General features: G+C 39.0%; 2 protein-coding genes across 11 annotated transcripts; both read left to right on the plus strand.

The window, feature by feature from the left end:
• The first annotated feature begins 14,753 nt into the window (after nt 1-14,753).
• On the plus strand, nt 14,754-48,230 carry LOC308677195 (uncharacterized protein). 10 transcript variants are annotated; one of them, XM_081343377.1, is made up of 12 exons: nt 14,754-14,906; nt 20,008-20,371; nt 22,683-22,913; nt 25,289-25,513; nt 27,602-27,658; nt 30,194-30,304; nt 32,427-32,660; nt 34,301-34,537; nt 36,436-36,495; nt 40,242-40,352; nt 41,060-41,620; nt 44,806-48,230. In XM_081343377.1, the coding sequence occupies exons 2-12, from the start codon at nt 20,014-20,016 to the stop codon at nt 46,554-46,556; spliced, it is 3,936 nt and encodes a 1,311-aa protein (XP_081199503.1). In that variant the 5' UTR covers nt 14,754-14,906; nt 20,008-20,013; the 3' UTR covers nt 46,557-48,230. The 10 variants fall into 10 exon arrangements, with proteins under 10 accessions (XP_081199503.1, XP_081199505.1, XP_081199506.1 ...); XM_081343379.1 differs by lacking the exon at nt 30,194-30,304 and having other exon boundaries at nt 27,536-27,658; XM_081343380.1 differs by lacking the exon at nt 30,194-30,304.
• Nucleotides 48,231-65,514: 17,284 nt separating this feature from the next.
• Nucleotides 65,515-66,384, plus strand: LOC308677792 (olfactory receptor 14I1-like; the record flags this gene model as incomplete). Its single annotated transcript, XM_081344488.1, has 1 exon — nt 65,515-66,384. Exon 1 carries the CDS (start codon nt 65,521-65,523, stop codon nt 66,382-66,384), a length of 864 nt encoding a protein of 287 aa, XP_081200614.1. The 5' UTR covers nt 65,515-65,520.
• Nucleotides 66,385-72,089: the final 5,705 nt, after the last annotated feature.

A 72,089-nucleotide genomic window follows, 5' to 3' on the forward strand; every position in this document is an offset into this window, starting at 1 on the left:
TCACAGTTGCACATAATTGTTGTTAAGATTTTTGTTGCCCAGGTAGGGTAGGCTTGGCTTATATAAGGTTCATGGGGTGGATTTTCAAAAGAATATATGCTTAACTCAGCTAAATTGTTATTTTAAACCTCATTCAACAAGGATGATTTGGGACAAGGGGGATTGAAAACCATATGCAGATTATTCTTGACTAATGACTACTCATTTAATAACTATTCAAACTTATGACATCACTGAAAGAAGTGACTTATGAATAATCTTTGCACTTACAATCATTGTAGAATCCCTTCAGTCATGTGATCAAAATTTGAGCACAGCATCAAGAATGTATTTATGACAACTGTAGCATCCCAAGATCATGAATCACCATTTGTGTCATACTGTACAAGAGGTAATGGTGGAGGAAGAAGTACTTGTGAGATTCAGTTGTAAAACTCTTGATCTGGATTCAGATTAAGATGCTTGCAGATTGGACAAACTTCACCCTTCACACTAAGTCAGGGTCTTTTTACCATAAGACACTGAACAAGTTTGAATTTTACATACAGTATAACCTCAACTTATAAGTAGCACATCATACCAGAGAAGTTTATTTGGGGATGAAAAAAGTCAAAACTTTGTTTGAAATGCAAATTAAGCCTATCCTTTTTGTTTGTTGACATGAGTATACACAAAGGAATAGGGCTTCAATTATATGCTTGCAACTGTGAATTTTGACTTTCTTAACCTCCCCTTCAGATACAATTGTATTATACATCAAACTAAGACAAAACCACACTGTGGAGCAATGTTTTGACTAAGCCTTAATGGCATATTATCTGTAAAAAAAGCAACCTGTTTACAATCTTGGATTTGCACATATGCACAAATTGTTAGCCCTTGGTTATTTTTGTGCAGAGAAGCCTTTGCCATATATCCTATTTCAACCATCAGACCCACAGTGACATTGAATTCAGGAGGAATCAAAATTCTGTAAGGTAGTTAGGACCTTTAATTTAATAAAACAAGAAAGCTGTACAATTAGGCTGTTGTTTTCCTCCTGTGCCTTCTGTATACCTTTTTCAAATTCTCAAACCACTTTTTACATAAAAATCTTTGGACATGGGGTGTAAGAACTCCTGATCTGGCGCATATTCATTTTTTTCAGGACTGAACTGTGAACCAAGTTGGCAGCCATTTTATGAAAACAGCCATTTTATGATGTTTATTTTACTTGATCCAAGAATTGGCATAGAGGCAAGATTCTATGATGGGTTGCCAAAGCAACAGGTTTCTAGGATAAGAATAAACCATTATGCTGCTAAAAGCAAATATTGGCAAATTGGAGGTAAAGGGGAAAAATGACCTCCAAGGTACAAAATGACATAGCCAGGCAAGGTATTTTGGCAAATGAGAAACTTTCCCTCTCCAGGGAAGTCATTTTTTTTAAAAAAAAAATTAACGCATTAAATAACCAATGATCTGATAGCAAGACTCAGAGAATATTGTTTAAATTTAAAGAAGAGCATCTAATGTATATACTTAGGATAATAAAAAGTAAAACCTAGGATTTTCTCAGTTGTTTCATGTAAAAAATGTGAAATTTGGAGAAACTGTAACAAAATTAATTTAATCTAATGTGAATTGTCTAAAACCTTAAATATGTACACACAGAAATTATGGAATGTTTGTAGTATTAAGCAACATATAATGTAATGTAATGGAATATAATATCTATTATGTAATATAGTAATATTAATGTACTATTATATAATATATATTACTGCTATAACTATGATTGTCCCCAAATTCAAGGATCAAGTGGAACTAATTGATAACACTCAGTTAAGTCTGATACCTTGAGAATGACCTCTCATATCTTAGAGACATAACAGGTCATGTGATAAATTCTTTACATTTAAAAATGGATTAAGTTGTAGCTTTTTTTTTTGGCCTGGACAATAGAGTCACTTTTGCTAATGAAGGATTCTGCCTTACTCAGCATTCAAGTGCCCCAAAGTTAAGGCTGGCAACATAAGAAATTAAAATAATTTCTATTCCCTTTGGATCCCTACCCTTAAACTATCTTTTGATATGAGACTGAGCATGTACCTTTTATGTGCTAACTTCAAGCATCACCTATAGCAACTTATTACACAGTATTTAACTCTTAGGCTACATGGTCATAGCTGAGAACTGAGAACTCGGGGAGTCAAAGTCCACACATCTGAAGGGCATCAAAGCAGGGCAGGGTCACCTAAAGTTTATTTATTTGTAAAAGTTATTGGCTGTCTATCTTACCACAAAAACCTTACAGAGCTTCAGTCACCAGGTCTTATTGTAGAATTGCAGTACAATATTTCAATCATAAGAACCATAAAATCATAGAAGTAACCATTTAGACCAGGGTTCTTTAAACCTGGCCCTTTTATGACTTGTGGACTTCAACTCCCAGAATTCCTCAGCCAGGCATGCTGGCTGAGGAATTCTGGGAATTGAAGTCCACAAGTCATAAAAGGGCCAAGTCTGAAGATCCCTGATTTAGACCATCAAGTCCAATTCCTTCAGAAGCCAATTTGGACTCCATTTGAATTGCATCCAATAAACAGAAGTCAAGTTTTCCTGAGTAATTACTCTTCTCGTAAAAAAAGTGTTTTTTGTGGGATCAGAAGCTGCCTTCCAGTACTTTAAATCTATCATTCTGAATCCTATTTTCTCATGAGAATGGTCTTGGCTTCCTTCTTTTTAAACACATAAGAGTATATCAAATCATCCTTCTAGTTAACTTTTCTTAAAGCTAATTATACCTAGTTCCTTCTATCTGGCTTAATTATTGCCCTCTCATGATCAAGATGCTTTCTAGACGTCTCCCAGATCTCTGTACACTAAAGAAAGATACAACTAGACTTTTCTTCAATCTTTCCAATTCCATGATTTTTGCAGCCCTCTTCCTTATGTTGTATCTTTTTGTGAACTTTGACAGCTTCTTGTTTTGAGTTGTGTATTTATAAGCACCAAAGCAACCAGACCCACGTGCTTGGGAGAATTGTGGATCCAAACTTGGAGGAGAAACTGGCAAAACCCAAGGTGGTGACAGAAATTGTTGTAATAATTACCATGAGATGTCCCTAGTTCCAAAATAGTCCTGCAGCCGTGTTACACGCTTGGGCAGTTTTAAGATTCCAAGGGACGCTGCAGCAAGTTCATATTCTGAAAGGCCTGATACTTGAGAAGCGTGGCAGGACCATCTCTTCTTTCTTACCTCATCTCAACCATGGATTATCTGTACTGGCTTGGCCTACCTCTTCCTTGGCTTTTGGAATCTTTCCCCAATGAAATATTAGCAGATACCGCCTTTCTTTCCTTAGATGGACCAATCACAAGCTTTCCACTTGAGCAGAATGAAAGTAGACAGGTCTGCTTCTGCACCTTTGTAGGACACTGCGCGACAAACATCAGCCACCACAGCTTTGCATATCACATTCAATTCTGTGGTTTTACCTGCTGCAAAACTGGAGAGAAAACAAGCACAAACTTATTTCAAGAGAGTGAGATAAAAATATGGGGTAGTTTCATTCAGAAAACTTCTATCCACTCTGAAGACAGTTTTCAAAGTTTATCTTTACTAATGGTTCAACTATTTTTTTTTCCTTGAAATATCTGAAGAGCAGGAGGTGGCCTGTATCCAGAATAATAAACAGAGCTCAAATGGCTGTGGCACTGCAAAGATTTAGAGTCCCCTTTCCTGGCCTTCTTTGGATCCAAAGCCTTACTGTTAAATCATGTCTCTGTAATTAAGTTTTTGAAAAATTTCAGTTCTGCCCTAGTATCCTGAGGCAGAGGCAAGGATATTTTGGGGTCCAGGAACAGGGAGCTCAGTGCTACGGAGTGGTTAGTGTCATAAATGATACACACAGATTAATTGAGAAGAACTGGAGTTTTTTTAAAAAAATCTGATATGCCTGTTTCAGGTCTCACACTACAATTATCATCTTGTTTCTTATCCCCAGAGAGTAGAAAAATTTTCTCTCAGTTTTCAGTACTCATTGACAGAGGAAATTGAAAGGTTTGCAATATCTCATTGTAAGAGTCTTCTTTTTTTTTAATTAGAACAATACTGGTAGATATGAATTTAAGTGTAACAGGATGTATACAGTTAACACATTCGTACTATGTAAACTGGAAAAAGTCCTAAAAACTGATATTGGGAGGCAGTTGCTAGGAGAACTGAAAGTAAAAAAGAAGAGTTACAAAAGAAAAAGACAGTTGGAAGAAGGGAAATGGAATGAGAAAGTAATCAGAAAAAGAGAAAATGCCATCTTCTCTGGAATATGAGAAAAATTACTATCTCAGCTAAGACACCATCAGATACTTGCGAGCTTATTATGAAATAGAAAGACAACGAAAGACAGACAAGATTGGGAGGCCTGCTGTGTTCAAAATTATTATATTTACACCATCCAAGATGCTGTCAGCAAAAATCAAGGTTAATGAAGATGCATAGGTATAGTATAGGTGGTACCTTGCTCAATAGTAGTAACTGTGAGAGGGATCTCGGAGTCTTAGTAGACAATCACTTCAATATGAGCCAGCAGTGTGCTGCAGCTGCCAAAAAAGCCAACACAGTGCTAGGCTGCATTAACAGAGGGATAGAATCAAGATCACGTGAAGTACTAATACCACTTTACAATGCCTTGGTAAGGCCACACCTGGAATACTGCATCCAGTTTTGGTCACTACGATGTAAAAAAAGATGTTGAGACTCTAGAAAGGGTACAGAGAAGAGCAACAAAGATGATTAGGGGGCTGGAGGCTAAAACATATAGGGAACGGTTGCTGGAATTGGGTATGTGTAGTTTAATGAAGAGAAGGGTGAGGGGTGACATGATAGCAGTGTTCCAATATCTCAGGGGCTGCCACAAAGAAGAGGGAGTCAAGCTATTCTCCAAAGCACCTGAAAGCAGGACAAGAAGCAACGGATGGAAACTAGTCAAGGAGAGAAGCAACCTAGAACTAAGGAGAAACTTCCTGACAGTTAGAACAATTAACCAGTGAAACAACCTGCCTCCAGAGGTGGTGAATGCTCCAACACTGGAGGTTTTTAAGAAGAGACTGGACAGCCATTTGCCTGAAATGGTATAAGGTTTCCTGCCTGAGCAGGGGGTTGGACTAGATGACCTCCAAGGTCCCTTCCAACTTTATTATTATTATTATTATTATTATTATTATTATTATTATTATTATTATTATTATTATTATTAAGATGGAACAACCGAAAAAGGTGAGATACCTATTAATTCAAGAGGCAGAGTAAAATTGGTTGAATTTTAATAATCACCCTATGACTTGTTCAGTCAAAATTTCAAAGATATTGCCTTACTAATGGCAGAATTTCTAAGGTACTGCCGCACTAGAAAAGTTCTTAAAAATAAAAGGCATATTTATAGATGTATCAAGTTGATAATAGCCCATGTTGAACTGCATAGCACAAATATTAGAAATGTTTACAATACTTGTGATAAAATGTGATAATTTTTATGTCATAAAATGTTTTATAAAATTCCACAGGAATTATGGGTTCTGGATTTTGGGCACATTCTGTACTATGTTTCAAAAATTCTTGTCCTAAGGTGTATTGTTTTGCCCAGCTAAAGGTTATTTATTTTTTATTTATTTTTATTTAATTTAATTTGTATACCGCCCTTCTCCCGAAGGACTCAGGGCGGTGAACAGGGCAATAAATACTAAAATACCAAAATACAAAAATTAAGAACAGATTAAACCATAGTGGCCAAATACAATAAATAAATTACTTAAAAACAATAATTAAAACCCAAACCCATCAGACCAGGTCGGCTTGTTCAAACAAATAGGTTTTTAGATCACGTCGGAAGGAGCGAAGGTCCACAGACGAACATGAGTTTTAGCAGTATATAAATTATATGTAGACCTATCAATGCATTTTAATCAATTTGTCCATTTTTAGGAGCTACACAAATTTGTAACAGCATGTTATTTATTTTCTTTGACAATCTATGAAAAGGGAAGGGATTTGAATGCAGCCAACCTAGTAACAATTGACTCTGATGAATCATGAGAGCTAAATGTAATTTCCATGTTCAGAGGCAAAATATCTAAATGTTCAATGCTAGACAAAAAGGACCATGGTAGGAAGGGCTGTTACCTTTAGCGATAGAATCTACAGTATGGACTTCCAAAATATTGCTAAACTACTTGTTCCAGGAGTTTCAACCAATCTCTCTAATGGTGAGGAATCCTGGGAGATATAGCAGTACTGAGGGTGATCATTTTCCTACTAATGTGCCCTATTTAGGGACTTCCTGAAGATACTTGGCTCTTCACAGGTAGAACAGGATACTGAATTAGAAGGATTCTTAATAACACTTAATAGACATCTGATGTCTCCCAAGAAAAGAGGAAGATAAGCAAGATTGACACCAAAATCTCATGTACTTTTCCTATTCCACTATGACTGCTATAAACTGCCCTATTACAAGGAACCTAGAATTCTTTCTTTTTAAACACCTTAGGAAGATGGTTATCCTGTAAACCATGATATACTGTAACTTATTAGAGACATCAATATTTGTTTCTCTTTTTTATTTTTGCTTTGATTTTTATTTATGTTTATTATTTTAATTGTCACTGCCCTGGGCATTTTATTCTAAACAGAAGGTAGCTTATGAAGCTTATAAATAAATCAGGATTTTGCAGTGTATAGAGCTGAATATTAAAGGCCAGTTGTCATCATGTTACTGTGAGTTCCTTTTTCAGAAATTAGAATACAGGTAGCCCTCAACTTATAACCACAACTGGGGCCAGAATTTCCATTGCTAAGCAACCTGATAGTTAAGTAAGGTGTGCCCGATTTTAACTTTTTTGTTAAGTGAATCATGCTATCCGTAAGTGAATCCAACTTCCCTCATTGATTTGGTTATAAGAAGCTAGCTGGGATAGGTAACAGATGGTAATCACATGATCCAGGACATTGCAACCTTGGTAAATACATGCTAGTTGCCAAGCACCCAAATTTTGATCATATCACTGTGAAGTAAGATTTTTTTCAGCGTCACTGTAACTTTGAACAGTTGCTAAATAAACGGTTGCAAGTTGTAAGTTGAAGTCTACCTGAATGGTTGCTAGATGTAGGTACTCTATTTTCCATTACTATGTAACACTGATAACCCGTTTCCTGTTTCTTTTTCTTACTTATATCCACCCTCCCATGATAAATCTTTAAATATTAATTTAAACTTCTTCCTTTACAAAGGACAAAAGTATGGAGCCCTTGCTAGAATAAACTGTTTCTTCATGTAACTAGGATATACAGTTTATTCTCTTCTGTTCTCTGCTTATTTCTGCCTACTAGGTAGCTGTTTAAGGCACAGCTGCAAAGGCCCGATAAGAAAATGACAATTTCAGCCAATGCCAATCTTATATTCCCACAATTTCCTACTTGCCCACCCCACCCACTTTTTAGTAAGATGCTCATTTGATTCTCTTTTCAAGCTCTACATCTTCAGTTGTGATGCTTCTTTGCAATAGCTAGAATGTTGCCCCTGTGTAATAATATGAGCTTCCCACACCTCTTGACAAAATAATTTCCAGTTTTTTCCTCATAAAACTATTTACTTTGTTGGTTAACATTCTGTGACTAATTCTGTATTTGTGGTCAGATTTATTTAATTTCACATCAGTTTTGTCAGTTCTGTCTCAACTTTATTGTTTGAACATGTGGGTACTTCAACTGCCAGAATTCCCCAGCCAGGTTGGCTAGGAAATTCTGAGAGTTAAAATCTACACATCTTAAAGTTACTGAAACTGAGAAACAGTGACACAGCCTAATGATCTTATCTTACAGATGAAAGATAATACTGTCGGTATTGCCTCTACTGATATTCACACATAAGCAAGCAGGTACCACTGTATTGAAAAGGGTCTATAATTAGGATTCCTCAAGATCATCAAAGGCTTCACTTAACTTTTTGCATTATGCAGATGAAGTTTTAGTGGATAATAGTAGATTGTAAAAGAGAGCTAGTTTGCTGAGTGGTAAAGCACTAGTCCAAAAACCAGGACTATTTGAGTTGCAGGCCTGCCTTTGCCATACAGCAGCCAGCTAGGCGCTTTGGGCCAGTCACTTTCTCTCAGCCCTAGGAATTGACAAGCCACTTCTAAAAATATTGCCAAGAATACTGCAAGGACTCACCTAGGTAGTCACCAGGAATCAAAACTGTCTCAAGTCGCTGCTCTGCCCTCCACAAAAAGGAAAATAAAGGATCTACTCTGGGACACTTGTCAGCAAGTTACAAAAGTCAAAATAGTGGCCATGACTGTGTGTTGAAGCCTAGCTCTTTTATTTTGCATGCACGTGTTAAATCAAGTGAGGCTTCAATCAAATAGCCACAGCTACCATTTTGCCTTCCCCCCATTATCAGCCCATCTCCAATGATTCCCTTATTTTCTGCATATCACAGTGCTGTAAAAGAGAAGAAGAATAATTAATATTGGACATCTATATTAAACTGTTGTTGGTGTGAAAAATTAGCATGTATTTTTGAGCCTTCTGGATTGAGGACAATGGTTTCTTCTCCCACACTCCAGGTATTAATTAACTAGAATAGCTGTGCTTTAAAAACTCTGTCTTCCTTTTGCATATGCTGTAGCTTTAATATCTATTAATATTATTTCTTTTAGATTTTTACCATCACTAACATGTTTTTCCTCTTCCTCTCTAGCATCAGTTAGGCTGATACAGCACAATCAACTAAAATAGTCTGTTTGGATCTGGCTTAGCATCATCTATATCAGTGTTTCTCAACCCTGATAATTTTAAGATATGTGGATTTCAACTGCCAGAATTCCCCAGCCAGCATAATGAAGTCCATGGCTTAAAGTTGTCAAGGTTGAGTAACTGATCTTTATAGTCCTCGATAGACAACCACAACTGAGCCCAAAATTTATGTTGCTAAGTGAGACAGTTTTGCCCCATTTATGACCTTTCTTGCTAGTGAATCACTATTGTTAATTTAGTAAAGGGATTGTTAAGTGAATCAGATTTCCCCATTGCCTTTGCTTGTCAGAAGGTTGCCCAGGACACTGCAACCATCATAAATATGAGTCAGTTGCCCAGCATCTGAATTTTGATCATGGGGACGCTGTAATGGTCATAAGTGTGAAAAATGGTCATGTCACTTTTTTCAGTGCTGTTGTAACTTCAAATGGTCACTAAATGAACTGCTGTAAATTGAGGACCACCTGCATGGTAGTAAACTATAAATTATACCTTAGCATTAGGTATGAATGCAACCATTTTAATTTCAGTAAACACTTGTTTAATGTAAAGCATGGCCTGGCAGAATCTACAAACGCAGTTGTCTCTGCTCAGAACAATCCTTTATTACTAGTAGGAATTATAATTGTATCACTTACATGTTGAGGTGTTTTTCCAAGGCAATCAGGGAGATCAAGATCAAGCGCACATTCAGTGGAAACTTTCTGAGAGACTATGTGGTGATCAGGAGAAACTGAAAGTGCTCTAAACACTACCTTGAGCTGTTACAGAAAAGATTGAGTATAAAAATCTAACAGCACCTCCAAAGAAACAATAAAATAAAGCAATTAAAGCCCAGTACTAATTATACTTAAAGGCTGTAGAAGGTTAAATAATTAGCAACACAAGTGCAAAGCCTACCTGTAGAGAAGTTCTCTCTTTTTTCTAAGAAAAAGAGTGTGGTGCCACGTTCCAATATTCATGGAAATACAGGGTTATGGTTTATACATGTGTTCTCCCATGACATTCCAAGCTACCAGTTAACAACTATGGTTATCATAAGGCTTCCTGTGCTGAGAAAAAAAAACACCATTTGATATATCAATCAACGGAACAGCTTTGCATTCCTAAACACAAGTTGAAAATAATATGGTTAAGCATAAAGTGCTTTTTTTGTCATAGAACTCACCTGAACGGAGTTCCAGCACCTTTTTTTGAAAGATTTTCCAAGTTCCAACCCACTCCGTCCCACTGTCTCTGCTTGCCTGTAACCGTGACAGGGCAGGCAGCCACACAGTGCACTGGGATCGCCTACCTCCCCCCCCCATGCCTCTGCCTTCACTTGCTGCTGGTGCCGCTGCGTGAGCCTCCCATGAGCCAGGCAATTGCACAGCACATCCAGATTGCCTGCCTTCCCCCCTGTGCGTCTGCCTCCAGCTGCTGCTTGGATAGGTAATCAACTCACCAGCCTCAGAGTGCACCGGCCAAGGGGGCTGTGGCCGGACACTGTCGGTCCCTAAGCACTCTCTGCCTCTTGTGTGTGCACCGGGAGCTGATCAGCCTTATACCATGTTTCCCTGAAAATAAGCCTTAATGCCTTTTTTGGAACCAAAAAAATATAAGACTGTGTTTAATTTTAGGGGAAACATGGTACAAAACCCCTCAATATCCAAAAGATGGGTATACAGGCTTTGAGGGAACCCCACTATCTTTTCCATGACTCAAATGTGAATCAAATCTCCAAATCAATGTGTTCAATTGTGCTTAAGCACTCCAGGTAAGAACCCCATCTTGAGCAGGGACAACTGCGCAAACTCAGAAAATTGGATCAATTGTGTTCTGTATGCACCTGTCCAGCCTCGTGATTGGCTAATCCGGCCGGCAGGAATTTCTGGACACCGGGTTGGGTGTCTGAGGCAAGGTGGGAGATTGCAGCCAGGGGGTTGGCTAGCACACGGCACTGGCCGGACATATAAGGGATACCGGGGCCATGCGAGTTCAGTTCAACCACGTGTATCAAAATAAACAGAATAAACCAATACCTGTCTCCGAGTCATCTGTCGCCGTACCGAACACAACAAATTGAATACAGGTATTCCTCCACTTACGGCACAGTTGAGCCCAAAATTCCTCTTACTGAAGTTGTTGAGTGAATTTCATTCCATTTTACCATCTATTTTTGCCACAACTGTTAAGTGAATCATGCTGTTGGTAAATAAAACTATCTTCCCATCTTGTCTTTGCTTACAGGAAGCTAGCTGGGGGAAGGTTGCAAATGGTGATCACATGACCCCAGGACACCACAATCTTCGCAAATACATGCCAGTTGCCAAGCACCCAAATTCTGATCACGTGACCATGGTTATCGTACAACATAAGTGTAAAAAATGGTCATAAATCACTTTTTTCAGTGTCACTTAACTTTGAACAGTGGTTAAACAAATGGTTGTAAATTGAGGACTGTCTGTAATAGGCAAGTTAATCACAGAAAAACCTGTGATGAAAATTCAAAATAGAGACAATCCTCAACTTACAGCCATTTGCTTAATAACCATTTGAATGTGCCATGGCACTGAAAAAAGTGAGTTATGATAGAACAGTCGCAGGATCCCTGTGGTCACATGATCGCAATTCAGGCTCTTGGTTGACTGGCATGCAGTTATGAAAATCGCAGCGTCCAAGATTGCCATTTGCAAACTTCCAGGTAGCTTCCGACGAGTAAAGTCAATGGAGGAAACCAGATTTGTTTAATGACCGGCAAAATATATCGTAAAATTGGGCCCGGTGACATGACTCACTTGGCAACCACAACAGAAATTGCAACTGTAGTTGTAAGTTGGGGACTACCTGTATGGCTAGTGGGCCAAAATGCTGACTGAGAATAGGAGTATACCTTCTAATAAGCTTTATCTAACTTAGTATTTGAAGCCTTTTGCTACAGTACATTTCCAGATTCTAATTTACTTACACTAAGCCTGACTGCTACAGGAAAAATACAAATAACTTCAATTGAGAGCTCAAAAGTAGTTTACTTATTATACTAAATACAAAACTGGTTTATTCCTCCTGTTGCCACCCAGTGGCCAACTGCTGAAGCAGTAAATGTTTCAATCCCATGGTACAGCAGAAATAGTGGCTATAGGTAATCCTTGACTTACGTCCACAATTGAGATCAGAATTTTGTTGTTAAGCGAAGTAGTTGTTAAATGACTCATGCCTAATTTATTATCTTTTTGCCACAGTTGTTAAGGGAGTCATTGCAGTTGTTCAGTGAATCATTCAGTCTTTAAAGTTAATCCAGCTTTCCCTATTGACTTTGCTTGCCAGAAGCAGGCTGGGAAGATTGTAAATGGTGATCATGTGACCCCAGGACACCGTAAACATTGCAAATACATGCCAGATGTCAAGCAATCAAATTCTGATTACATGACTGGGGAGGATACTGTGGCAGTTATAAGTGTGAGGTCTGGTTGTAAGTCACTTTTGCAGTGCTATTATAAGTTTAAATCAATAGTTAAGTTGAACCTGCATTGCCTCTCTATAAGCTACAGGATTCTAAATCATAAAGCTCGATTTAGAAATACGTTAATCAATTACAGCATAGTCTATTGTGTCTGCAAATGCTTTCATTAGCCTAGTCCACTGGATTTGCACAGTGCATGGAACTATAAACTAGCTCTGCTACCTGGGTTTGCATCATGTTCCTGTCCCATAAAGTACCAATTGCACCGTCTAGTGTGTTGTATAAACTTAGCCAACAGTACTGATGTTACCAGTTCAGGGCTTTTCAACCAGTGGTACGGGTACCACCTGTGGTACATTGGCACCTAGCAGGTGGTACGCAACCATCCTAGAAAAGTGGTAGCGGGGGAGGGGAATGAGCTGAACTGGTGGCAGCACCTCACAAGCCTGAGCGAGAGATGGCTGGAGCTGCAGGGCTGTCAGGGCTCATTGGAAGCGCCAGGATCAGTGCCAGGCTCCAGCTGGAGCTCAACACTGATCCTGGCGCTTCTGCTGAGCCCAGAGGCACTGATCAGATGGGTCTTGTGATTTACATTCAGATGCTTGGCAACTGATTCATATTTATGATGGTCACAGTGTCCCAGGATCATGTGAAGTGACCAAAACCTGCTGCAACCACCCAGCAGAGGGGGAAAAAAATAAAAACCACACACCCCCCCCACCCTACCCGCCAATTCTCAACAGAAATGCTCACAACAATGAAAACCTCGGACAGGAGGAAGAGTGCTGCCGGGCGGGCAGGCAGGTGTCTTGCTCGGCTGTGGCTTGGGGGAAACTTTTTTCAGTGCCATTGTAACTTCAAACAGTCACTAAGTGAACTGTTGTAAGTTGAGGACTACCTGTACTTCATCACTTTTTCCCTTTTTTTGGTCAAGTTTTTGACACCTTGCTAGGTGACTAGTGGTACTCGGATGTTGCCATATCCTAAAAGTGGTACAATGGGTGAAAAGGTTGAAAAGCCTTGACCTAGTTTGGGATAATGAAACATCTGAAAAAAACAACCACGCACTAACAACCCCTCATACTCAGCCAATGCCTGCAGTAAAGGCAACTTTATTAACAGTGATAATTGGGAAGAGCAGATTGAGATTCCCACGATTTTCACTGTCATATTTGGGCTACAATTTTGTGAATATCACAAAGAATTATGTAATAGTTTTCTATATTTCTTTGCTGCCTATGCATTGGAATTCAGCCCAAGATCAATTATTTTTGTAACCAAGGTTTGGTTGCCTCATTCACATATATACTAAGACGATTAATACACGGATCTGATCATGTAATTCTGGCCTATATATACTCTTGGAAAGCCTGAGATATGAATATTCAGAGAGCTCCACAAGTTGCCACCAAATTTTAAATGATCAATGAAAACTTTTTGTGCACTCCTGGTTTGGAGGGAGTAGCAGTTCAGTGCAGCCATTTCTTATTGTTTATATTTTTACTTATATCAGTATTTATAGAGAACACTAATTTGTTCTTACAGCCAATACTAACTTTGGAAAATGTTCAGAGAAGAACAACTAAGATGGTCCAAGGCCTGGAGACTAAAACATATGAAGAATGACTGTAGGACTTGGGTTTGGCTAGTCTAAAGAAAAACACAGGTGACATGATAGCGATATTCCAGTATTTGAGGGGCTGCCACAAAGAAGACAGTGTCAAACTATTCTCCAAAGCACCATTGGCCAGAGAGAAGCAACCTGGAATTAAGTAGAAACTTCCTAACAGTGAGGACAATTAATCAGTGGAACACCTTGCTCCAGAAATGGTGGGCACTCCATCACTGGTCTTTTAAAGAAGAGACTAAACAGTCACTTGTCTGAAATGGTATAGGTTCTTCTGGTTGAGCAGGGGGCTGGTCTAGAAGACCTCCAAGGTTCTTTCCAGCTCTATTCTATTCTAACTGCTCCAAGTTTTTTGTCATTTGCGATCCCCTGTGCTGAATATTTAATACGTAGTTTTAAATCACTTATAATGAGATTTCAAACATTTGCACGGGGCATGGGCATCCGCATTCACAAACTGCGCAGAAGCATGCCTTGATTGAGCAAACTCAAATGGTGCCTAAGGAATTCAGCCTTAAGCCACAGTTTACAACCCACAAAAGCTAGCTTCACAGTAAAGCAAAATCGAAAGAATCGTAGGTGACTCAGTTTAACTCAAAATGTGAACCTGGCCAGCAATTCCTCAACTCCTCCTCCAAAAGGGCAATGGAAAATTTCGGGGTACAAAACTTCGGTCAACTCTTCAATAGCAACGAAGCGAGTTTGCTATCTTTTTGCTGGCAACCGTTCGAATTTTTGTAGCCTACAATGCCTCACGTGACGCTGCTCCGAATTCTCTGCGTGTTTCAGGCTTTTATTTCCCCATCTCAAGATTCTGATTGTGCTTTTAACATTTCCAGGTGACTAAGAACCGCCCATCCACTCCAAACTCTTTTTCTCCGGGGAGGAGGCCGAGCCTGGTCACGTGTTCCTGCCTTGTGATCACATGACGAAACGAGAGGAAAGAGCTCGGGCGCGTTTTTTTGTTACGGCTGCTAAACTCTGTTTTCTTTCTTTTTTTTCAGCTTCCTCCGACCCCCTTCAGAAGAAAGGGCTTAAATTAGGTAAGGATCGAAAAAGATTGGTCGCTTCTTCGTCTCATTGTACTCATATTGAGTCTTTGGAATAAATTCACTCCCTCTCCCGCCCTCCCCATTTTTCTGCCACTTCTAAGTCTAGTTGAAGGTAGTCAGTGATTACAACAATTCTTAGTGACTCTGAATAGCGAAAAACGTATATCTTCGAATGAAGTTTGTCAGAGAAGGTGCTACCGGGCTCCTGATTTTTTTAAAACTAGAAAATATGTATTTTGTGGCAAATCCGTAGCTAAAGCCTGATATCACAAGAGCCAGTCTGATGTTAAAGCATCAAGTTAGAAAGCGGGAGCCCAGGAGTCTTATTGTGCCGGTCACTCACTCTCGGTCCCACGACGCAGGCAATAGCAATTCATTTTTCTAGCCCAGGCCGTTGCTAGAAGTCAAAGACTGATTGTATTGGCATTAAAAGCTCGATTTTAAAGCCCTTCCGGAGAAAGATTTTGTTTGGGGACTATTATCAAGGCTTCTGGTTTCTATTAGCTAGTATATAGCTCAAATTACAGTTGTGTTTGTTCATCGGCAAACTTTTGAGTTTGCTTTGTGCCGGTTAAGCAGTCCTGCATCTCGAGAGGCTTCCGTTATGGACGCAGAGGAAACATGTGTTTCCTTTTTCCCCCCTCAGAAGTAAAAAAAATGACGCGCTTGTTTTTTAACCTCAAAGTTTTGAGGGTTCCTGATTCTCGGTTTCAACTTTATCCGAGAAGTCTCCATTTGCATTTTTCCCCCTTTCTCTAGCAGTGTATACTAGAGGAAGTTGCTGTTCCTTCCCTTTTTATTCCCTACACTTTAAAGGAAGAATTCTTGCAACTCGAATTTTTAAGGCATTATATAAATGTAATTGTTTTAAAAATGATACTGCCTCTGTCCAGGATGGCTTGTAGTTAAATGTTTTGGGCTGCATTCATATGCTAAACCAACATGTGCTTTATGCCTTGTATAACCCCACTCAGTGTAGTAAGCTGTTTGTTTTACCGGTAGTAGGCTGCTTGGGAGTGTTTTTGATAAATCATAATTAAGACATGGCGTAATAAACGTTAGGTTCTGTTGTGAAATAAGCCTTAGTAAGGAGCCCCAGTTCTATACTATAAGGATAAAAAGTTATTTAATTATCAATATTTGATTTGTTATATTGCTGATTGACAACTTTCCTTCCAACATGACAAAGAGTCATGAAAGAGTATCTACAGGATTGTAGCTTAGCCATGATTGCTATATAAACTTGCCCAGAAATAAATTCTCTAAAGACTTCTAAAATTCAAAGTTTGAACATGTAGAACAGGCTGTAGTTAAACCTTGCCAAAACTAAGTAGTTATGTGTTTGGGGTCTTCCAGATGTAGTAGGGGGGCCCCCGAAAGCCCTAATAAGCAGGCATATACATAGAATGAAGGCTATTGCTAAGCTTGTAAGCCGCCCTGAGTCTTCGGAGAAGGGCGGGATATAAATGGAATTAAAATAAAATAAATAAATAATAAATATCCCGCCCTTCTCCGAAGACTCAGGGCGGCTTACAATCTAAAGCACAAATCAATGTGCTTAGCAATAGCCTTCATTCTATGTATATGCCTGCTTATTAGGGCTTCCCCCCTCCAAGCGGCATTATTACAAAGTCAGCTTATTTCCCCCAACAATCTGGGTCCTCATTATACCTACCTCGGAAGGATGGAAGGCTGAGTCAACCTTGAGCCTGGTGGGACTCATACCTGCACTAATTGAAGGCAGCTGGTGTTACTTAAGGAGGCATTAGCCCACTGCTCCACCAAGGCATTCTGGGGTTTCTCCTAGCCCAGGGCTAGGCAACCTTGGCTCTTTTATGAGTCATGGACTTCAACTCCCAGAATTCCCGAACCAGCCATGCTGGCTCAGGAATTCTGGGAGTTGAAGTCCATGACCCATAAAAAAGCCAAGGTTGCCTACCCCTGTCCTAGCCTCATAGCTGCTGCTCAGTTGCATGGGTCAGTTGTACCCATTCCTGGATTTAAAGGCCCTGCTTATAGTCACTTGTGCTTTACTACCATCTAATGGGTGGTAGTACAGGTAGTACTACATACATAATTTGTTTAGTAACCATTCAAAATTGCATTGGAAAAAATGGCTTATGCCTGGTCCTTATTACAACCATCACAGCATCCTCAAAAATCACATGATCAAAATTTTGGGTGCTCTATTTACAATGGTTCAGCATCTCTCATATTATAATTGCCATTTACAACTGTCCCAGCTAGCTTTCAACCAGCAAAGTCAATGGGTCAAGCTGGATTTGTTTAATGACCACATGATTCTCTTAACTAATGATTTGCTTAACAACATGGCAAAAGTCATAAAATTGGGCACAATTCTCTTAATTGTATTGCTTAGCAATAGAAATTCTGATCATTATGGAGATTCTGAGTCATCCAGATTATGATTGTCCAAAAGGTGCTTTTTCAAAAGGTAACTAGATTTTCTTTGTTTTTCTTGAAGACATTTTGCTTCTCATTAAAGAAACTTCTTCAGTTCTGACTAAATGGTGGAGAATGGAATGATTTATATTCCTTGTAGTCCTTTGGTTGTTAGCCTTCTTTCTGAGAGTCATTGAGGACACTTGGACGTTTATCTGTATCCTCAGGTTCGCCTAAATAATATAAATGGCCAATCTTGAAAACTATATGGAAAATTCAGTTAGTCCAGAATGCAGTAGCACAGGTTGTTAGGGTGCATGGTTTCTCTGATAGGCTTCCAGTTGCAATTCATGGTGCTGGTTATCATCTTTAAAGCCTTAAATGGCATAGGACTGGGTTACTTGAGGGTAGTGGTGGGATTCAAATATGTGAACAACCGGTTCTCTGTGTGGATACTGCTTCCGGAAGTCCATTCTGGGCCTGGGCAACAAAAAATTAGCTACCAGTTCTGCTGAAGTGGGAACTGGCTGAATCGCACCACTGCTTGAGGGACAACTTTCTCCCAAGAACATCTGCTCACCCGATAACACAGGTGTCAAACTTGCTACGCCACCTGACGTGTTGCTATGTATCGTGACTTCGCATTGCTGGAGCTGGGGTGGACACAGCCTCCGTATGATGCAACTTGCCCGTGTGCTGGCAGTTTGACACCCCTGCCCTATATCTTCCACAGAGAGCTTGCTCGATATTCCTCCTTTCAAATCTTGTCATTTTATGGGACTTAGAAAGTGCCCTTTCGATGGTTTCCCTTGTTTTGTGGAATGCTCTACAGGCCCCAACTGAACAGGTTTTTTTTGTTAAGCAAACTCATTATTCACTACGGCAGCCGCCCCAACCTTTTGGGCACCAGCAACCTGTACCATGGAGAAAGGTTTTTCATGGACTGGAGGGGTCGTGATTTTGCATGCTGCCTGCATCTCGCTGATAGGGCTTTGCTTGTTTGTGACGCCTGCTTGCTGACATGCCATGGACTGGTGCTGGTCCAGGGATCGAGGGTTGGGGACCCCTGCACTATGGCATATTTTTGCTGACAACTGTCATTTACTTCTGATTCTGAGCCAAAATGTTGTAAATTGCAGTTCCATAACTGGAATGCTAGAAACAGCCATAAATGTGACAGTGCGGTGGAGGTGGTGGCTGTCAGAATTTCAGAACTGGGTTGTAAATACTTTTTGGGAAAGCCCATTATAACTTTGAATGGCTACTAAGTGAGTAGTCAGAAGTCGAGAACTACCTGTATATTTTTCCCCCACTTTTATTATTTTTGATAACTCAAGGCAGCAAACATAGTTAATACTCTTCTTCCTCCTATTTTACCCACAACCACTCTAAAGTACCGTATTTTTCAGACTATAAGACGCACTTTTTCCCCAAAAGTGGGAAAAACGAGGGTGCGTCTTATGGTCCGAAGGTGATCCGTATGGCCAGCCCCAACCTCTGCAAGTGGAGCACGAATCGGCACGTGCTGAGAAACGCTGATCTCACGCTCCTGCACTCTCCCTCGCTCGGTTTCAGCTTCCCTTGCTACAAGAGAAAGCAGGCTGAAACGGAGTGAGGGAGATTGCCAGGAATGCGAATCGGCTGATCTCGCGCTGCTGCAATCTGCCTTGTTCCAGCCTGCTTTCTCTTGTAGCAAGGGAAGCTGAAACTGAGCGAGGGAGTTTGCAGGAGCGCGAGATCGGCCGATTCGCATTTCTGGCAATCTCCCTCACTCCGTTTCAGCTTGCTTTCTGCAAGAGAAAGCCGGGCTGCAGGGCTGCCTCCGCGGGTACTGCTCTAATGCAGAGAGGGAAGGACAAAGAGGGAGGGAAGGAAAGAAGGGACAATGGGAGAGGGAGGGAGAGAAAGAGAGAGAGAGAGGGAGAGAGAAGGAGAAAGAATTTTTTTTCTTGTTTTCCTGCTCTAAAAACTGGGTGCGTCTTATGGTCCGGTGCGTCTTATGGTCCGAAAAATACGGTAAGTTGGTTGGCTCAAAGGCTTTCATGCTTAAGGCAGTACTAGAATTCATACTTCCCTGGTTTCTAGCTTGGTGCCTTAACTACTACTGGCTCTAAATTATTTTCTGAGCCTTCTCCACACCCTAGCATGTTTTCATTTCAGAATAATAGATTGTGGTTATATATTATGTTTTGCCCAAGTTTGCTGGAATAAAAAGCTCAGATCACATGTTCTACTAAGCCATAATTAAACTAGCTACATCTTGTTATGATCAGTAAACAATCAGTTAGAGAACTGTCTGATAGCATCTAAGTCTACTACTATTTACTCTTCACCGATTTCCTGCTTTTCAATCAACTACCTTCAGAGCAGGGGTGTCAAACTGCTGGCCCACAGGCTGGATGTGTCATCCCAAAACTGCACCCATCCCACTGCCGGCAACGGAGAAAATGCTGCGATATGTTGCACGATGTCACATGATGTCGTGAGTTTGACATGTCTGCTTCAGAGGTAGTTGATTTGTTTCTTCATTCCTGTGCTGGTTGAGAATTTGGCGAGTTACACAGTTATGATATTCCTAGAGGAGATTTGGTTGGTGATAGTACATTCATTGTTTTTAGGATGAGGTATGATAAGTCCCCAGATGATATAAAACAGTGTTGATGTTCTTGATATGTTAATTTGGCTTTAGGTACTGATGGACTTGGAGCTGAAGGACCCACGGATCTTAAAGTGCAACACACTGCAAGTACTAATCAACTACCCAAATGGTATCAGATTTGGGGACTTCATTGGAGCTTTTTATGAAATCCATCACTTTCATCCCCAATTCTCTCATTATGGGTATAGTTCACTCAGAGAGTTGCTAGATGACATGAGGAAAACTGTAGTCGTAAAAGGCAGCAAATCAGGTAAACCAGTAATGAAGCTAGCAGATGACTTTAATTTTGATGGCTGGCTGCATGAAAATGAAGAAAATGGACTGGACAGTTTTGAAGAGGAACATCCAAGGTTGAAGGAGAAGGAAGGAAGACAAGAAGAAACAGCGGCAGCAGGTGAATGCATTACCTGATGGGGAAAATGGCAGCCCAGTACAGCTAGAACTACATCAATTCTCATATATTTATAAGTAAACATGGCATTATATCTGGCTATCAGAAACTTCATTTATTTATTTGCTTTACTTGTATGCTGCCCATTCTTGAAGTTTCTTCCACTGTAGATATAGGTGTTCCCCCAAGTTATTGGTCAGTTACAACAGACTCTCTAAAAGCTATTTATGGCCGGGTTTCAAAATTAAGACTGCTGCAGTGCCCTGCATTTGTTCACCTTTATGAGCAACTGCAGAGATGCTGCAGTGGTCCTCCTACCTATCTCCCCCACTCATGCCGCTGGGCCCTCACAGCTGAAGCCTGCTTCCCACCCAGCTACCCAAGGAATCCTAAAGCTGGCAGCAGAAACTGCTGAGGGGCAGAGGACTATTACAGGTTGTACTACCCAGGGAGTTACAGGACTTAGCCTGTTTGGTCAGCTCTAGCACCCAGCAGCATCCAACTTGCCCTTCTGTTTTTTGCAGAAAAGTGCATGGCCTACGCAATCACAGGCTCAGTTTTCCTACAGAGGCCGCCTCATGAAAACCACATTCCTATTTGTTTGTGGAATCTCCTTAAAAAGCAGAGCCCCCTACACGATCATGAGCACAATACTTACCTGCAAAATAATGAGGTTGCCATGAGGCAGCCTCTGTAGAAAAGCTTAATCTCACATTGAACGGGCATCTCTCTCTAAATAAAAAAAAGGAAAGGAAAGGTAAGTTTTATTTTATTTGGAAAATTTATATTGCCGCCTACTCGCACATGGCGACTCAAAGCAGCTTACAGGAAATAAAAGGACAATGTAAAAGAAAAATAATTAAGAAAATAAAATAACCCCTCACTCTGGCGACAACACAGTCATACAAGCCATTTAATGGGCTCCATCCCGCTCTGGGTTCCCCAGGTTCACTGGCAGAACCTCGTCTTCAGGGCCTTCAGAAAGAGTGTTAGAATGGGGGCCAGTCTAGTTCTCGCAGGGATGGTGTTCCAGAAGGAGGGAGCCACCATGAAGGCCCTTCTGGATCCTGCCAGATGTATCTCCTTAGGGGTCGGGACCCACAACTAGTGCCTCCCCACTCTAGTGGGCCGGGTAGATGTGACTGGCAAGAGACGGTCCCTCAGACAACCTGGTCCCAAGGCATGAAGGGCTTTAAAGGTGACAACTATCATCTTGAATCAGTTGGGTGCTGCTGGACCCTGGTGCTGGCTAAGGAGCAGGCTGAGTCCTGTAAGTCTCTAGGTATCTTTAGGTTCTCTTGCATGGTGTAGTGGCTGGGTAGAAGGAGACCTTGGCCTGTAAGCTGTAACAACCCTGTGCATGCTGGTAGCTCTGTTGCCCACTATCCTTGAGGCATGCTTAATGACTCTTGGTCACTTAACATCCTCATGAGGTAGAGGAGGGGTGAGGTTTGTTAAGTGAGGCAATCCTGGTGCCTTGCTTAATAATCATTACAATTTGCAATCATAATGGGTAGGCTCCATTATGGTTGTAACTCGAGAACTACGTGTATTACAAGTTGAATGAGACTTATGTTTTGCTTGGTCTTATGACTTAGCAGCAATGCAATTTAACTGAAGCAATCACAAATAGCCTAGAAAATTTAGTATGATTATTTATACCCCTAAGCTGTTAGGAAAAATAGAACCAGAATCCAAGCATTGGACTGAGAGATTGCCCCAGTACCGTATTCATTTATTCACTAGGCATATTGCTTGATCTCTGTATGACATACAGTACATTGAAATGAATGACTGGATGCAAAGTTTCATAGAAGTATACCTTTATCTTTTGCCCAGTCTTCTGCAATTCCCTTGCATCTAATTATCTAAATGAAATATTTGTCCATCTGAAGATAGCTCATGTTATAAAATTACATTTATCTGAACCCCCACAGCTGATGGAAATTATGGAATATAGAATGCTAGCATACTTCTCAGCTTTTTTAGATGATAAACAAGAGCTACTTTTTCTAAATACACATAGATCACTAAGAAATGTTTCTAGGTTTCCACCTCTGCAAGTTATTCCAGTTTATTTTCTAATTAATATGTGTATTTGAATACTCAAACTCATAATACTCTTATTTGATCATTGTTATTGAGACTTCAAATTTCTTTAGAACGTTTATATAAGAATGACCAAGTTAATGGCAGATTGACACAGAATCATGGAAACGCAGGGAGAAGACAGGTTCGGACTAAGATAATTGATAACATAAAATACTACATGGATGTAGATTGTTTTTTATCACTGCTATGCATTATTTGGTAGATCTGGCTACAGTCTTGGCAGCAATTACCAATCTCCTAATGGAATATGAGTCGGGTTTGAAGATTAAGAAAATCCAGGCACTCTTGCTTTCTACAGATGGAATTGATCTGGAGACATTCAGCATCAGCAAAGGCTATAAGAATGTCCTAATGTTTTTGGATGACCAGATACCTTATATAAAAATCAGATGGCAAGGGATCCCTCACAAATGTGTTGCTCAACTTCCTAAAGGTATAGGCACAAAAATTTAATTTTATTTTAACAAAATTGATATAAATAAAATAAATAAAATTTTATTCTATATTTAATATAATAATTAGAAATGGCATTGATAAAGTTAAACCCTTTCCAAATTCAGAATTTTTTTTCACACATCATCCAAATGCTTCCAAAAACGTTCATGCTGTCTTTAACACCTGTCTCTTCTTGTTTGAAATTAGAAATAAATTCCCAGAAGTTTTTTTTAAAAGGATTTTAATCCAGTTGTCGCCTTCGGGAATTGGCTAATTGAAATGAGATCGTTCATTTATCTCAGGTCATCCCAACATAAACAACCTTTAAAAAATGCATAAAATCCATTATATCTCAGAGTTTCTGTATATATACCAAGTATATTGAGACTACACAAAACTGAGTCAGAATATTTTGGTTTTCCCAATTATGGGAGAAGAGGAAGTCTGGAGGGTTTTCATGGGGTGAATAGGACAAGGCTAGGATGCCTTATCCTTTGTTTCCATGACTTGTGTACTTCTTTCCCTACTACCAGTTAACAATTGTCTGTATTCTTAGTTCAGGCATGGTACATACCTAATCAGCCAGCCTAACTCCCCAATCATCCCAGTGCCATTTTTTTTGTCTGCGTCTCCATAAGCCATAACTGATATCCTCAACTGCAGAGCAATCTATCCAACTGGCCTGCCTTCCTATTGCTTTCTTTTCCCTCTTTCCCTTTAATTACTGCATGCCCTTAACTACCAATCTCCTTGGCATTTTGCTACTTACTTGCCCCCATCACCGGGCAACAACAATCTCTTTCCAGAACTCAGGTGTTTGAACTGGATACAGACTACCTGAAAGTAACTGTTCTGTGCTCAGAGTTGTTTATGCATGGAGCATGGTGTACATCCTTGGGAAACTTTCAGATGTGGCCATTCTGTTCTGGTGTTGGAGAATTTGGAATTAACGTATTTGGAAGCTCCCGGATTGGAAAACACTGTTACTATTTCTTTTGTTGTGATTGGGTTGCTATAGCAGGAAATACTTACTAGAAGCCATGGCAGTTCTAATAAAGGAGAATATTTATAGCTCAGGGTTGAAAAAAGGGATTCTTGGTGCTCTCTGAGCTTGGTTGGTTTCTTGCAAGTGTTTCATTATCCAAACAAGGTAACATCGTCAGTGCATCAGAACACTGACAATGTTACCTAGTTTAGTTGTTTTGTTGCTGATGTTTTATTCCCAAGCTCAAAAAGCACCAAGGATCCCTCATGACAATTCTTTCTACTTCCTTGACACGGTTTGTCATGGTTCAAAATACAAGAAGACAATCTGTTTCTCAAAAAATTAATTACAATATTCCTACAGGAATGTTACTTACTTTATTCTGAAAGAATAGAGATCCTGTTCAATAATGCATACCTAAATTTATTTATTGATAAGTGAGTCTTTTTCCTTTGTTGCAATAATTATTACCTCAGTAGAAATAATAGAGCAAAACATTCTCCTTCATCCTCTTTTTTTAAAACCTGCTATCCTAATGCTCAGTTTGCCTTTCAGCAACTAACCTTATTCTGGAAAAAAATATTTATTTTATTAAATAGCAATAATTTCTCAATGGCCAAAGGGGGCTACCTTCCAGGGAACATAACAGCATGGCTGTGCTGATCTTCTCTAGTCTTATATACATATCACAAAGAAATGGGAATGGAATACTTTCAGAGTTTCAGATAGATTGTGAATTTCTTCTTTCTTTCTCTTATTCACATTTATGCAATAGATACAAGGCTAAAAAGCACCCTTGCTTGGATTCATTGGGATCCGTGATAGCATTTATACCTAACTTTAATGAGATACCTGTTAAGAAGAAGCTTTCAAATTCTTATCCTTCATAAAACCATCAGTCAATTTCTCAATAAAACAATGAGAAGTTTTGGGGAATGTATGAATATACTGTATCTGTGCATGTTTATGAAATAGTGGTTTTGTCTAGTTCCTACAGTTGATTCAGTAAGCATTCCTTCAAAATCTTTTCACTTCCTTGAATTTAAGATGGTTGGAAAAGTAGCACCTCTTTTGATTCCAGAAACTGCATTTGGCCTTTTGGTTATAAGCAAAGTGCCAGCTCCCCAAAAATGTACTGAATAAAGCCAGGAGCAAAATTTCATTTGATTTCATCAATTTTTGTTAACTTTAAATATAGTAAATGTGGCTGCTTTTAAATTCCCCACTGAATTATTTCATTCTTCTGGCACTTTTGAAATTACAATTTGTAACTTTTGGAGATTTCTAGGAGCTTCCAATGGACTATTTCTGCAGAATTTATTCATTTATAGCAAGACTACTTACTAGTTATATAACATGGGGTTTGAAGTCATTATCTTCATTTGCAGATTTAACAGTTGCATCTGTGCCAATCTGTAGCATCTTGCAATCATATCCTGATGGCTTGCAGTTGACAGACCTAAAAGAGGCAGTGAAGAAAAAATGTGGATATGACCTGGAAGTATTTTGCTACCAGGTTGGCTATGATGACATAGTTTCCTGCCTTCAGCAGATTCCTGAGCTGATAATAATCCAGAATAAAAACAGGAATTGTCATGTTCGACTTAGGTCAGGTAAGAAATATGATAGATGGACAAACAGATGTTTGGATAAATGAATATGGAGTGGCTGAGGCATTTAAAACAGCATGCTTATGCTGAGTAAGGTAGTTTGGGCAGGAAATAGCAATAAATTAAACAGGGATGTGAATTACAAAAAAAGTGAAATTTAGCTTATATAGCCAGTATTTCAACTATCCTGCATGCCTAATATTACTTTCTGAAGTTTGGCCTATCAGTGGTGATAATATGCTCCCAGGATTTGGGTCTTCAAATGGGCAGGATATTTGTGGAAGATGACACATTTCTTTCCAGATAGTCCTCAGTTAATGGATTACTTGTTCAGCAACAGCATTAAATGAATGGTACTTACAAATGGTCTGCAAACTTCTGGAATTGTTGCAATCTGCTCAGATACATGCCTAAATTTCCAACTGTTGCAGAATCCCATGGTCATATGATCATAATTTGTGACCTGCCTATAGGCTTCCCACAAACCAAGTCAATGGGGAAGCCTGAAGGAAGTGGGATGTCTTGGTCCCATAAGGTCCTTGCTTAACAAACCTTCATGGTCCTTGCTTAATGATGGTAACGGCTGAAACTGCCATGTCTTAAAATGGGGCAAAGTCCACTTAACAACTAACTTGGCTTTGCAATGGAAATTTGTGGCATAATTGTGGTTGAAAATCATGGGCCATCTTTTTCTAATAATTTTAGCCTATATGTATTCCAAAAGGAGGAAGGAATGGTTTGCCCAATGTCATAAAAATAAGAGTAGCTGATGTATTCCTTCATGCTATTCCTTCATGCTCGTGAAGCAATATGATCAACATACAGTTGCAAGAAAAAGTATATGAACCCTTTGGGATTATGTGAAGTTTTGCATGAATTGGCCATAAAATGCGCTCTAAACGTCATGTAAGTCACAACAATAGAAAAACACAGTCTGCTTAAAATAATACTACACAAATATTAACTTCACATAATCCCAAAGGGTTCACATACTTTTTCTTGCAACTGTACATGTTTCAGTCATTTGTAAATGGAATACTGTACCCAAACACCTAAACATTTTAATATCAGTTTCATTCTCTTTGGTGCCTCATTTTGGGTTTCTTGGCAAAAACAGCCAGTCAGTTTTCTGCTAATTAATTACCAGTAATGGCTTCCAACAGACATCAGTGAGTGTTTTGAGTGCTCACCTGTCTTACACATGATGAAACATAAGCCAGAGTATAATGAAAATATCGAAGATTTTTTTTCTCCTTTTTGTGTCTGAGTAAACTGAACAAATTAAAAGCATTAAGAGTCATAATTTTATATAGAAAGTCTTTACTGAGGCCATCAGAACAACTGGGAAGACAATTTCAGTGAGCTAATCCGAGGACATTAGGTTCATCTGGACTCACTATGATGTCACAGTGGAAAAGACAGTAGTATCGATATATTAAGCAAATTCAGCCAGTGTTAGTAGAAGAGGCATAAGTAAAACTTACGGCTTTGTAACTACCAGTTTCTGAAATATAGAAGCAAGGTAACCAAGATATTCTGAAAATATGGTCCCTCTACTGAAGAAGTTGTTGATTTAATAATATTTGTGAGACATAGCATTCAAATAAAATGAAATCTACTTGAAATCTTGTAATTTATTATAGGGAAACTATAATATTAGAATGATGTGAGCTAATTCAGTGTGGTGAGTAAAGGTGCCAGGCTGGGAATGGGTAAACCCAAGTTCTGGCCCTCATGTAGAAAACCAGCTGGATGACTTTGGTCAGTCATTCACTCTCAGCCTTAGGGTGAAGGCAAAGGCAAACCACTTCAGAAATGTTCCTTCATATCATGGTGAGCGTGAGGTCTAGCTCAATCTCCTTGGAAAACCCCCCTGAAAATCCACATTCTATGAGAATGTTCCTATTATGCATAATTGATAGCTTTTCCAGTATAGTTGAGAATCTGCAGATGGAGGAATTTTTTTTGCCAGATTTGTTACTCTGAATTGCCATATATTTCATCCCTACTTGTCTACTATTCCAGCTTCTATTCCAGCTTCTTTCAGTTGTTCTGCATCCCAATCCAGCCATTCTCCCTCTTTTGCTTTAGAACAGTCTATCTGCACATCAAACAATTCAAACCAAGATGAATCGGAAAATAAGCCTGGTAAGTTTGATGTGATTCGCTTAACAACTGCCATTTTTGTTATGTGTAAATATAGCCATTGTTGTATTTTTGGTTTGGTTTGATGTATTAGCTTGTTCTCCATAGCTTTTATGACCTCTGTCTATATATTTTCTCTTCAATAGCCCTGAGTGAAGTCATGACATCACTCACTGCCCTCTTAAGCAAGTATACAGGGGGCCTGACAATTAAGAAATTGCAAGACTTCTTTCTGGCAAAAGAAGGAATTGATCTTGAGAAGTTCAGCATTGCCCAGGGCCACAAAGACACAGTGGAATTTTTGGAGCAAAAGATGCCTAAGTTGAAGTTGAACTACCAAACTAACAGGCTTCAAAGTGTTGTTAAATTTGACTCAGGTAATGCCTCCCCTGCATAGACCCATCACTCCTGGTGATGGTTATTGGCATCCATAATGTGTGTGGGGGAGTGAGTCTTGCATGTACAACACATCTAGAGTATTTGGATTTGAACTGGGCTACAAAAAGAAAAAAGCTTGGTTTAGTAAAAGTGCTGGGCTAAGCCAGGGGTGTCAAATTTGCAATGTTAAGTGACATGTCATGGCATATCGTGACTTTTTTTGCTATTGCTGGCAATGGGGTGGGCGTGGTTTTATGCATCCGGCCCGCATCCCGGCAGTTTGACACCCCTGGTCTAAGCTGTAATCCTCCTTCAATTATGGAAACTGGCCAGTCACTTTCTCTGAATCTAAGCAAATAGGTAACATTATATGGGTCAACTTGAGTTGTTATAAATAAAAGCCATTTTATGTAGATGGTCCTTAATTTACTACTATTCTTTTAATCAGAATGTGAAGTTACAGTTTTGGTGAAAAAAGTGACTTATAACCCATCCTCAAAGTTAAAACCATTATACCAGTCTCGGTTTTATGATCATAATTTGTTCACCTGTCAAATGTCTCATGTTTGTGATGGGTGCAGCAGTCCGGTTGCCCTCCAGGTGAGATTCAAGGTACTGGTGATGACCTATAAAGCCCTAAATGGCTTGGGTGCCGGCATCAAGTTCCCTTCGTCCTGTGCGCTCCCACAGGGAGGGTCTTCTCAGGGTACCGCCGGTAAAAGATTGCCGGGGGACAATACCCAGGGGGAGGGCCTTCTCTGTGGGTGCGCCTGCCCTATGGAACCAACTGCCTGTAGAGCTTAGAACTGCCCCCTGACCTCCGTTCATTCCGCCGGGACCTGAAGACCTGGCTTTTTGAGCTCTCTGGCCTGGACTGAGGGTATTAATTGGGGTTTTAATTGGTTTTTAACTAAGATTTTTATATTCAAGGTTTAATATAATCATTTTAATTGTTTTACATTTTGTAATTGTGGTATTGTTTCTTTTAAAAACCTTGTGAACCGCCCTGAGTCCTACGGGAGAATGGCGGTATATAAGTGTAATAAACTAAACTAAACTAAACATGATCATGATTTGAATCCATCCAGGCTGGCTTCTGACAAGCAAAGCTAATGAAGGAAGCCAGATGTGTTTAATGGCCATTTGATACACTTAACTACTGTTATCACTAGCTCAAACACCATAGTAAAAATTGTTGTAAATTGGGTCTGGTCACATCATGTCTCACTTACCAACCACATTGCTTCGTGACTAAATTCTGATCCTATTTGTCCCAAATTAACGATTATCTATAAAATCCAATGAATAATCTCTTCCTTTCCCATATTCTTTCTTCTCCCTTTGATGTAAAAGAAAGCCATGGAGAATTTTATAGAGGAAAAATAGTATGGTGGGGCACTATCTTAGAAAATGAGAGTTTCTATTTGTTGTATAGAGTAGTATAGAAAAATAAAGTGTTGGGGAAAATGTGGAAAAAAATGTGGACATATCACACCACATAGTAGATTTTTTGGGCTTTGGATTGACTGGAAAATTAGTTGGAATCTGTTATTAAATTCCCATAATGATTGGAAAATGGGGTGTGATGGTGTTGAACTTGTCAGCTGGAAAGCTTGTCTGCCTGGGTTTGAGACCCGAGCACCATGTGAGGGGTAAGCTCCCATTATTTGCCCCAGCTTCTGCCAAACTAACAATTCGAAACCATGCAAATATGAAGGGATAAATAGGTACCACTTCAGTGGGAAGTTCCATGCGTCTCGGTGTATAGTTATGCTGGCTACATGACTACAAAAGTGTCTTCGGACAAATACTGACTCACAAGGCTAAGAAACAGAAATGAGCACTGCCCCCTAGAGTCAGACATGAGTGGAGGTGAAATCTTCATCTTTTTTAATGATTGGAAATTCTGTCACTGGTGGCTTATATTTACCTGGAGGGAAGAATAAGTGAGAAGGATGGCGAACATGGTCTTCCATATTACCCAGATTGTGAAGATGGAGTGAGGTTTCAGTTGTTGAACTGAGTAAATAGTAAATCTTATTCATCTTATCTACCAACTATTGTAGTTGAGAATCTGCAGTTGGAAGGTTGGTGGTTTTTTTGCCAGATTTGTTATTCTGAATGTTCTCACATTTCCCTTGTACGTTTCTACTATTCTAGATTCCTTCAGATGCTCTTCATCCCAGTCCAGCTCTTCTTCCTCTTCTGACTCAGATCAGTCTACCTGCACATCAAAAAATTCAAACCAATTCAAATCTGAAAAGAAACCTGGTAAGTTTCTACTTGATTCTGAAATTTTGGGAACAATAGGGAACCAGGCTCAAAGGGAAATGTTAGACCAACTGGTATATTTCTGTTAAAATGAGTTCTTAATACCATTATGAGAAGCCCTCTTGACAATCAACTAGATCCTTCATCTTTTTCTGCATCAGCTATAATTGATACTTCAGTGGTTACTCTCAGTCTGTCATGTGCATAGTCCCTGCTTCTCACTTTCTTTCTTCTGCATCTGATTATAAAGGAAATCTGTCATGGTTTTCTATCACATCAAAATGCAGTAGTTACCATGACCCACAAGTCATCCCTGGAGGGAATAACCTGCCATTTATCAGTCCTGTTAGCAAATTAGCAACCCTTCATCTTTTTCTGAATCTGGCTATAATTGTTACTGCCTATGGTTATTCACAGTTCAGTCGTGTGAATATCCCTTCTTACAATGAATGTAGTTTAGTTAAAAGAAATTTTGTGTAGAACTTCATGTTTATAGGGTAGAATGAGCTCATGTAATCCTATAGCTGTTTTCTGTAGGTAGAGTAGAACAACTTTTTCTACTCTGCTATCTTAATTAAGGTGTGTTGGAATAGGATTTCAGAATTCTTTGCTGGCATATTTCAGACAATTTTTTGGAGTTGTAGTTCCAAAACATATCTAGAAGACACCAATTTGAATTTTGTTGGATCATATCAGCAGCCATCAGCATCTTCAGCCATATCAACAGCTGTACCCATCAATAGCCACAGTTCATCATTTTCCTTACTAAAATAGAACAATGCAATGGACCTGATTATTCTATACAATGGACTTTTCTTTCTGCTATTTAGAGCAATTACTAGTTCTGTCCCATCCTAGAGTCTAAATATTGGCATTTTGGGTGCAGCTCTAATCTTAATCTTTTAAAATGCCTAATCTTTAAAAATGTTCCTACTTCATTCATAACAATTTATAATGATATTGTGAACCTCCTGCTCAGCCCAGGTTGTTTTTTTTTGGTGTACCTATATCAGTGTGATGCAGCTTTGCTGATCACCAATTTTCTTTACTAGTTTTGATGTGGTTATTTGTACATAAATATTCCAAGATAATTCAGTTTATGAGAAAATCATGAAGGTATGATATCTGTGCAGCCCTACTTGAAAATGGGAAGGCCAACATTGATTTAAACAGCCCTCCTTCATCTAGTATACATTAGTTTATTAATCTAAAAATATAATCTTACTATTAATGTATGATAGGAGCCATGATAGGGATCTAACCCTATTGGAGAGTACCAGAATGGAAATAAGTAGATTAAATAAGGCTTAGAAATTAGTATAATTGCTTGGTACCCTTTTCAGAAAGCTGATATACTTGTAAAATTAAAGGAATAATATATATTTAAAATATCTTTTGAATGTCTCAGAAAAAAGACAAATTAGAAAATTTATACATCATCATTTCTTTGTAAAAGAATTTGCCTTTTTCCTTACTGCTTATTCCCTGCAAATGTGGAACACTCTGTCCAAGTACAAACAGTGCTAAAATAAGGATCAAGGTATCATAAACCACAGAATAAATAAGCTCTTCTGAACAAATAAGTGATGATGTTTTTGTTTAGTTCTCTCTTTCTAGAGGTGGATATAGAAAAATGGGATTCATTCACTTTCAAGCAGTGAGCCATTGATTATGGTTTATGTGTGTTTATATAGGCTGTTTTAACCATTGTCTTCAAACACCCCTGATGAACTAGTTCACATATCATATTGTGCTTTATTATGCTGAGCTAAAATCTAGCAAATCATACTATGACTTAATACAGTATATACATATAATCACAGGCCTAGTAGGTAGGCTTTAACTTAGGGTTGTTGATTTAAATCTAATTTGCTTTGCTATTCTTGGCCATAATACCTTGTTTTGCACTTTTCAGAAAAGTATTTCATGGCCTGTTGAATCAATGTTCAATTCAGCACTAGCAAACACATTCGTATAATTATTGATTAAGGTGGGATCCCTGACTATTTTTGTTATATGTAAATACAGCCATTGTGATATTTCTGGATTGGTTTAATGTATTAGTTTGTTTTCCATGGCTTTTCTGACCTCTATGTCTGTCTATATATTTTCTCTTCAACAGCACTGAGTGAAGTGATGACATCACTCACTGCCCTATTAAGCAAATATACGGCGGGCCTGAAAGTTAAGAAATTGCAAGACTTCTTTCTGGCAAAAGAAGGAATTGATCTTGAGAAGTTCAGCATTGCCCAGGGCCACAAAGATACAGTGGAATTTTTGGAGCAAAAGATGCCTCAACTTTTGATGCACTATAAAGTGAATAGGCTTAATACTGTTGTTGTTGAACCCCACTTAGGTAATGTCTGGCCTGGATAGATCCATCACTTTTGATGATTATTGGCATCCATAATGTGTCTGTGTGGGGGGGTGAGTCTTGCATATACAACACATCTAGAGGATTTAGATTTGGATTGGGCTACAAAATGAAAAAAGGTTTGGTCTAGTAAAAGTGCTGGGCTACAGTCTAAGCTGTAATCCTCCTTCAGGTATGGAAACTGGCCAGGGACTTTCTCCAAGACTAAGGTAGCTCATAGTGTTTTTATGGAACAAATAGGTAATATTATGTGTGCCGATGTGAGGTTTAAAAAAATAAAAGCCAGGTATAAATATGCAGGTGGTCCCCAATTTATGACCATACTTTTAATAATGATTTGAAGTTACACTGTTTGTGAAAAAGATGGTGGCTTACAACCCATCTTCGAAGTTGTCATACCACTCCCTCGGTTATTTGATCACAATTTAGGCACCTGTAACTTGCATGTGTGATGGTTGCAGATCATGATCATGATTTGCATTCGTCATTGGCTTCTCACAAGCAAAGCCAATGAAGGAAGCTGGATGTGCGTGATGACCATCTGATTCACTTAACAACTGCCATCATTTACTTAACCACCATGGTAAAAATTGGGTCTGGTCATATAATGATTCACTTAACCAAACACATAGCTTAATGACTGAATTATATTTTGTGGTCATAAGTTAAGGCTTATTTGTGAAATCCAATAAATAATCCCTGCTTCCCACTTTCTTTCTTCTGCATCTGATGATAAAAGAAATCTGTCACGGTTTTCTATCACATCAAAATGCAGTAGTTACCATGACCCACAAGTCATCTCTGGAGGGAATCACCTGCCATTTATCAGTCTTGTTAGCAAATTAGCAACCCTTCATCTTTTTTTGAATTTGGCTATAATTGTTACTGCCTATGGTTATTCTCAGTTCAGTTGTGTGCATATGCCTTCTTACAATGAATGTGGTTTAGTTAAAAGAAATTTTGTGTAGAACTTCATGTTTACAGGGCAGAATGAGCTCATATAGCCCTACATCTCCAGGTAGAATAAAACAGCCTTTTCTATTGTGGTATCCTACAGTTGTGTCGGAATTAGAATTTCAGAATTCTTTGTTAGCATATTTCAGAGAGTTTTCTGCAGTTGTAGTCCCAAAACATCTAGAAGACACCAATTTGGATTTTGCTGGATCATATCAACAGCCCTCACCATCCTCAGCCATATCACCATCTTCAGCCAAATCAACAGCTATTAACCACCATCAGCCGTAGTTCATTTTCTTTATTACAATAGAATCCATGGATCTGATTACTCCATACATTATTCTCTTGCTAATGTTCTACAGCAGTTCTTTCTCATTTTAGAGCCTGCATATTGCCATTTTGGTGTGTAGCTCTTGATGGGTGACCCTTCGTGAATATAATATAAAATAATCTTATTTTAAAACTGTTCCTCACTACTCCATTCAGAATAATTTATAGTGACATTGTGAAGTTCTTCTCAACCCAGGTTTTTTTTTCTGTATCTACATCAGTGTGATGTGTGAATATGGCCATTGTGGTATTCTTGAATTGGTTTAATGTATTAGCTTGTTCTCCATGGTTTTTCTGAGCTTCATGTCTGTCTATACATTTTCTCTCCTTTTCAGCAGTACTGAGCAATGTCATGGAATCACTCAATGCCCTCTTAAACAGGTATACAGCGGGCCTGAGAGTTAAGAAATTGCAAGATTTCTTGCTGGCAGAAGAAGGAATTGATCTTGAGAAAATCAGCATTGCCCTGGGCTACAAAGACACAGTGGAATTTTTAGAGCAAAAGATGCCTCAACTGGTTTTGAACTACAAAATGAACAGGCTTAATACTGTTGTCGCTGAACCTCACTCAGGTAATGTCTGGCCTGGATAGATCCATCACTTTGTGGTGATGGCTATAGGCATCCATACTGTGGGGTGGTGGTGGAGATTCTTGCATGTACAATAGATCTAGCGGATTTGGAGTTGGATACAAAAAAAAGTTTGGTCTAGTAAAACTGCTGGACTACAGTCTAAACTGTAATCCTCCTTTAAGTATGGAAAGTGTTGGGGAGCAAATAAGAAGCATTATATGTGTCAGCTTGAGTTGTTAAAAATAAAAGCCAGGTATAAATCTGCAGGTAGTTCTTAATTTATGGCCATTCTTTTAATCACAATTTGAAGTTACACTTTTGGTGAAAAAAGTGACCTACAACCCATCTAACTATTATACCATATCTTTGGGTACGTGATCACAATTTGGGCACTGGTCAACTGTCTCACATTTGTGATGGCTGCATCATCCTGCAGTCACATGATCAGGATTTGTAGTCTTCCCAGCTGGCTTCTGATAAGCAATGAAGTTAGCTGGATTCGGCATTACCATCATTTGCTTAACACCTGCTATGATTCACTTAACAATTATGGTAAAAATTATTGCAAAATTAGGTCTGGCCACTTAAACTCTTATTTAATAAGCACATTGCTTTATTAATGAATTCTGGTCCTAGTTGTTGTAAATTGAGGATTATCTGCAAAATCCAATAAATAATCTGTTCCTTGTTTCCCATTTTCTTTCCTCTCCATCCAATGGTGAAAGAAAGCTGTCAGTTTTCTATTACATCGAAATGCTATCTAGCTACAGTGACCCACAAGGCATCCCTGAAGAGAATTATCTGCCATTTATCAATCTTGTTAGCAAGTGTGCATTGGGGAAAGTTGCCCACATTTGGAAAAGACCCATGATTTTGGCTAACTTTTATTAGGGGAAATTTTATAGGGGAAAAGTAGCATAGTGGGGCATAGTACCTGCTTAGAAAGTGGAAGACTTTCATGTACAGAAAGATAAATTGTTGGGGAAAATGTATACAAAATTCATGTGACACCAGAGCATGGATTTTCTGGGCATTAGGATTCCCTGAAAAAATAGTTGGAATGTGTTATTAAATTCCCATAAACAATTGGAAAATGGGGGCACGATGGCTCAGCTGTTAAAAGTTGCTGAGGTTGTAACTGGAAAGCTGACAGCCCAGGTTAGAGACCTGAGTGCCACATGACTAGAATACCTCCCATTATTTGACCCAGCTCCTGCTAACCTAGAAGTTAGAACCCCTGCAAATGTGAGTGGTATAAATAGATACCACTTAGGTGGGAAGGTAACAGTGATCTGTGTGCCTCAGTGTATTGTCATACTGGCCACATAACTACAGAAATTTTTTCGGACAAATGCGGACTCCACTGACTAAGAGACGAGATGAGATTTCCTCCTAGAGTCAGATATGACTGGACAGGGCAAACCTTTGCCTCTTTAGTGATTGGAAATTCTGCCATTTATCTGGAGGAAAGAATAACTGAGAAGGATGGAGAAGGTGGTCTTCCGTCTTACCTTGATTGGGAAGATGGAGTGACGTTTCAGTTGTTGAACTGAATAAATAAATGGCCCACCATCTTAACCATTTCATCCTATCTACCAATCTTCCCCTGCATTTCCATCCCTTTATTTCATCGTGGCACTGGATATAAATACGTTTTTGAAAAGATTGCTACTAGTATGTGCTTGTACTTTTTTGACAGCTATCTACCAACCTTTCTGTGTGAAAGTGCATTCTTGGGATTCTCTTCTGCTAATTAGGGTTAGGTTTATTTTCCGTATTGCTCTTTAAAAAAGAACTTTAGCTTTTTGATCAATACAATAATAAAGTTCAGTACCTGATTTGTTCATTTTCTCCGCTCCCATTATATTAAGATGTTATTTTTGTCCCTTCTTTGTTAGATGTGCCAATACCTCTTCTGAAATCCACAGGAACAGCTCACCCATTAAACTCTGCACCAGGTAAACCTTTAATCTGATTCCTCCATACAACAAGAAAGGTAGAGATGGTTTTCAGCAAAAACTATGTTAAGCCAGGCGGAAGGTATCTTTTTTTTGAACCAGTTTGGAATTTTGAGAACATGCCATGAGCATGGCAAAATTCTGTCGAAGCAGTCATGTCCATTCATAGGTGATCCACCAAGAGGGGCAAACTGTTAGTCTGGTTTTGATTATACACAGTCTAATTTATTGGTTTTGTTACTTCTGCAGCTCACAAAGTACTGAGCTGCAGCTGTGCCCATTTGTTTATTTCCTAAGTGTGTATGAATGAAAAAAGGGTAGAAATGTTTTGAAATAATTACTTTCATGAAGAAAGACAGCGTTGCATTAAACTTTGGTTGTATTTTTCCTCCTAATACAGCCAAATAAAGAGAGATAGTACTCTGCATACTTATCCCTAATTAAGCTCTTTGGAAATTGTATTGATAGCCAAATCTAGCCAATTTTTCAAGGCCATTTTCAAAATCATATTACCGTAGTTTGAGAATCTGCCTGAAGTCTGCAGGGTTTTCTGGGAGCTGCAGCATAAAGTTACTTTTTCTGAGTCTTTGGGAGGTAGATCATAGTGGAATATTAATTCTACTAGAAGAAAGCCATTTAGTATAGCAGTTAAAGGCACAAACTAGGACTGGGGTTCTTCACCTTCCTTAGGCATGAAAGCCAGCTATGTGCATTTAGGTGATTGGGAGTTTCTCTCAATCCTAGAACCATAGTGTTGGCAAGCCCCTTTTGAAATGTTGCCAAGCGATTTGTGCACATAGTCAAAGAACCATAGGTAAAGGTAAAGGTTCCCTCGCACATGTGTGCTAGTTGTTTCCAACTCTAGGGGCCGGTGCTCATCTCCGTTTCAAAGCCGAAGAGCCAGTACTTGTCCGAGGACGTCTCCGTGGTCATGTGGCTGGCATGACTAGACGCCAAAGGCGCATGGAACGCTGTTACCTTCCCACCGTAGTGGTCCCTATTTTTCTACTTGCATTTTACGTGCTTTCGAACTGGTAGGTTGGCAGAAGCTGGGACGAGTAACAGGCGCTCACTCTGCTACGCAGCACTCAGGATTCGACCCGCCAAACTGCCGACCTTCTGATCGACAAGCTCATCGTCCTAACGCACTGAGCCACCGCGTCCCCTAAAGAACCATAACCACAGGCCAATTGGTATCTGCAACTGTATAGCATCTTTTATAATACAGTATTTTAATTTTTGACTATCTTTCCTTGACCACCTATGAGTTATTCTCAGCACTGTAGATGGTTTCAGTAATAAAACACTTGCATTTTTAAAAGATATTATTGGAGTATAGTCTCCGTTATCACTTGCTAGGACTTTAAATTCAATAATGTATTTACTGCATAACTCATTGGTTTATGTTATATCAATTATAAAGTTTAATAGTTTGATATTTTGAGTGGAGATACACTATTTATAACCTTTAGGTTTGTAACAGGAACGTTTTTGACCTAACTGTTAATAAGGTCTCTGGTCAAAGTGCAGCAGTGGTTTTTTACTCATTAACAATAAGAGTGTATACTGTCATTATGTAATCTTTGTATTTGTTCAGCAAGAAAAATAGCTTTTCCTTATCTACATTGGGCTGGTGAGAGATCAGTCTGACTTTTTGCAGTTTTAGCTTACTTTTATAGGGCAAAAAATAGAGCAAACAATGAAGAAATAGAATATATATATATATATATATATATATATATATATATATATATATATATATATATATATATATATATATATATATATATATATATATATATATATATATATATATATATATATATATATATATATATATATATATATATATATATATATATATATATATTTCATGAGGTGCCAAGTGCAATATCTTAGTAGGTAATTATTTATTCAGAATACGTGTGTGTGTGTGTGTGTGTGTGCGCGTGCGTGCGTGCGCACACACAGACACACAGACACTAACCACTAAGCCATATCACCCTTGCAACAACATTCAGACTAATCACTTGATAAGCTCTGTATCACTCGGAGGTCCCCTGATCTGTTGACAGAACCATTTCTTCAGGTCCTTGCAAAAGACTGTTGAGGTGGGGCCAATCTTATTTCTGCAGGGATGATGCTTTATAGGGAGGGAGCTGCTACAGAGAAGGCCGTTCTTGGTCCCATTATATTGAAGATAGGGACCCACAACATTTCCTACTTCCCTGCTATGGTGGGTCAGGTAGATATGACTGGGAAAAGATAGTCCTTCAGATAACCTGGTCCCAAGCCATCTAGGATCTTGAAAGTGACAATCAGCACCTTGAATTGGACCCAGAAGCAAATCAACAGCTAATGCAGCTTCTGCAGGACACATGTGCAAATATAAGCATGCATAAAACCATCTAGGCCACCACATTTTGAACCAATTAAAGCTGATCCTGGACACTTTTCAAGGGCAGCCCCATCTAGAGCTCATTGCAATAGTCAAGATGAGAGGTGGGTTAAGCATGGGTAACTGAGCAGGGATTGTTAGTCTAGGAAAGGCCTTCAGTTGCATAAAGGTGGTCCTGGCCATGACTGCTACTAGTCCTTAAGCAGTAGGAGTCCAGGAGAACTTCCAGATTACTCACCAGGTCTGTCTGTGGCAGTGGAACCCCATCCAAGATCAGAGATGGCAATTCTCCTTGGAAGAAAGCTTCCCAAACCTGAAGCTATTCTGTCTTGCCAAATTCAGTTTCACCCTCATTGCTCCCTATCCAGCCGTTAACATTATCCAGGTACTGCAAAACGGAGATTGACTTAACTCGCCATGGGCTGAGATATATAGTTGGGTGTCTTGAGCATATTGAAGATTTTTTTCACCTTTTTTGTGTTTTGAGTAAAGTCAACAAATTAGAAACAATAAAAATCATAATTTTACACCTAAAGTCTTTATTGAGCTCATCTGGGAAGTACAACTTCAGAGAGCTAATCTAAGCACTTTAAGTTCACCTGGACTCAGTATGAAGTCAGAATAGAAAAGACAGTAGTGTCAAGAGATATATTAAGCAAATCCAGCCAATGTTAGAAGAGGAGGCATAAGTAAAGCATATAACATCATTACTATCGGTTTCTGAAATATGGAAGCAAGGGAGCCAAGATGTTTTGAAGATACGGTACCTTTACTGAAGAAGCTCTTGACCTTTTAAAAACCTTGTGAACCACCCTGAGTCCTACGGGAGAATGGCGGTATATAAGTCTAATAAACTAAACTAACTAAACTAATAATATTTGTGAGGCATAACATTCAGATAATCAAGACAAAATGAAATCTACTTGAAATCTTGTAATTTATTATAAGGAATATAATATTAGAATGATGTGTGGAGGAGTATGTACTCATTCAGTGTGGTGGGTAAAGGTGCCAGGCTGGGAATGGGTAAACCCAAGTTCCTGGTCCTCATGTAGAAAACCAGCTGGATGACTTTGGTCAGTCATTCACTCTCAGCCCTAGGGTGAAGGCAAAGGCAAACCACTTCAGAAATGTTCCTTCATATCATGGTGAGCGTGAGGTCTAGCTCAATCTCGCTGAAAAGAACCCTGAAAATCCACATTCAGTGACAATGTTCCTATTATGATGCATAATTGATAGCTTTTCCAGTATAGTTGAGAACCTGCAGATGGAGGATTTTTTTGTCACATTTGTTACTCTGACTTCTGAATGTTGTCACCTTTCCTCCCCTACGTTTTTACTATTCTAGCTTCCTTCAGATGCTCTTCATCCCAGTCCAGCTCTTCTTCCTCTTCTTCCTCAGATCAGTCTACCTGCACATCAAAAAATTCAAACCAATTCAAATCTGAAAAGAAACCTGGTAAGTTTGTATTTGATTCTGAAATTTTGGGAACAATGGGAACCAGGCTTACAAGGTCAGGAAATGTTAGACGAAGTGATACATTTCTGTGAAAATGGGTCCTTAATATCATTATGAGAAGCCCTCTTCTGTAATTGTCACTGCATATGGTTACTCTCAATTCATTCGTGTGCATATTCCTTCTTATAATGAGTGTGATTTATTTAAAAGAAAATTTGTGTAGAATTCCAAGTCTATACGGCAAAATAGGCTCATGTGGCTATTGGCTAGATGGGAAGCAGGCCCAAGGCCTACAAGCTGCAACAGGTTTGCATGCACCAGTAGCTTCTGCAGCCATCTGACTCTCCCCTCTGGCTGGGTGGGAAGCAGGCCCAAGGTCTCTGGGAACCTAGTGTGTGGGGAAAACAAGCACAAGGTCTGCAGCTTAACAACCATGGTAATGACTCCATTATTGTCATAACTCGAGGACCACCTGTACTGTAGCACTCCTTAAGAAGGAGATACACAATGATTCTGTAGAACTTGTTTGGGTTGTTTTGATTTCAATTTGCTGTTAACTATTGTATCTTGCTATAAACATTTTGGAAGAGTAGCTCTTTGTCTCTTGTTCTCCCTCTTAAAGACTTAAAATAACAGATGAAGTACTAACATGTTACATGTCCTCTTTTGGTTGTCTCTGCAATAATGGTACACTACTTCTTTCCTAGACTTAAAAGACATCTTTAAACCTGCTTTCACCATCAGTGATCTCTCTGCAAGTGACTCTCAGCGTCAAAATGTACCTGCTGCAATTGCTCTAGTTCCTCCTGAAGTAAATAACTTGTTTCGCACAAAGCCGCCAAGCCCAGCTACCATGACATCAAACTTCCCTTCATTCCAAGAGCCCCACAATGCTTCCTCAGTCAAAGTCAAGAGTTCCTCTCATTTTCCTTCTATTGTTCTGTCACAGCAGCCATGCCAGCTCAGTGCAAACTCACACACTGAAGACCTTCCCAGCAATTCAAATGTGACCACATTCCAAACCTCAACTGTTCAGGATAAATTGAAGCAACAAGTGGCCCAACTTCTGGCCATGTATCCAGAGGGCATGTCTCTGTTCCAGTTCCGTATTGCCTATAGTGCTACTTTTAAACAACATTTCCCAGTGGGCACTGCTGCTTCTACCAAGCAACGTCTTCTCGACATGCCGGACACTGTTTATCTGAAGGGTCATGGAGTTCAGGCTTTGTTATTTCCTGTGTCCTCTGATGTATCACCTGCAAAGCCAGGTATGTGCTATTGTGGAATTTCCTTGATTTCCTAATGTGACTGCATTGTGTTTTTGAAACAGAAAAATAACTTGACTGCCCCAGATTCTCCTTCCACACTTTCCACAAACCAAATGATCAAATTAAAACAAAAATAGAGCTTTTATTCCAACTGCAGACATACGAAAATGCTTTACAAGCAAGAACACTTCATGTTCATCAGGCACAAGGATCTTAAGCATGTAGGATGAAGAAGAATTAAATAAGGTTATTGTGTGGGGTATTTTTAGACCGAAACTGGTACCACCGTCTTTTCAGGGAAAGAAGTATCCCTACTCTTGTGTAAAAAAAAGACAGAGCTAGGGAGAAAAATTTGGGAGAATAGAGATTGGTGGGTTCAGGGGTGGAATACAAGAACACAGACATGTTCTACATTTTGATGCTTGGATTTATGGAAAATGTAAGATTGTATAGAACATTTCCCCTCTCATTCAAATGGTTATTTAACTGTTTTAAAGCCAAATTCAGAATATGGTAATTGAGCCCTCAGAACTCCTTTTTTTAATACAAATTTTATTGATTTTCTAATATTACATTCACATATTTGAAAAACAACGTGGTGGCTGGGTAGTAGTAATTCAATTACATACAGATATCAGTACAGATTTCAAATTGCTACCATAAACATTTCCTCTCTTTCCCCCATCATATATACTGTCTATTTATAGATTTAAAGATGAAGTTTTAGCCTATCAATCCCATAGAAAATAACTTTCTTACATATATCCATAGTTTTTAGTTTACACATATTCTAATTGTTTTAACATACAATCTTTTAGACAATCAAAGACCTAATAGTTTTTTCAATTTTAATTTCCACTAACATTTAGATTTAATGTATGATATTTATCATTCCCAAGATTTTTAGTATACTCCCAATTCATCTCACCATTCCTCACAAAATCTAATATTCAAAATACACATCCCGTTTACTTAACTTCTCACCCTCTATGTAAACAAATTAAGGATACAATATGATATCCTTCCTTTTTGCTAATTTTCAGTTGTTTTTTTAAGTAGTAATCAAAATTTCTTTTTATTTCAATATTTAATACTTCCTCTCTTCCTCTTTGTATCTGCTATCTCTTGCTTAAACTGATAATTTTTGTTTTTAACATTCCATATAGACCTATTTATTACTTTCAACAATAGGTTTTTAGCTTGTCTACATTATTCACCTTTACATGACCTTTATGCACAAATCAATATTCAACTTAGCTATTAATATTTATACTGCTAAATTTTAATAATCAAAATCTTTTCATTATCTCAGTTCATAACAATGTCTTGTGTTCAACATACACATCTTATCTATTTAAGTACATTCTGTTTCAGATTTCAATAAGATGGTCAAAACTCCATTCTTCTTGAATCTTATTCTGGCTTTTTTCCTTTGCCAAATCTTCTTCCATGTCCTTGTTTTTGGGTCATTGAACCAATCTCCTTGTAATGTAATATATATTAATTGATATTGGCACAACCATCCGATTGCCATTATTTTGAGAGGACTTGTAGGTTTAGTGGGTCGTCTCTTTATTGTTCCATATCGACGTAGTTGTTCTGAATTGTTTGTCTTCTCATCCAACTGTTCTTTTTCTAGATCCTCTAGTTCCTTCTGAGTTGTATAAGAAATCTTTTCCTTTTTCCAAGTTGTCAATGTCTTCTGGATTTTCAAATATCAATATTTGTTTAATAGTAGATTCTTCTGTCATTGTACTTGAACGTTTCATTTTTTCTATTGTATTTTGTATAGATGATTCTTTAGTTTTGGTTAAAGTTTGGGCTTTCATATCTGGGCTGTCTTCTTGTTCCTTTACATACCCTCTTAGTATTTCATTGGTTGTGGTAAGAATTTGGATTAGTGTTTTCAACATAGCGAGAGTTTGTTGATCTTCCTCAATAAATAAATTTTGTTCCTGGTCTTCTTCCATATTGGTATTTTAAGGTAAAGGATTTTTTTTTCTAAGTAGGGAACACAAAGCCTTTCACAGCTGTTGTTTCAAAGTTCTCAAGGTTATGTATCTTATCTATTTCCCTGGGCAGTCAGCCAGACCCTTTTTAAAGTTTCCCTTTCGAGTCCCAAAGTTGTCTTAATCTTTTCAGTTTTTCTTTTTTTTTTCATAAGAAAGAATCCAGATTTCCAACAGAAATAGACAATGAAAAATAGGAAATAAAAAATCTTTCAATCCACATGCTTTGAGAAATAAAGTTCCAATTGGGATTCAGTTATTTTTTCAACATTTAAAATGCCCCTGGGTATTTAGTCACCACTTTTTCTGGAGGGACTGCAAAGGTCCCCCTTCCCTCACCGCAGGGGGGGAAATGCTTAGCAGCTTAAGGAGTACAGAAAGTAATTAGTGTGTAAAAGAGGTAGATCTCACCCAGACTCTTCCACACTGCTTTAAGAGTTGCCTGGTAGAAAATGTGACTTCCGCTGTTCACAGCCTAGGGATGAGCCATAATGGCAGGTCCTTTCATCTGCCGGTTTGGAGGGATCACCAGGTCTAACAGGAGAGTTGAGGCTCTCCCGCAATCCAGCAAGGGCCCCTCCTTGCTGGTCTCCTCTTCGGGGCAACTTTCAGCCCCTTTCAGGGCCCCCCAGTGATGCAAAACTGGACTGGGGGAGAGAGAGAGAGAGAGCAAGTCTCCCAGCCATCCACAGCGACTGCATGACCAACCGGAAGTCCTCGAGCCCTCAGAACTCCTATGAACTAGTAGTTTCCTGACATTGTGCATGGAAACATGTAAAACTATTTTTCAAATCCTAAAATAGGCATATGACTTAAAAAAACAACCCTAAAGGTTTCTCTACCCAGCCCGCACATCTATACAAGTGATGCAATCTATCCTATCTTAATATGTTGGGTTTTGTTATAGATAAGATGAAGGCCAATAAAAAGCCAACAAAAGAAATGCAAAGTTGATATGTGAGCATAATTATTAAATGCTCAGAGATCTGGCAGAATTCCCTTGGAACAGTTTTATCACAAGTTAAACTTTCTTTTGTAGCCCCTTTCCCAGGTGATTATGAGCCCTGAAATTATTGGCCAAGATCCTGTAAGGTGCTCTGCTCTCTGGCCTTCAATGGTACCCACTACTTTTATCTACACACCTTTCAGATAAATTTATGTTTTGTTTCTCCCCAGGTCAGCCTGCCTCTTCCAAAGTGGAGAATGTTACAGTGGTCCCTAGCCATGCCTTGGTCCATCCTGTAACTCTGACTAAACCTGCTGCAAAAAACTTTGAATCTTGCCTGGAGCCTGCTGTTCCCAAGGTTGCCATAATGCCTGTACCTAAGCCCTATCATTCCTTGCAATATTATCAATCCATAAGAGCACCAGAAGATAAAGGGAATAAGCCACTCACTGAACATCACCCCCAGAGTGTCCCAGGTTTTATTAAAATTGTGCAAACGAATACATCCCATTTGAATGGTCCCAGTCCCAACCTAAGAGACGTCTCCTTCATCCCACATTTCTCTGCAGCTTTACCTACATGTTCTCAAGACACAGTATGTGGTGATAATTTGCAGCCAGATATTCTTAAATCCAGATTTGCATCTCCCACTAACTCAAAGATTTCTGGCACTCTTCCATCAGTTGACTTGACACCAGTTCCTCCAGTTTCTGTAAAACCTGAAATTTACTCTGCAAGGAGTACATCACAGAGCACTGTTGGTATTCGGCATACACTTCCGGTGCAACCACCATCTCCCATCCTGAGTACCGAACAAAGGAATAGTAATGCTATTTCAGAATCTGATTCCGCTTCTGAAGTGCAGGAACAATCCAGAACTTTGCAGCACTTCTCAAGTCCTGACTCCTCTGCAAAGAGAAATTCTGATTCTCCATTGTTTAGAAATTCTGCAAGCTTCTTTCCACCCAGATCCCAACCAGAGCACCAATTACAACAGCCTATCCATGCGAGACTAGATGGTCTGCAGCCCAGTTCTGTTTCTTTAGCAGATAAGAGCCTCATAAAAACCTCTTTGGACAGAGTGTCTCCTGTAGCCATGTATCAGACAAAAACCACTAATGTGAATCCTCTTGAAACCAGCTCAACCACAGAATCATTCAGTACCTGTTCAGTCAGTGGACCTGTTCAGCCTTTGCACACTTCATCTGGGATTGCCAATAATTCCATGGCTTTGTCATCTACGTCCTCCTCAGGGACAAGAGCAGTTAGTCCAGCTTCTTCTCTGATAGACTCTATTGCCAGTGCTTCTGCTAAGATCACCAGTGATTCCACTCCTTTGTTTCCTGAGACTCCTGCTTCCACTCAGCAGAGACAGTATGCCAGCGCAGCTGCTACTGTAATCTCAAACACAAAAACAACAAGCCCTACTTCCTTGTCATCAGAATCCACCACCAGTTCACACTACCAGTTTGCATATGCTTCCAGCAGGATGACCACTAGTTCCAGTGCTCTATCTTCTGAGACTTATGCTTTCACACATCAGAGACAGAATGCACAGGCAGATGGGACTATAATTGCCTCAAGTACAAAAACAGTGAGCTCCATTTCTCCTCTAGATTCTGCCACCAGCTTATCTTGCCAGCATGTCTATGCTTCTGCCAAGGCCTCCAGTACTAGTGTGTTGTCACCTGAGGCTTGTGCTTTTTCGTATCGGAAACAACAAAGTGCAACTGCAGCTGCAGACTCTTCAGGGACAAGATCAAGAAGCAAAACACCTTCCACTTCAAAGTCCACCGTCTTTCGTACTTCAGATGCTGCTTCAAGAACTAGTTTAAATCATGCTCCTCCTAGTCAGGATAATTTCACATCCTCATTTTCTAAACAGGGGTATCCTTATGTCTCTTTGCAAGAAAAGCAGATGCCTGAGCCCACTGTTACTTCTGCTGTCTCCCGAATCTACGATGGATGTCTCATCCTATAAAGTTAGCCTTAAAATGGTCCATATGAAGACATTTGCCTATGGACACTTTTTTTTCAGGGAGAGATGCCTCTTGAATGTGCTGCCTAAGTGCATTTGGAGACCATCCTTGTCTAAGCCAACCAGTGACCATTTAACTCAAATTCAGATAATTCTCTGTTAAGAATATTGAAATCGAATTGATTCAGCCATAAAAAGAACTGTCATTAAGATTGCACATAGTGAGATAGCTACCTCAAATGGCACATAACATGGAGCTACAGTACAGGAGAGGAAAGTGATGCTTTTATAGCCATTCCAGTGCCCTCTATCTGATTTTCTGGCTTTTTATGTGATGGAAAACTCCATCAACAGCATTGAGCCAATGTCAGCTGATTAACTCATTTTCTGAATGAGCAGAAGCTGTGGTGTTCCCCCCCCCTTTCAGGTGGGTGTACGTCGGGGGTCTTCAAACTTGGCCCTTTTATGACTTGTGGACTTCAACTCCCAGAATTTCTCAGCCAGCGTGCCTGGTTGAGGAATTCTGAGAGTTGAAGTCCACAAGTCATAAAAGGGCCATGTTTGAAGACCCAGGTGTATGCCTTGCGTTGTCTGGCTCAGAAATATCACTGTGAGATTTTCCTTTTAATTCTACTAACTAGAGCTTTTTGGGGGGTGGGAGAGGGAGGCGGGAAGGCAGGGTAGAATTGTATTTGTCTAGGTGGTCAGATTCTATGCTGGAAGCAGCTTGGTTTGCTGTTGTACAAGCTTGTAATTGTGTATAATTACTTTATACTGTTCTGTTCTGAAATCACAGGCACAAATTGATTCCTGAACCTTCAGCCTTCTCTCTCAGTCTGATGAAATGTTTGTATGCAACACATTTGAAACAATTCTGAAACAATTTGTTTCAATAATTTGCAGGATGTTGAATGTGTTGCCCTCTGAATCTTGTAATATCTGGGAGCAGAATGGTTGAAGATGGTTCTTTCTGTATTTTCCTCTGGAAATTCTGCTGAATCATCTTCACATGGGTTGTGATTTGGCAGAAATAGAAACCTGGATTGTTCTGATCCTGAGTTATGGCCAAAACAAAATCTGAAGACATGCTGGAGTGATTTTTTTTAAGAATGAATGCAGCTAGGTTGGAATGTGTTGCTTTTTGCCCTCCTGTTTCTCTACACAGGCTGGGTGTTTGCCTGCTCACTTCCTGTTTTCCCAGCATTCTTCCCTTTTACCCCTTCAGTTGAGACTAATGACCCAATGCTGCATATGCCACCGGCTGACCTGTCCTTCAGTCTTCCCAACACCTTCCCCTTAGCTACCTCCTACCCTTTTTCTCATAGTCTTCTCTTTCTCTCCTTCTCTCAATGAGAGCAGATTTACTTTAAATCCTTTCTCTAAACCTGCTTCTGGCTTATTACCAACCATCTCTATTTTGCAACTCAACCCCCCCCCCATGTCTACAGAGAAAGAAGTTAACCTCCTAAGGGTAGTTATGTTGAAGGATAAGAATTTAGGAGAACATATTCAAGCAACAATAAGGAACATGTAAATTTTTTTGCAGCCAAATATTCCATCTCCAATTTAATTGCTTTTAGGAAATAAATACTTTATGTAATACTTTTGTTCGTTGTGTGTGGATCTTTTGACTTATATTTTTGTGTCAAATGAAATAAAATGTTTAGCAGAGAATAAGTTATGTTTGATATGTTTTAATTTGTTTTATGTAAATGGGTGTGGGCAAAAATCTATAGGAATTGCTTAGAGTTAAGATTTTTATTAGTATTGTCTCCCCCTCCCAAAAATATGTGTATATCATCTAAATTATAGAGAGAGCCAGTTTAGTGTAGCGGTTGAGGTACTGGCCTAGAAACTAAGAGACCTTTAGGCCTCCCTTAGGCATGAAAGCTGGATAACTTTGAGCCAATCACTTTTTCAGTCCAACTTGCCTCACAAAGCTGTGTGGGCAAAATAGAAGACTGGAGTATTCAGTATGTTTACTGTCTTGAATTATGGAATAAATAACATGCTATTTATAAGTGTAATAATAAATACTGTATAGTATTTGTTGTAGAAAAATGAGAGCATTTAAGACTGGATTATACATCTGAACCCTAGAAGGATTGGGAACTAATTTGGTTGACATGCCTTTCAGAGTGATGCAAATAGGTGATTTATTGCTGACTTTTAAGAAGCCTGGCGGATCATCTTGATTTCTAGAATGAAAAGTTGCTCTGGGAGGCAGCTTAGTTTAATGGTTAAAGGCACCACACCAGAAATCGGAAGACCAAATTTTTGTTCTGCCCTAGACACAAAACCAGCTTGGTAACTTTGAGCCAGTCATTAATTTTCAACCCTAGTAAGTACAGAATGGCAGGCAATCTTCCCAAGAAAAATGTGACAACTAGTCTGAGTAGTCACCAGGAGTCGACATTAACTAAAAAAGTAAAAATAAAAAAATAAAATAACTTCTCTTTCCACCCCCCTGTAATTGATTATTTTTTATTATGTTTTATTATCAAACATTAAGCACATGTAAAAACCTATTCCGTGTATCCAGAAAGTTACTGAGGTTGATCCATTTATTTATTTATTTATTTGATTTATATACCGCCCTTCTCCCGAAGGACTCAAGGCGGTGTACAGGGCAATAAAAATAAGAATACAGGATACAAGATTTAAAGTTAAATGATTGTGCCCAATGTAGTAAGTTAGTTAAAATAATGTTAAAACCCCAAACCCATCAGACCAGGTTGGCTTGTTCGAATAGATAAGTTTTTAGATCACGCCGGAAGGAGCGAAGGTCGGGGGCCATCCGTAGTTCAGCCGGTAAGCGGTTCCAAAGAATTGGTGCGCCCACCGAGAATGCTCTCCCCCTGGGGGTCACCAGCCGACATTCTCTGACCGGTGGTACCCTGAGGAGGCCCTCTCTGTGGGAGCTTATAGGACGGAGGGAAGTTGACGCCGGCAGTAGGTGCTCCCGTAGGTAATCCGGACCCATGCCATGTAGGGCTTTGTATGTCATCACCAGCACCTTGAATTTCACCCGGAAGGCAACTGGAAGCCAATGCAGCTCATGGAGCAGAGGTGTAACATAGGAGTATCAGGAGACCCCAAAAGAACTCGCGCGGCTGCATTCTGTACCAGCTGAAGCTTCTGAGTGGTCCTCAAGGGCAGCCCCATGTAGAGAGCATTGCAGTAGTCTAAATGAGAGGTCACAAGTGCATGAGTGACTGTACGCAAGGCATCCAGGTCCAGATAGGGTCACAACTGGCGCACCAGACGAACCTGGGCGAAGGCCCCTCTAGTCACAGCTCCTATATGATCTTCTAAGGAGAGCTGTGAATCTAACAGGACACCTGAATTGCGAGCCTTATCTACGGGGGGTAGTAACTCACCCCCAATAGTAAGAGATGGAATAATCTGAATTTCCTGAGATGCCAGTATGTACAGCCATTCAGTCTTGTCCGGGTTGAGTTGAAGCCTGTTCCTCCCCATCCAGACCCGGACCGCTTCCAGGCAACGGGACATCACGTCGAGGGCATCACTGGGGTGGTTTGGGGTCGAGATGAAAAGCTGGGTATCATCAGCATATTGATGATATCCCACTCCAAAACCACGGATGATCTCACCTAGTGGCTTCATATAGATGTTAAACAAGAGAGGTGAGAGGACCGACCCCTGAGGAACTCCATAAACGAGAGGTCTCGGGGTCGATCTCTTAAATTTGTTAGATTTAATCCAACACTGTTAGGAATAAGGTAGGAAGGGAGACACAGTCATGGCTGAAATTGTTGGCACCCCAGAAATTTTTCCAGAAAATCAAGTATTTCTCACAGAAAAGTATTGCAGGAACACATATTTTGCTATACACAGGTTTATTCCCTTTGTATTGGAACACAACAAAAAAAGGAAAAAAAGCAAATTGGACATAATGTCAAACAAAATTCCAAAAATGGGCTGGACAAAATTATTGGCACCTTTTCAAAATTGTGGATAAACAAGATTGTTTCAAGCATGTGATGCTCCTTTAAACTCACCTGGGGCAAGTAACAGGTGTGGGCAATATAAAAATCACACATGAAAGCAGATAAAAGCAGATAAAAAGGAGAGAAGTTCACTTAGTCTTTGCATTGTGTGTCTGTGTGTGCCACACTAAGCATGGACAACAGAAAGAGGAGAAGAGAACTGTCTGAGGACTTGAGAACCAAAATTGTGGACAAATAACAATCTCAAGGTTACAAGTCCATCTCCAGAGATCTAGATCTGCCTTTGTCCACAGTGCGCAACATTATCAAGAAGTTTGCAACCCATGGCACCGTAGCTAATCTCCCTGGTCGTGGACGGAAGAAAAAAATTGATGAAAGGTTGCAACGCAGGATAGTCCGGATGGTGGATAAGCAGCCCCAAACAAGTTCCAAAGGAATGCAAGCTGTCCTGCAGGCTCAGGTAGCATCAGTGTCAGCGCGAACTATCCTTTGACATTTTAATGAAACGCTATGGCAGGAGACCCAGGAGGACCCCACTGCTGACACAGAGACATAAAAAAGCAAGATTACAGTTTGCCAAAATGTACTTGAGTAAGCCAAAATCCTTCTGGGAAAACGTCTTGTGGACAGATGAGACCAAGATAGAGCTTTTTGGTAAAGCACATCATTCTACTGTTTACCGAAAATGAAATGAGGCCTACAAAGAAAAGAACACAGTACCTACAGTGAAATATGGTGGAGGTTCAATGATGTTTTGGGGTTGTTTTGCTGCCTCTGGCACTGGGTGCCTTGAATGTGTGCATGGCATCATGAAATCTGAGGATTACCAAAGGATTTTGGGTCGCACTGTAGAGCCCAGTGTCAGAAAGCTGGGTTTGCGTCCGAGATCTTGGGTCTTCCAGTAGGACAATGACCCCAAACATACGTCATAAAGCACCCAGAAATGGATGGCAAGAAAGCGCTGGAGAGTTCTGAAGGGGCCAGCAATGAGTCCAGATCTGAATCCCATTGAACACCTGTGGAGAGATCTTAAAATTGCTGTTGGGAAAAGGCACCCTTCCAATGAGAGAGACCTGGAGCAGTTTGCAAAGGAAGAGTGGTCCAAAATTCTGGGTGAGAGGTGTAAGAAGCTTATTGATGGTTATAGGAAGCGACTGATTTCAGTTATTTTTTCCAAAGGGTATGCAACCAAATATTAAGTTAAGGGTGCCAATAATTTTGTCCGGCCCATTTTTGGAGTTTTGTTTGACATTATGTCCAATTTGCTTTTTTCCCTCCCCTTTTTTGTTGTGTTCCAATACACACAAAGGGAATAAACCTGTGTATAGCAAAACATTTGTTCCTGCAATACTTTTCTGTGAGAAATACTTGATTTTCTGAAAAAATTTCTGGGGTGCCAACAATTTCGGCCATGACTGTACTTGCACTTGTATTATGGTATGATATGCACATATGACATGTAAATAAATTGGCCTCTACTTAGATTCCCATCTAATCTGTTAACACCCACCTACTACTGCAAGAGGTCTCTGGGAGGGGAAAATGATTGTTCATGACTTACACTGTGATAATGATGGCAAGAAAGGAGACATTTTTCTTGCTTATACCTCACTTGGCATTATGCACTATGGCTTTTCCAAGTGTGGAGGATCTAAATAAGTATATTTGCTTGAATGGTATCTTCTGCAACCTGATAAAATTGTTTTGCTCAACTAACCTTTGTTTCATTCCCAAATCACTTTCCCCCCCTTATAATAGTAAATGGGTTGTATGAAACCTTTATTAGAAGTTTTGCTATCATGTTCTTCATGAGAGAGACAAGCCATGATGGGAGATACTCTCAAGGGAAATCCTATTGGTCTGAGATCACAGTGACCTATTTTAATTCAAGAGAAACAACATCTATGGAGATGAATATAAGTCTGTCCATTTCCAATATTCCAGTGTGAATGTTTCTCATGTCCAACAGGAAGTGTCAGAAAATCAATGAGGCTTACTTTCCAGGAAGACAATATCAATCTGAGGTTATCTAGCTGAAGCTGTTCTACTTATTGTTTTAAAAAATATATGGGGAAAATGTTAAATTTGAGGTGTTTTACAATTGAATTTCAGTGATGTGATTAGGAATGCAGTCTGAGTTGCCACCCTTATTCTATGAAAACTTTCTTCTAGAATGAATTAAATTCTAATCTTTAACTTGGCCTTTCATAGACAAGGTTACCTTTACACTTGCCAAGACTTTAGGATGAGAAATAAGGTCAGGATTTGTTTGGTCTTCATGTATAGCAGGACATACAAAATATTGTTTGTCCTTATTCCTTGCACATGCATACTCAAGCAATAGATCCAATGAGTAGATCGAAAAGAACAAAGCATAAATAAGGCTGAAGGAGTAGAAATGAAATTTCTGGAGGTTTAAATGAAGAGCACCAAGAGTGTATGCCAAAAGTGTATAATCCCAGCAAGGCCACCAACATGTGATGGTTATCTCTGCTCCCCAGATAAAAGAAACAGGCACCTATATTGGGCAGGAATGATAAAAGAAGGTGCTTAAAGCAAAGGATCACTTCAGTGACAATGGTAAAATCATCATTTCAATGCTAGAGGATGGACTTTTCATATTAGGTGGCACTAAATATCCTAATCAGGAAGAGCTAAGGATCTTTTATAGTGCTAATGGTGCTTATGGTGTGGATAAAGCTGCCTAGGCATATGTAGTTGCTGATACTGCTTTGCAGGGAAAGAACATCTGAAGATGCTGCTGGAAGTAAAATCTGGTCCTGTTCCAAGCAGGGAGAAAGACACTAGAAATGAACTGGAGGCAGGGAGCATTTTTTTTTGGGGGGGGGAATACAAAATCTATTTGTTAGTTGGAAACCAAATGACAGCAGCATGTTTCTGAGGTAGGTAACAAAACAGTGGTGAGCAGATAGGTTTTTATGTGGTTCTAGGGCTTTGTGATTTAGATGTCTAGGTTCATTGTGAAATGTACTTTAATCTGTGATTGAATGTGCCCTTTTAGTATTCTAATTATTCTTGCCTGACTCATTGTGGCTGGGAGGTCATGCCCTGTCCTTGGAGCTGGGTGGGAAATGTAGATTTTAGATGTCTTTTGTCTCTGCTTTTTAATCTGATCAATTCCAGCCTTCTGGGGAGATTGTAGAAGAAGGTGTTTTGTTTATGAATGGAATATTTAGTCTTGGTGAATGGAAACTATCCATTTACAGGGGCCGGCCATTCAAGTGGTTTTATTTCAAGGAAGCCTTTTCTCTTCCACGGGTGTTGGGGCATTTCTTTTCTAATATGGGGGCTATTTTATATTAAAAAAGGAAAATCTTGCAAAGGGAGAACTAGAATAAGAACATGGAAAGCCCATTAAAAAAAACCCCATGCAGTAACAAAGTTTGTAAGAGCAGGCAAGATAATAGAAAATGTCAATGAAGATGATGGGAAGAATATGGTTCCCCCACAACCTCCCTTAAATGCTAAAGAAAAGAACCTGACAGTTAAAGGGGAATCAGAAATGGTGAATGATACTGGGAGTACACAATAATTCATTTGCAGCTAATTTTATTATGCACAGTTGCAAGTAAGGAGTAATAGTTGTTGCTAACTATATATATTTGCCCCTGATCAGCCCTCCCCACACAATCATCTTGCCAGTTTACAGCACAATTTGCTTAGAACAATAATATGATTGTTAACTTTGGTATGTTATTACATACTTAGAAATACTACTTGGGATAAAAAAATATCTTTTCATATTTCTCAGTGAAATAGATATTCTAAACTACATTACAATGCTATTGTTCATTGTTCATCTAAATCAAGTAGGAAAACAGTGCAGCTTCTTGTTTAAAGGACTTGGACAAATTATTCAATATTCTTACAAAGTTACAATGAATGAGTCGATGCTGCCTGTTATAGAAGAGAGGAAAAATCCATCTCTGTATGAAACATTCTTTTAATCAATACAGGTCATAAACAGAACATTGAACACAGTATAAGAATTGGAAGGGACTTTGGAGGTCTTCTAGTCCAACCCCCTGCTTGAGCAAGAGACCCTATACCATTTCAGATAAATGTTTGTCTAGTCTCTTTGAAAGCCTCCAATGATTGAGCAAGCTCACTATTAGGAAATTTCTCCTTAGAGTTATGGTGGCACAGTGGTTAGAATGCATTATTTCAGCTAACTCTGCTCACTATATGAATTTGATTCTGAGTGACTCAGGATTAACTCAGCCTTCCATCCTTCTGAGGTCAGTAAAATGAGGACCCAGATTGTTGGGGGCAATATGTTGACTCTCTAAACTGCTGAGAGGACTGTAAAACAGTATATAAGTCTAAGTGCTATTGCTATTGCTAATTCTAGGTTGCTTCTCTCCTTGGTTAGTTTCCATCCATTGTTTCCCATTTTGCCTTTTGGTGCTTTGGAAAATAATTTGATTGCCTAGTCTTTGTAGGAGGCTCTCAAATATTGGAATACTGCTATCATGGATCCCCTAGTCCAGAGGTGTCAAATTGGTAGCCCACAGGCTGGATGCGTCATGTGCAGGCCATGCCCACCCCAACATCACAATAGTCATGATATGTCATGTGACAAGATCAAATTTGACACCTGTGCCCTAGTCCTTCTTTTCATTAGACTAGACATACCCAATTCCTGTAACCATTCTTTGTATGTTTTAGCCTCCAGCCCCCTAATCATTCTTGTTGTTCTCCTCTGTACTCTTAGTCTCAACATCTTTTTTATATTGTAATGACCAGAACTGGATGCAATATTCCAAGTCTGGTTTTATTAAGGCTTTCTAAAGCAGTAGAAGAACTTGATGTGATCTTGATTCTATCTCTCTATGAATGCAGCCTAGGACTGCATTGGATTTTTTGGCTGCTACTTCACACTGTTGGTTCATACTTAAGTGACTGTCCACTAGGACTCCAAGATCCCTCTTACAATTACTGGCATTAAGCCAGTTTTTATCTATATAGTTGTTTTTCCTTCTCTAAGTGTAAAACCTTCCTTTTATCTACACTGAATTTCATTTTGTTAGATAGAGTCCAGTGTTCAGGTCTGTCGTGATTGTTTTGGATATTGAACTTGTCTTCTGGGTGTTGGCTATTCATGCCAGCTTAGTGCTGTCTGCAAATTTTATGAGTTCCCCTTCTATTCCCTCATCGAATTCATTTATGAAGATACTGAAGAGTATTTGGCCCAAAATGGAGCATTGTGGTACCTCCCTGCTTACTCCCGTCATGTAAATGTAGTTCCATTGAGGGCTACATGCTCAATAAAATTTGTTAGCCAGTTAAATCATACTCAACATGTAGTCCCCAGTGGAACTACATCTACATGGATGGAAGTAAGCAGCTGGGTAACTCAAGGTTTCATTGAACAATGTATTTTTTCCTTACTCTGGTGCTCTCCTTTAATTTCAGATCACTGGCTAGCCCAGGGGTCTTCAAACTTGGCCCTTTTATGACTTGTGGACTTCAACACCCAGAATTCCTCAGCCAGCCTGGCTGAGGAATTCTGGGTGTTGAAGTCCACAAGTCATAAAAGGGCCAAGTTTGAAGACCCCTGGGCTAGACTGATTTGGGCTGCTGGAAAAGCAGGGGGAGATGACTCTATTTTCACAAAATAAGTTAAGATTTGTTGATGTCCCTCTTTGGCCAATGTCTATCACATCATTCTTCTCTTATTCTGTTTCTCCATCTTACTTTCCAGCTTCTCCTATGATGTTTTCTTTTCTCCTCATAGCACAACTATGCTTCCAGTTATCTCGGGTTCTAGTCTCCTATTTGGTCTCCCTTTGAAGCATAGATCTAAAACCATTCAGTGTTTTTGGATCAGCACTAGAAATAGTACAGGTACCATCAAGCAGTAAGATATTAATCTGTGGTTAGGACCAGACAGGGAAATTTAGTTCAAACTAGTGATACTTTAACCATTGTTTCTTATGAATGACGCCAGAGAGTTGTTACCAATGTTCTCAATTATTGTGTTTATTTTAGCTGTAAATTATGGAAGTTCTTAGTTTGGTTCCTTACAGAATTAATTAAACAGGCAGCTTCAGTTAACAATTCAGAAACTTTGTCTACCATTAGGGAAGAAACCTTTGGAGAAAAGGTTACTTAGGGTTTAAATCCTTAGTCAAATTGAACTTGCTTTAATGAATAGTACTGAGATTCTGTACTGTGCTAATGCAGTCCTCAAAGCATTTTTTCTGAATCATTCTTGAAACATGAACAGCTGTAACACACACCTGCCTGCAAGAGATAGTACATAATAGCATTCCAAATGAGATCAGCATGACTACAATCCTATGCTTAATTTATTGGGGAGAGGTTATTTCTTTGCTATATCCTATAAATCATATGAACATTTATGAAAGAACATCAGCCAGCTCAAATACACAACTGAACCTTTTAAACAGTAGCCTTTTTTGGAGCTTCACACTTGTAGTTCAATGATAATGCTAGCTGAAACTTGCCACCTGGTGTAATAATTTGAAATTGCAAGTGCAAAGCACAGGATACTACGGCAAAGGAAGATTCAGTACCAATGTCAGTTGTTATCTGAAACTACCTCTCCCAAATGAGTTCTATCTGTTCCATAATATCTGACAAAACAAGTGTCCTTTATATCCTGTTTGTTAAACAATGGCATTCGGTGGAACCCAGGAAGCACATATTTTCCACTATTATTCCTGCCTTTTGGAATATCATTCCCCTGAAGGTTCAGACTGCCCAAATCCTGCACCCCTTAAATGACCTTTGAAAATTTGTTCTTTCCTAGGTCAGATTGGGATGTGCCCATCTTGTGTATACTGTTCTGTATATTTGTTTGTTCCTTGTGACATTATTGTTTTTGTTGTTATTATTCATCACACAGCCAGATGTTCAGACTGGATCTGGCATTTTTGTCTACCTATCAAGTCTTTACCAAGGACCTGGGACAGGCAGATGTGGATGTTTGATGGTGTTACAGATATTGTTGCAGGATGGAAGCTGTTCCCAGTAAGACCACCTTTTGCAATTGACTGATGGTGAATTTGTCAATGCCAATGGTGTCCCAGTGGTGCTCCAGTTGTTTTGGGATTGCACCCAAGGTGCCTATTACTATTGGTACCACTCTTGCTTGCCTTTGCCACAGTTGTTCTATTTCTCTTTGTAGGTCTTTGTATTTTGTTATCTTCTCCAGTTCTTTCTCTTCTCTTCTGCTCTCTCCAGGCACTGCCACGTCCACTATCCAGACTTTTTTGTCTTTCTTATCGACATTTGTTAAATCTGCAGTATTATGTCTGTTTGAATTCTAAAGTCCCAGAGCAATTTAACATTTTCATTTTTTATAACTCTCTATTTTATGGTCCCACCAGTTCTTGCTTGCAGGCAAATGATATTTCTTGCAGACCTTCCAATGCACCATTGTTGCTACTTTGTCATGCCGCTGCTTATAGTCAGTCTGCGCAATCTTCTTGCCACAGCTTACCAGGTGATCTACTGTTTTTTCAGCTTGTTTGCATAGGCGGCACTTACTGTCTATTGCTGTCTTCTCAATTTTAACTTTGTATGCATTTGTCCTTAAGGCTTGGTTTTGTGCAGCCAGCATTAGACCCTTGGTCTCTTTCTTCAACTTTCTTGCTCTTAGCCATTGCCAGGTCTTGTTGTTATCTGCTTTTCCAGCTATTTTTTTAATATACTGGTTATGTTGTCCTTTGTTTTTCCATGCCTCCATTCTGTTCTTCATTTGGTCTTTCTTGTAGGCCAGTTTGGTCTCTCCAGTAGTCAGTAAGTCTTCCTGATATACTAACTTCAGTGCATTATTGTCCTTCAGATATTCTTCCAAAGCCATTTCTTCTTCTTCAACCATCTGATGTTCTTGTAACATTCCACACCCACCTGTTTGCCTTGGTAGATAAAGTCTGTCAATGTCACAGCAAGGATGAAGGGCATGATTCATTGTCATTATTTTTCTGGTCTTTCTATCCATTGCTTTTAGTTCTGGTTGAGTCCAGTCCTCTATTCTAGCAGGGCATCTAATGACTGGAATTGCTCAGGATTGCCTTCATGGTATTTCCTCCATTGAGTTTGGACTTTTAAGATCTTTTTCACTCTCTTGTTGTATTCACCTCTAATCTTTTTCTTGATTTCAGTGTGCTTGATGTTGTCAGCTTGAAGGATATCCGAGCATTTGTGGTAATCTTCCTCATCCAAACTCTTAATGTTATGATTGTTTACAATAATTTATCCATTTATTGACAGTTTTCTCTTTGTCCAAGAACATTCAGAATTGTTGCTTCCATGTTCTTGTAACTATAGGTAAGAAAATCTAAAAAAGGAATTAGTATTGTATCCCTGATTTATTAGGGAACAATAATGACACAGGTGATGAATGTTTTCATTGATCCGTCAGCCAAATGGACATTGAGAATTGCTAAGACTGTAAAGAAATTATATATTGAGTTATTTAGTAATTGCTGCAGCAATATAAGACTTGCATAGAGTAGCAATATTTTCTCATGCGGGTAGTTCTTGACTTACAACCATTTGTTTAGCAACTGTTTGATATTACTGTGGCATTGAAAAAAGTGACTTTTGACCAATCGTCACACTTACGACCATTGCAGCATCCCCAAAGTCAAGTGATCCAAAATTAAGCACTTGGAATCCAGCATGTATTTATGATGGTTGCAACATTCTGGGATCAAGTGATCATGATTTGTGACTTTCCAGCTGGCTTCTAACAAGCAAAGTCAATGGGAAGCTGGATTCACTTAATTACTTCATGATTCGCTTAAAAATTGTCACTCATTTAATAACCTTAGCAGAAAAGGTCATAAAATTGGGCAGGGCTCACTTGCTTAGCAATGGAAATTTTGATCTCAATTGTCATAAACTGAGGGCTACCAGTAATGGTGGGATGATATTATGAATGGTTAGTCTGGACATCTTCATGGTGGTTTCAAGACATTACTTTGGTTCTCATATGGAAATTCAAAAATGTCAATTTCAGAGATTATTAAACTGAAAAAATCCTGTATTTACAGGAATTATATGCATGACTGCCCAAGGTGTGCACTGTATTTTAATTAGGAAATGATATTTTAGATATGCAATGTTCTTTGTGTAAATGTTAAATAATTCATTAACATTAACATTTTTGAAATATTGCACATCACATTTGCACATAATATATTATGTTATATATTCTATTTTCTACCTGGTCTGAGAATAGGGTTCCAGAATCACCTCCCTTCTTCTAAATTTAGCAGATTCTATTGCAAGAATTTTGTGTTGTATGAGAAAGGCTTCAGTGGGACCATCTAATACATATTAAACTCTCCCATGCCATTTGGAATTGGGGAGAAAGGATAACTCGCCATTCTTTGTGAGAATAAGGTCAGCAGCATCGGGGAAGCCTAGTGAAAGGTTCCTTTGAGTGGCATTGACACATCCCTTCTGGCAGTGGTGGTTTTCAGTTGCAGACTGGCAACATGGAAACATGAGTAGGCTGGCAGTGGTATTGCTGGGTTCCTTTGCTGCTGTTCAGACCTCTACCCAGTATGAAGTAATCACATATAGGAGGGCTGACCTTATGTGCATTGCTGAGACTTGGGCATGGAGGGAGGAGTTCCCCTCTCAAAAATGTGCCTGCCTAGGTTTCAGTTATGGCATTACCTGAGAGACCTGGGTAGAACTAGTGAAGTAATGTTGGTTGTCTAGGACAGAGGTCCCTAACATGTGGGCTGCTGTCCACTACTGGCCATGGCCTCTTGGACACCAGGCAGCATGAATAGCTGGGCAATGCATGCAGATGTGTGCTCACACCCCATTGCTGTTGTGCAGGCAGCGGCAGCGTTGCTAGTATTGTGTGGGCAATGTTGCCATGAACCTTATGCGGACCGTGGTATGAGCCTCACGTGGGGGCAAAGGCACGAGCATCATGCTGGTGGCAGCATCGCTGCAGGCCATGGTGTGAGCCTTACACTGATGATGGCATTGCTACGAGCCTGGTGGCAGCACCACCACAAGCCTCACATAGGCGCCAGTGTCGCTGAGAGCCTCATGTGCATGTTTGCGAGGTGCATGCTTGTGGCCTATTTGTGCATGCACACACACATATAGCCACAGTTACATTTATGCATGCGCAGGTAAAGTGCCTGCCCCTCCCTCTCCCACTGGGCTGCCAATTCAGAAAGGTTGGAGACTCCTGGTCTAGGATACTCCAGTGGTTTTCAGATGTGCTGTTCCACAGATAACTGACTGTAAGACCCCATTTGGCCTCTATAGATCAATTGGGATTGCTGCTACTATACCATCTTCCCTATTGCATAATATTCTCCTTGTCTGAGCAACTTGATTCCATGGTTGACTGGTAGTGGTCTTCTCTAGACTTCAGGTCTTGAAGGACTTCAGCCTGTCTTTTCTGGTGGTAGAATCTGAGGTAACCTGGGAGTTTATGGCTATCATGACAGCCATGGTGCTAACCTAGGGGATTAAAAGTCTGACTTAGAATGGTGGTCATATACCAGATCTGATGTTCTTGTTTGTAGAGTGGTAATGGTGTTCCAAGATTTGGGGAGATTACCATTATTCCCTGTCAGGGCTTCATCACTTGCCCTAGAGCAGGGGTAGGCAACCTTGGATCTTGACTCATGGACTTCAACTCCCAGAATTCCTGAGCCAGCCATGTTGGCTCAGGAATTCTGGGAGTTGAAATCCACGAGTCATAAAAGAGCCAAGGTTGCCTCCCCCTGCCCTAGAATGTTGTTTCAGGATGCAGGAAGGTAGGACATATCCAATGGATGTGTCTCAGGCTTTTGGATCCAATGAAGCAGGTTGGGGCTATCCCTGCAAGTCTGATGCAAGGTCCAACAGGGGCCTAAGGCACTATCGTGAATGAGAGAACAGCTGGGGCCTTGGATTGAATCACACCTATGCAAACTCTCTCCTCTTAGGGATCCTGAAGTCTCAAAGGTTTACAGACGAGCTAAGGTACCAGAAACAGGGTAAGTGATGTCTGCCACAGTAATGAAGGACAGGGGGGGAACATGGTCAAGCACACATTACAGCTACTGTTAAGGCCTACCTTGTTTCAGTACAAGAGTAAATCATCAATATTTTTCTGCCATTATAATATTTGTGGATAGCCTGACATTTCAGGAAAAAGAGAAGCTGAAGGTTCATATGCAGTGCTGAGGAATATGCCTTGCATCTTCTGAATAAAGTCACTTGAATCTGCTTTGAATTTGAGTTTAGCCATGAAATGGGTAGATAGCCAAGGTATGCCTGTCTGGGTTTCTGAGAAAACTGGACAATATTTAACTAATATCACTATAATTCCTGACATAGAATTTGTAATCACCCACTGCGATCTCATACTGAGCCTGGCTATCTACAAGGGTAGCAGTGGCTATTGTGATCTTGTTTGGGTGTTGGTTGCATAAAGATAAGATACTGGCCATTGTGAATTCAGCTTATGTGATATGTGGGCAAGTTTGTAACTTATATTGTGACATAATGAAACCTGCTCCTTACATATCTGAATTTGGAGCTTGCACTGAGATATCACAATGAATATGAAGATAATCTGGCCATCATTCTGATGAAATATAGCTAACAAAGGAAAGATTCATGTTATTAGGGCAATTGTGGAATGATAATAGAAATCACTATTTGTGGAAGCCCTCGATTAATTCTCAGAAGTAAAGCTGAAATTTAGAGATACAATTCAAAGATCATTATAAGTTTTAGATTACTGTTACAACAAATCAGGAAAAAAAATACTTTGTCTCACTTATAGTTAATCCATAATCAGAAGGAGTCTGTTAGGAGGTTTTCTGATCACAGTTAGCTTCGAGCGCTAAAATCAAAACTAATGGAAATAATCCATTGATTTTAATCATTTTGTTTTTCTTCCTAAAAGGAAAAACCTCATCAATTTTTCTTTGCTACTCTTTGAGGCATATATAAGCAAACCTTCCCACTTTCTGTCCCTCATGCCTTGTAAATGGCTAGGAATCTGCATCTTTAGATTGCCTTGGTCAATGTTTGGCAGTTTATGCAAGAAAACTGCAATACTTCATTCAATGAGATATTAACCTCCCAAGGGTGAAGTAGTGTGAATAATCCACACTAAATGACAGAATACACAAAACTTTGTTAGTCCTCTAACAAATAGCACAAAATATCTAAGTTTTCTTTTAAACATTTTCATGTCCACATTTTTCATTCTCATACACTCTTACCATATCCTAACAGGAATATGGCTATTAAGCATCGGGGAGAAGAAAATGAGTTGTATTATGATAAAGCGGTCTTTTTTACAGTTGTCCTCCTTTCTGCCACTGTTGTGCCTCAATGATTTTTGCAGTAATTGGTGGGTTTTTTTTGTTAAATAATTTTTACTAAAACATTTAGACAAGTAGATAAAAACATAACACAAGGTAATAGGTAGGGAAAATGGAAAAGAAAGAAAGCACAGGAAAAAGCAAAATGTGTAAGAAAAAAGTAGCAGAACATCCAAATTCAACCCTAGTTTCATTCCATACAGCATTAACCTTGTGAACTGTCAGGCTTCCTCCTTCTGTTATATATTCAATGCAAGTAGAAAAATAGGGAGCACTACAGTGGGAAGGTAACAGAGTTCCATGCGCCTTTGGCGTCTAGTCATGCCGGCCACATGACCACAGAGACATCCTCGGACAAGCGCTGGCTCTTTGGCTTTGAAACAGAGATGAGCACCGCCCCCTAGTGTTGGAAACAACTAGCACGCATGTGTGGGGTAACCTTTACCTTTACCTTTAGCTACTAATTGTTCCATGTGCAATTCAAGATTCTGGTTATCACCAATAAAGCCCTTCATGAATAGGGCCTGTCTATTTATAGAATTGCCTATCCCCAATTGTTTCTGCCTATCAGATGATATCAAAGTGAGCACATCTCAGGTCCCTTTGATACAACATTATCATCTATTGGGATCAAAACAGTGAGCCTTTTATGTTACAGCTCACGTCTTCTGGATAGCTTCCCACCCAGAATTCCATATAGCTCTAAACTTAGCAGAGTACCAAAATAACAGAATACCAGAGTTGGAAGGAACCTTGAGGTCTTCTAGTCCAATTTGCATTCTTGTTATGTTTGAATTTGTTTTTTTCTTCCCTTTCATTTTCAGGTTACTAAATTTAGATACAATTGATACAAATCACCAAAACCTGTTTGCTCAATGAATTAGAGAATATGCTGTATACTAGAATAATAGACACTGAAGTTAGCAAGGACTTAATTAAGTCAAGCATATATAGCTAACTGCCATGATGCAAAAATAACAAAACATATTTTGTGATGTGTTGATGAAAGCTCTTTCTTCTCATACTTGTATTTCAACATCACATATAAGTATATGAAGGTGGCAATTGACACATATTTTGTCACATGTGCCACTTATATTCCTGTTGATGCCTACAGGATATTAGATTTGGTTCCTTATTTCACTGATGGACTCTGACTGGGCCTGCACTAAACTTATTTGTACAGCCACAGATCTTTATTCAAATTGCCTTTAATAGTGCAGATCCATTTGATGTAGTCTTCATTGTAAGGAATGGTTGGGATAGATACAGTGGCCTATAAGGGACAGTTGTTTTAGTTCATGACATAATATTTCGGGAAACTAAAGGCAGTGATCAAAAACATCAGATATTATATCAATCCCTAATTGCAGAAAGAGAAAATTCCACATTTCATTACTTCCAAAAATAATATTACTCTCAATAATATTTTGTACCTCTACTGTACATTCGTTGAAAGTAAACATTATGTCCTTGCAGTGCCCTGGAGAATAGCATCTGCCACCACTAAAGTTGTCATTGTGCAATCATTCCTTTGTGTATAGTAGTCCTTTATTTTGTGTTCATGTTCCTTATGGGACTAGTTATCAAATGTTGAGAAGAAAGCCATGTCTGCTGGATTACAAGAATAATAGCTATAGATGGAGAGTTTAAAGATATAGTGAGGAAATATTTTACTTTATTCTTTGTTTTTTAAATTTAAGTCTAGTTTTGAATAAGAATAATAATCTCTGGATCCAAATTAGGGATTCATTTCCATTATATAATACTCCATCAATCTTCATCATGCATTTATACTTGAGCTAAAGGTGTGTTGTAAGTCTTCCACAAAAAGACCTTGAGAGGTTGTAAAAGAAATATTAAGAAACAAAAGGGAAAAAAAGTGGATACAGACTGGCCTGTACTACTGTTTTCATTATCAATTTAAAAGGATTAATGGGGAAAAAGTAAGTTTTTACATTTTAAAATTTATAAAGGTTATTCAAGAAAGATTCAACAGGCTACCTGTCTTCTTATGAGTTTTAACAAAGGGGTTTTGTTGTTGTTGTATTCATTGTTTTGATAACAATAGTTTAAAACCTAAAAGGAGAAATGTAATATGTTCAATAAAACACTGAAGTACTAGTTTTGTGCTAATCAACAGACATTGAACTTTCTCTTGACAGTTCACATCCATGAATATATCTCATGGCTGCAGATAAAATCTCTGTAATAGTAGAAGAAAGGGCTCTCTCTAACATTTCAAGGCTATGAAGAACTGTCTTTTCAGTTCAAGATATGGCCTTTGTACACAGGAGATATATTAAATATAAAATGGTTGGTGTATATCTGGGATCATGTCATCACAGAAAAAGCTTATATGGCCTTTGTTTTCCAAAAGTTAAAACTTCAGTGAAATGCCAAAATAACAGGCCCCATTGCCCCTCAATTATACATAAAGAATCTAAATAGGCTTGCAATCCAGCCTGAGGTATTTCATAGGATGTCATGCAGCTGAAAATCTCCAGGTTTAAACCATATGTCTTTCTTGACAGTTAAAATATCAATGAAATGATGCCCAATATAACCGTCATCATGGATTTCTTGCTTACGGGATTTTCTGAACAACGGGAGTTCCAGTTTTTGCACTTTGTGATCTTCCTCCTGATGTATCTGGCTATCCTGATAGGAAATCTTCTCCTCATCACCTTGGTAGTGATGAACAACCATCTTGAGACACCAATGTACTTCTTTGTGGTCAATTTAGCAATTGTTGATTTGGGATCCACCTCTGTCACCATTCCCAGGTCAATGGCCAGTGCCCTCATGAACACAAGAAAGATATCCTATTCTGAATGTGCTGTGCAAATGTTTTTCTTTGTTTTCTTCCTGTCATCAAACCTTTTCCTTCTCACTGTTATGGCCTATGACAGATATGTGGCTATCTGTCATCCTTTACATTACGTGTCTGTGATGAAATGGGGAAGCTGCTTCCAGATGGCAGGGGCTGCATGGATGCTCGGCTTTCTTAATGCTGCCATGCATGCAGGAACCCTTTTTTCATTGCCCTTCTGTTCCAAAGTCATCCATCAGTTCTTCTGTGAAATCCCACACCTCATGAAGATTTCCTGCTTTGATCCCAAATTCAGTGAAATCCGGGTTCTTCTCTTTAGTGCTTTGGTTGCTGTTGTTTCTTTTATTTTAATTGTCATGTCCTATGTAAAAATCTTTAAGACTGTACTAAGCATGTCCTCAGTGGCCAGTAGACAAAAGGCCTTCTCTACTTGCATTCCTCATCTGCTTGTTGTCTGCTTATTCATTGGTACAGGTATATTTTCTCATTTCATATCAAATTCTGAGTCTTCTTACAATTGGGATGCGGTCCTGGCAGTGATCTACTCTGTGATCCCTCCAATGATGAACCCTGTAATCTATAGCATGAGGAATAAGGATATCAAAGCTGCTTTATGGAGGTTTTTTAACCAAAGGATTACAAATCAAAATACAGAATCTGTTAAGTTGAAATCTTAAGCAACTTTTGCTAAAATTCCACAAGTTTTGGTGTCCTAAAGACTAACATCTTTATTTTCATTTAATACTTGTGAACTCCAATGTACTTATTTGGATGCACTGGGTATAGTCCAGAGAATCACACATAGAAACTTATATAAATGGTTGAAAAGCTGGAATTACATGTAGTAACCTTTAGCAAAATAAAATACAATATAATGCTCACATTTTAACATTAATATATTTATTACATTCTATATTGTGATAAGAAGATATTGACACTCTGCAGTGGTGGGATTGAGCCAGTTCACACCACTTCAGCAGAACCGGTAGCTAATTTTTTGTTGCCCAGGCCCAGAATTGACTTCCGCAAGCAGCATCCACACAGAGAACCGGTTGTTCACATATTTGAATCCCACCACTGGCTGTCTGTTTAATCAATGGAAAATGCTCTTAAATCTTCTCAAGCCAAAATATTTGGTCATGGAATCTATATTTTGCTCTTATTTTCTTTCTTAAGTGTTATCATCTTGAAATCAGCTTCAGAATGCTCTGAGATGTAAGAACTAGATTTTACATTGATATACTTATTATTCTATTTTGGGATAAGAAACTTCGCTGTCTCTTTAATCAATGAAAAATATTCTTAAGTGTTCTCTTGTTAAAATATTTTGCTCTCATTTTCTTTTTTAAATGTGGTCATGTTGAAATCAGGCTCAGAATGCTCTTAGAAATGTCCTTTACTGGTGTCAGTTTTTTTGTGGAGGTGGACTGATTTACCCTATGTAAAATTTATTGTGGCCAGAGTAACAGATGATAGCAAAATTTTTCCCCTGTGAAGTTGTGGGTGAGACAAAGGGATTTTTTTTACTCTGCATTTATCACACTGGTTTACTCTGGTTTTGCTGGTTAATAATGTAAGATAGCTGTCAGCAACTGCATCCTGCAAACAAATCAAGACTGAACGGATGGCATCTGACACTTATTTTGTCACATATGCCACTTACACTACTACAAGATATTATATTTGGGTTTCTTATTTCACTGATGGACTCTGATGGGGCCTGCACTAAACTTATAATTGTATATCAATTGTTTTAACTTGGGCAATCATTTAATCTCTTTTTAATGTTTGTATTTTGTATTTCACTTTTGCCCTGTGAACCGCCCTGAGTCCTCAGGGAGAAGGGCGGTATAGAAATATTATTAAATTAAATTAAATTAAATTAAATTATTTGTACAACCATAGATCTTTATTCAAATTGCCTTTAAAAGTGAAAATCAATGTTGCCATGTAGTCTTCATTGTAAGGAATAGTTTGTAAGGGATAGATATAGTGGTCTTTAAGGGACAGCTGTTTTAGTTCATGACATAATATTTTAGAATACTAAAGGTAGTGATTGAAAACATCAGACATTATATCAATCCTTAATTATAGAAAGAGAAACTTCCACTATTCATTATTTGCTAAAATAATATTACTCAGTAATATTTTGTACCTCTACTGTATGTTCCACTTGCTGAAAGTTAAACATTATGTCCTTGCAGTGTCCTGGACAATAGCATCTGTGATCACTACAGTTGTGGTTGTGTAGTCATTCCTTTGTGTATAGATGTCTTCAGTGTTGTGTCCATGTTCCTTATGGGACTAGCTAAGAAATGTTGAGAAGAAAGCCATGTCTGAATCTCACCAAATTTGCAGAATGTAACTGCTGGATTACAAGAAGAGTAATTATGGAATAAGAGTTTTAAGATATAGTGGGGAAATATTTAACTTTATTGTCTTTTTCTAAATTTAAGTCTATTTTTGAATAAGAATAATAATCTCTGGATCCTAATTAAGGATTTATTTCCATTATATAATTCTCATATTAATTGGTGTCCAGTGCTAGCTTTTTCTCCATCAATCTGCACATGTTTGAGCTAGAGGTGTGCTATAAGTCTTCACAAAAATACTTTGAAAGGTTGTGAAAGAAACATAAACAAACAAAAGGAAAAAGTGGGCACAGAGTGGCTTGTACAATTGTTTTCATTATCAATTTAAAAGGATCAATGGGAAAAAGTTTTTTTATGTTTTTAAAATTTTAAAATTTATAAAGGCTATTCAAGAAAGATTCAACAGGCTACCTGTCATGAGTTTTAATAAATGGGTTTTGTTGTTGTATTCATAGTTTTGATAAAAATAGGTTAAAGTCTGAAAGTAGAAATGTAATATTTTCAATGAAACAATTGAACTTCCTCTTGACACTTCACATAAATGAATAAATCTCATGGCTGCAGATTATATTTTTAAATAGAGTAATTTGTGATCTTGTCTCTAAATTATATTAAATGATTGCTTTTTTCTTATGCTCCTCTGAAAGAGAACAGCTAGAGTATTTTCTTATATTTATAGCTATTGTTATAAGAAAAGATGGAGGCCATGGCCAAAGAATTATTTTAGCTTTGACCACTTGCAATCTTACTTGGAGTTGGAAGATCTGACAATTCATGTTTTCATCAGACTAGACTACTGAAATGTGGTGCACATTGGGATATCTTTGAACAGTACTTGAAAAATGCAGTTGCAGAAGAAAGCAGCTGCCCAAATGCTGCATTTACCCTATATATTTCATTCATTTATTTGGTCAGTTTATATTCAGTAGTTGTCTTCTTAACATATGATTTATGGTAATGTGAAGGTCATAGAATATCAAAAATATGGCAATAAATAAACAATTACACCTGAAGCAATTCAACAGAAAAGCAAACTATCTGGAGAAGTTTGGAAGTACCCTTATAGGGTTCTGAATGTCTATGGATAGGAGCAAGTCTTTGAGGATTTACAAAATATAGCAAATCTAAATTTAACTTTGAAGATTACTCGGAAAGTGCAGTTGGTAAAGAAGGTAAACAGAGTGATTATAGCCGTCAACCTACAGTGTGGTGAGCTGATTTCTGATAGGTTTCTGGATTCAAAGCAAAATAGTGGTTTTAAATGTTAAGATCCTATGTGGTTGGCTTATAGGTATCTAGGTATCTAAAGAACCATATCTCCACATAGGCATTCAATTATTTGTTTAGTATACTTGTCTTGACTGGTACTATTGAGAATCCCTCATTGTGAAAGGTAGAGGATTATAAGAAATGTTTCTCAGAGTTAGCTAGCCTCTTGTAGAATAACTTCCACACGGAGTTCTGATTGGCATCAACTTGGTATTTTTAGGTACACTGTTTGTATTTAACTAAGTTTATTATTTCTTATTTTGCTTCTACGTTATCTTATGTTAGGATGTTTAATATTTTATTATTGCCAAATCCTGTGATTCTCAGTTTGGATATTTTTTTTTGTTTAACAAATAAATAAACTGGCTATCTCTTGGAATACCCCTTTCTTAAATTCAAAGTTTTTTTTAAAATTCATAAATATGCTTTGGCCAATTAACATCTTCATCAATGATTTGGATGAGGGGATAGATGGGGAACTCATCAAATTTGCAAATGACACCAAGCTGGCAGGAATAGCCAATACTCCAGAAGATAGGCTTAAGATACAGGAGGATCTGGACAGACTCGAACACTGGGCACTATCTAACAAAATGAAATTCAATTGTGAAAAAAGTAAGGTTCTACATTTAGGCAGGAAAAATCAAATGCACAGGTTAGTATAGGTGGTAGCTTGCTCAATCATAGCAACTGTGAGAGAGATCTCGGAGTCCTAGTGGACAATCATTTAAATATGAGCCAGCAGTGTGCTGCAGCTGCCAAAAAAGCCAACACAGTGCTAGGCTGCATTAACAGAGGGATAGAATCAAGATCACGTGAAGTACTAATACCACTTTACAATGCCTTGGTAAGGCCACACCTGGAATACTGCATCCAGTTTTGGTCACCACGATGTAAAAAAGATGTCGAGACTCTAGAAAGAGTACAGAGAAGAGCAACAAAGATGATTGGGGGACTGGAGGCTAAAACATATAGGGAACGATTGCTGGAATTGGGTATGTGTAGGGAAGGGTGAGGGGTGACATGATAGCAGTGTTCTAATACCTCAGGGGCTGCCACAAAGAAGAGGGAGTCAAGCTATTCTCCAAAGCACCTGAAAGCAGGACAAGAAGCAATGGATGGAAACTAGTCAAGGAGAGAACAGCCAGAGCAAATTGAAAAGTGCCATAAAAGGTGCAAAGCAAGCCCATTGCCAGAAAATTCAGAACTTTTTTTCAAGACCCTACAAACGCCAGGCATATGTGGAAAGGAATCCAGACCATTATGGATTACAAGGCAAATCCACCAAGATGCAAGGACGACATGGACTTCCTAAACAAACTGAATGCATTTTTTGGTAGATTTGAGACATCAAATAGCACTCCTGCTAGGAAAGCTGTGCCCCATCCTGATGAGCAAGTGCTAAGCTTTGATTTCACCTCTGTCTGGAAAACACTGAAGAAAGTTAACATTTGGAAAGCAGCAGGCCCAGATAACATCCCTGGACGTGTCCTTAGAGATTGTGCAGATGAACTGGCTTTTGTTCTCACAGATATTTTCAATCTTTCATTGCAGCAGGCAGTGGTCCCATCATGTTTTAAGATGGCCAGCATCTTTCCAGTGCCAAAAAGTCCACAATTACAGGCCTCAATGATTACCGTCCAGTTGCGCTGACATCCACCATTATGAAATGCTTTGAGAAGCTGATAAAGGACTTTATTGTATCTAGCCTCCCACCAGCATTTGACCTGCTTCAGTTTTCCTACTGACCAAATCGCTCTATGGAGGATGCCATCTTTTCTGTTGTCCATCTGAGCTTGAAGCACTTAGAGGAAAGAAATACTCATGTGCATTTGTTGTTTGTTGACTTCAGTTCAGCATTTAATACAATTATTCCCCAGCATCTAGTAGACAAACTGGGCCTTTTATGCTTAAACACCCCTTTGTGCAACTGGATTCTTGATTTTCTTACCAACAGGCCCCAATATGTGTGAGCTGGAACAAATACCTCTAATACCATTTTCTTGCACACAGGTTCTCCTCAGGGCTGCATCCTAAGTCTGCTGCTGTTCACCCTGTTGACTCATGACTGTTGTGCTAGGTTTGCCACCAACCATATTGTGAAGTTCGCAGATGATACAACAATAGTGGGCTTTATTCATGATGACAATGTGGAAGCTTACTGCAAGGAGGTTGAGGGGTTGGTGAACTGGTGTAAGGAAAACAGCCTAGTTTTAAATGCTGGAAAAACCAAAGAGATGATTGTTGATTTCAGAAAAAGCAGGCACAGCCACACTTCTCTGTGCATTAATGATTATTCACCTGTGCAGATGGTTACCAGCATCAAATTCCTGGGTATGCAGCTAATGAGTAGGCTGGCTGAGTCACTCAACAGTGAGAAACTGGTGAAGCGGGCACAGCAGTGCCTGCACTTTCTGCGTTGCATCAGAAAAACTCATCTTCCTTCCCCTGTTCTGACTACTTTCTACAGGGGGACGATCAAGAGAATCCTGTCATACAGCATCACAGTCTGATTTGGAAGCATCACTGCTTCAGACAGGAAGACAGTGCAGAGAGTGGTGACGATGGCCAAAAAGATCATTGGCAGTTCCCTCCCTCCCATCTAGGACATAGCACAGAAATTTTTATTTATTTATTTATTTTATTTTATTACATTTATATACCGCCCTTTCCCAGAAGACTCAGGGCGGTTTACAGGGTAATTAAAAACCAAAAATACAAAAGTTAAAAACCAAGTTTAA

The sequence above is a fragment of the Vipera berus genome, assembly GCF_964194415.1.
Source record: "Vipera berus genome assembly, chromosome: Z".
In the NCBI taxonomy this organism is placed as follows: Eukaryota; Metazoa; Chordata; class Lepidosauria; order Squamata; family Viperidae; genus Vipera; species Vipera berus.

Bases quoted from the DNA above. Each gene is read 5' to 3' on its own strand.
- LOC308677195 (XM_081343377.1), top strand. From the start codon at position 20,014: ATGGACTTGGAGCTGAAGGACCCACGGATCTTAAAGTGCAACACACTG. The intron at 25,514-27,601 runs GTAAGAAATATG...CTTTTGCTTTAG, and splicing joins TCATGTTCGACTTAGGTCAG to AACAGTCTATCTGCACATCA. The intron at 34,538-36,435 runs GTAATGTCTGGC...CTTCTTTGTTAG, and splicing joins TGTCGCTGAACCTCACTCAG to ATGTGCCAATACCTCTTCTG.